Consider the following 72,089-nt stretch of genomic DNA (forward strand, 5'->3'; position numbering starts at 1 on the left):
TGGGACTATTTGCTCACATCTCAGTGGATCAGGCAGCAGAGAATGGAATGCTGGCACTCAATTTGCCGTTTTCTTTTTTACTTCCTGTTCAGCCTAGGAAACAAGCCCATGGGATGCTGTGACCCAAGTTTAGGTCAAGCATTCCTCACTCATTTAATTCTTTCTGGAAAAGTTGTTACAGACACTAAGGCTATCCCTTATTATAAACTGAGTTCATAAAGTTAACAATCATAATTAACCATTACAATGAGTTTATTGGCTTAAACGTCCAATGACTGCTCAATAGTATCCAGTGCCAGGAGCAAACACATGAACTTTTTGAGATACTTTATTACCTCATACCTGATTCATTGAGCAGCAGCTAACAGAATCTGTCCTATTCTCTTGTGAATTACTCAGTGGTAAGGAAGCAAACAAACAAACAAGAAAACTAAAACAAAAGCAGTAACAGGAAACAAAATAAAATAGCATAGCAAAACCTCCAGCTACTCCTTTGCTTCTAAGTAGAAAGGTCTGGCTGGCTCACTGCATGGTACAGAGGAGCTAAGAGTACACGCCATGTAAACATGGATTCAAGAGGGAGGGACATGTGCTATGTCTCCTGAGAATGCCTTGGTGTTTCTATTCTGCTGGTGTTCTACCTTTAGAGTTATCACATAATTATAAACAAGATATGTATTGTAACTCCTTTTGTCATGTATTGGGAGATGACAAAGTAAAACTGGTCCTGAATCCAATATCCTGATAGAAAAGAGGTCCACATTTCCAGATTCATTTCCACCACAAATATGTCTATGAACTTGACATAACCTTATCATTGTGGGTGTAGTGGTTTGAAACAAAATAGCCTCCAAAGGGAGTGGCACTATTAGGAGGTGTGGCCTTGTTGGAGTAGGTGTGGTCTTGTAGGAGGAAGTGTGTCATTGTGGGGGTGGGCTTTGAGGTCTTTTTCTCAAGCTTCACTCACTGTGACAGGCAGTTGACTTCCTGTTGCCTGCAAGATGTAGCACTCTCAGCTCCTGTATCACATCTGCCTGCATGTCACCATGCTCCCTGTCATGATAATGGACTGAACCTCTGAAAGTGTGAGCAAGGCACCTCAATTAAATATTTTCTTTATAAGAGTTGCCATGGTCATGGTGTCTTTTCACAGAAATAGTAAACCCTAACTAAGACACTGGGCCTGAATTTTTTCTTCAAAAAATTAGTAACTATAATTAGATAATTTTGAAAGTTATTTCCAGCCTTGATATTACAAAATGAAGTAATTTAGGTCAAGCCTGACAAATAAGATCTCAAAGCAACATTGAATGTTTCCCTTATCATTATTAAATGTTAAATGTCCTTCAATACAGAGATGATTTTTTTCCATATAATATTTCAAACAGGTAAAAAAATCTATATTTACCCAACCTTCATAAAAACATTAGGAAGAACAGAAAGTATTTTGAAAGTAAAAGGAAATAGAGAGTGGAAGAGGGGAAGGTTGGGGGGAATCTTCAATCTTCTTACGCTTTTAGCTAATCAAATGAGAAAATAAGTATTCTCAATTCACTCTATTGACAATTTACTGGAATTTATCAATGCATATTAAAATTTTTTGTGGAGCAGTGTTAAAATAGCTATGTCAAGCCGGGCGGTGGTGGCGCACGCCTTTAATCCCAGCACTTGGGAGGCAGAGGCAGGCGGATCTTTGTGAGTTCGAGGCCAGCCTGGCCTAGAGAGCGAGGTCCAGGAAAGGCGCAAAGCTACACAGAGAAACCCTCTCTCAGAAAACCTAAAAAAAAAAAAATAGCTATGTCAATGGCATATATATATATATATATATATATATATATATATATAAAATCAATTACTGCCATTACTAGAATACATTCCATTATGTTATATTATGTTCATCTTTTCTGTTTCTAGGGAGGTGAACTCCCAGTGGCATATAGATATCTTCAAAAGCAGTGCTTCTTTGTGTTTAAAATACTTTATAAAAGAATTCCCAGTCAAGGGAACACTTGTAAGCATATTCACCTATGAATAAATATAGGGTGCAGATATGAGCTTATACATCTCTATCTGTCAATATGACTTTGTTAATGCTCATTTCATTAATGGCCAGGTGACTGAGTAACTTAGAAGACAGTTTCAAACAAGATTGTCTTGATTTTCTTCCAAGACTTCTGCATGCTTAGGTAATTACGGCATATCCTCATGACTTCTGAGGACAAGTGTATTCTTTATTTATGTGTATGTTTGCAATGATATGGAAATTAGAAAATGTGTTTTGTACAATGGCAAAGCATTTTATCTTGAAGATTAGTAAGTCATTTTAAAAGCCTCTTCTTTAAGATAAACAATGATTAGATTGGAATTAAAAGTGAAAATAGTAGTAGCTAACAATCATCTCCTTTAGTGAATATACCTCGTTATTATTTTTAGGTGGCCAATTACTGAGCTGTATTTGCAGTTTCATTTCCATTTGTATTAGGTAATGGTTGTATAAATGAGACTGTAATGTCTTAGATGGATTCCTGGAATAAAGCTGAGGTAGAGATGTGTGTGTAGAAGGTTTACTAGTGAATGCTTTTAGAAACCACACTGTGAAGAAGCAAGAGAGGCATGATGGATAGAAAGGCTCAGCTCAGTTACACCTACCACAGAGGCTATAGCCAGGTCTATGGAAGCTCTGGAGCTCAGCCATGCAGCCCTTTGGAGATATGATTTTGGGGAAATGATTTGTCTTTGTAGGTTCCTTTAGCCAGCCATTGGCCACACGTTACCTATAAGGCTGGCATGGAGTCTAATGTGACACAATTCATTCTGGAAAAGTAATTTCTCAACAAAGCACTGGGAATATTGTGTTTTGCAGATGATTGTAGCTTGGGCCAAATTGGCATAAAAATTAGCTAGGATACTCCTAAAGTTTAAGAATATAAAAAAATGTACAATTTAAGTTTCTAAAAAATATTTTAAAAAATTTAACCATAATCCTGAAAAAACAAACAAACATTGATACCTGGAAATAGGTGGGTCATGGAGGTCTAGACATTTGCAATGCTTTTCATAAATTGTGGCAGAGAAATGCCATTGAGACTACATTAGAGGCTGATTGTGAGTTTCTGCTTAATAATTACTCTAAAGTATAAAATGCATTCTAAAATGATGTATTTATAATATGCTTTCTCTGAGGAATAGAAAGTCTAAGTCATCACATTTATTCAATTCAAGATGTTTCTTTCAATGTTGTTTACATTCTCTACTCCAGGAATGTAAATGAGGGTGAGAAGTGTATGTGTAGGTACAGAGATCCTTTACTGTACATTTGGAATAGTTCATTGTGTATTCTGAGGACCCTCTGAGTCTCTAAAATGACTTTCTAATGGCGGCTAGACGACATGGCATTATTTTACAGTACAGCAGTGTGCATGTGTGGATCCAAACTGCCCCTTCTCTCACAAGTGCCTGCTCTCAACACTGTGATACAAAACTCATCATCTTTTGACTGGATTACGGGGCCTAGCTCATACCCACTCACTATCGTCAAGCCTCATGAAGTCATTCTCCAGACCACTGTGAGAATATGAGTAATGTTTCAATGTCATTGGCAGGAAGAATGCCCCAGTCATTTTTTTTAAAATTTAAAATATATTCTTCACTCATACAATATATCCTAAGCACAGTTTACCCTCCCTCAAATCCTCCTAGCTCCTCCTCCTTCCTTTCTCCCCCAGATCAACTTCCCCTCTGTTTCCTCTTCAGAAAAGAGCAGAGCTCCAAGAGAGGACAGCCAAACAGGACAAAACAAGACGCAGTAGGACCAGGTCAAAGCCTTCCCATCCAGTATTCACAGGACAACCCAATACGAGGAGAAGAGCTTCACGAGCAGGTCAAAGAGTCAGAGATACACACACTCCCACTGTTGAAAGTATCACAAGAACACCACGATAATAGCCAAGCTATATACACAGAGGACCTGGTGAAGCCCTGTGCTTACCATTTCAGCCTCTGTGAGCCCATGGTCTATCCTACACTGCCTGGATGGCCAAGAACCAACGACTGGATAGCCCAGAGACCTAGCATAGAACCAAACACAACTGGAAAGAAAAATCAGTGAATGATTCCTAATGATATTCTGCTATACTCATAGATTGGTGCCTTGCCCAGTTGTCAGAAGAGAGGCTTTCTCTGACAGCAAATGGGAATGAGTATAGAAAACCACAGCCAGACATTATGTGGAGAGAGAGTCTAGATTGGAGGTCTCCATCCAGTCTCTCCTATGGGAGATCAGGGAACCCCCACAGACGGAAAGATTGTAGGCATCAGAGGTGATGGAGGACACCAGGAGAACATGGCCCTAGTCATTCTTATGGGAACTCTGAGAGATGCTTTATAATGTCAACTGGATTATTAAAAGGATGTTAAGGTTTGGTTTTCAATTTGATTTAAAATTTTCCTTTTTGGTAACAACATTCAGTGCCAAACACAAAGCAGCTTTCTTACATGATATTTGTTGATTTTCTAAATCCTTCATGGTCTGTACTAGACGATGGTAATCTATTGTCCTGTAAGAACTGAAACAAATGGGGGTGGGGGTGGGGGGACATGCCCAACTATTGGTAGGCCATCTTGAGGCATAATGGAAAACTGAGAATGAAAATGAGCTGTTGACTATACAGAGCATGCAGGATCCCAACTTTCTCTGTGTGTGATTCCCAACTGCCACAGCTGTAATCACATTAGGATTCCTGACTGTGAGGAACTCTGCGAGAGACCTCTGTCAGCACCACAGGCATTAACCAGTCTATGGCCTGTTACTTCATGATCACACACGGTGCATTCTAAAGCTATACAATACTGTTGCATCCCTAGTCAAACGTGTGCTGGCACCAAGGCATGCGAGATGGCTTTGAGAACAGGTTCTTTTCAGTCCTGAATACTAAAGATGGAGCATGCTGCTTATTCACTTTGCTTTTCTCAAAGCCTTGGAGAAAACAGAATAGCTTATGGCCCATTAGGATGCAGGTGGTTGAAGATGCTAAGCACTTCATCACTGTGGCAAAGCAGCCAGGAGCAACATCATGATTTATACATTTTCCAGCCTTCTTTGTTTGTGGAGTTTTGAAGTTTGAGGCTCAGCAGAGATTGGATTGTGATAAGGACAGGAGCAGACACAATATTCATAGGATTTCAAATGATCATGTAGGTAGGCAGCTCTTTGTATTATTTTAAATAGGCTGCATCAGAGGCTTGGGAGAAAGATATTTTATTTTAAAGTAAAGAAGAGAACTCATCAAAAGTCTATCTGGGTATCTTAATAGTGGCATTTATTAAATGGGTACCTCAGGGCCATATGTGTAGTACTATGGTAGGCTTCTCCTCTGCCTCTATGTCATTGTCTGGACATATCCTAGTTTGTGATGCTCCTGTGGCTTCTGGATCATCTCTGTGGACTGAGAACTTCTCATGTCTGAGAGGGATAATGAAGCCCTCCACACCCAGGCACTATCTCCTTTGTAAGTTTGACAGTTTGTCAGACAGACAAATGTCAGTCAGAAACTAAGGAAGGTGGCCACTCAGTCTCTCTCCCTTTATTTTGTTCCATCCACCAGTGGCTTATATGTAGTGTCAACACACCCCAAAGGAAAGAAAATAGTTCAATCTAATCTTACAGTTCTATTGTCAACATAAATTCCAAATCCACAGTTTTAGATGATATAAATTATTTTCTCTTTGAATAGTTTGACAACAGATAGACAAAATCATACTATGACAAATCTTAAGGATTTGATTATTAAACTAAAGGGCTAAAATGCAATGTGTGCCATTTGGATCTCTTCACCAAGAATCACCAGACTATATGCACAGAAACTACCTCTTGCTGACTCTTTCTCATAAACCTACTCATGTCCAAATACCACAGTCTATAGCACCCTTTGTTTTCTTTGACGATCCCTCAAGTGTGAGCTAAGAAGGTTTTTTGATAGCATAGAGCAGTAAGGCACAGGATATCTGGCAACAAAAATCTAACTGTGGGTTTCACACATTCTATGTTCTTCACATCAAAAATGAGCCATAATGTTGATAAGTCAGGGGTGCTACAAAGAGTAGGAAGGGTTTAGGTAAAGCTGGGTTTAAAGAGTCAGGCAATTCTCTACCTGATGTTATGAGCCTTGGAGATAAATGTTCGGGTGCTCATATGTACTGTGAAAACATGAATACTGTTTTTATCATTATATTTCTTTCTAATAGACTCCAGGAAATGATGGAAGAATTTTCCTGTTGTTCCAATAAGGAAAGCAATTTTTCTATAATAAAGAGATTAGCTTGGAGTAGCTTGGCCCTAACTTTCATATAATGAGCCTGCTGTTTGTCTTCCATTCCTCTATAGAATATACTCTGACATATTCTAACTCTTCTCACAGTATGTGTCACTGTAATCTCTGATAAAATTCACTGAAAAGGACACACAAAGACACTCTCACAAAAACTGAAAGAACTTTTTCCGCCTCCCATAATTGTCTTTGGGTCTCTGGTCTATCAATGGTCCAAAGTCAGACACTGAATCTGTATTGGTGTAGCTTGGAAATGATTCCTGCATTGAGACATCACTTGACAAAGAGATAGCATCCCACATTAAGAAAGTGTGAGCATCCTTTGGAAGACTGCCAGGGAGAGTATTCGAGCAATGCACCATACAGATGAAAGTTAACTCTTCACAGTGAGATGGTTTGAATCATCTGGAGGCTGGGTAAAATGCTAGTTCTAAAACCTAATTACATTTTATTGTTCTTTGTCCAAACTCAAATGTTGGAATAGAATGCCTAGTAGAAGAACACTAGACTGCTCTAGATTATACCAGGTACCTTCATTCTCTCACCTGGACATAAACCATGCTCACTCCCAGCTCCTTGGTTCTCTTGTGGATGTAATTCACTTCCCTGAAATATTCTCCTAGTTCATCCTTCAGGCAGATGACATCTGTCCTATGATCTAACAGTGTTACTCATTATGTTCCATATCCTGCCACTAAATTGCTTTCATATGTTTCACCCACCTTAATCCCAACAACAGCTCTGTAAGGTTAGTATTGTTATTATTATTAATTTATTAATAATTGGCTTTGAGTTTGAAACCAACAACTTGTCCGAGAGTATTTATTTATTGAATAGGGGAAGAAAAATTTGAATCTATATGATGACTAGGCTTCCTCATGCTGTTAATGTCTTCTTTAGAGCCTTCACCATCAACACCTGTCTATAACCACATACTTTAAAAAATCCTAATTGTAGACACTCTTAAAATATTCACTCAAGCCATTTTTTATATTATCCTAATAACTTAAAATTAAAACAACAAAAACATTTTCCTCATAAGGTTACACATGTGTGTGTATGTGCTTGTGTGTGTGCATGTGCGTTGTGTGTGTGTGTTTTTGAGAGAGAGAGAGAGAGAGAGAGAGAGAGAGAGAGAGAGAGAGAGAGAGAGAGAGAGAGAGAGATTGTTTCCAATAGTGTGCTGGCCCAATGAAAAACACTCAATATTACCTACTAATTGAATAAAGTTTGTTAATTAATATAAATACTATGAAATGATAAAAAAAAATGAAGGATACACCTAAGTCATTATTTTGTAACCCAATTTTGCTAAGTATTATTGAATCAGGTTTATAGAAACTTCCATCGCAATTATACGGCCACCACTTTATAGTGTCAATCTGATCAGCGCTATAGATAGGTACTCAGCCCTATTGTGCAGGCAGGGCAAGGGAGTACATTCCTGGACAACAATTCAATAGCAGATAGGTCAGAGGGCCATCAAATAAGACACTAAACTGATGTGCTGAAAACAAGCCAAAAGCAATGCAAAAATCAATAAAGACATCTAAGAAACAGCTTGCATTGAAGAGACCTTCCTGGCAGTCCTGTGAGACAGAGGCAATCTAGTTTTTCCACACACCAACCACTCCTGAAGAGACAAAGCAGAACAAAGATAAGTGGGATTCAACTCTGTTGAAGCTCCAGGGACACATGACAACATGAGCACATATCTAATTGATGCTTCAGAGAGCGCTGATCATCAGTAAGCCTGCAAGTTGATTTGGGGTATCCCAGTGTGCAATCTTAGCATAGAGCAATTAAGAATGAAATTGGGGATACCAAGAAGTCTGTGTAGTCCAGTGATTAGGATGAGCTCTGTGATGAAGCTTCCTGCCTGACAATGGCTTACAGATCAGAGAACTTGTACAGATCATCCAATGTTATGTGATTACTTCATACCTATGAAAGTATTACTGGCAGTAGAATTGTGAAGATTAATGTGCTAATGTTGGGTGTATTTTGCATCTCACACAAATGAATGCTAGCATTAGCCACATGACAATCATTACGTTTATTCTTGGCAAGCTGAAAAGCTCATAAGATTACTCAGAGTTTTAAAATTTTTAAAGACTATTTTTTCAAACCCATTTCATGAAAGAAAACGGAGACATGAAGAAATGTGAGGCTTTTTTCAAAATCCTTGATTCTAACAGAGATAGGGCTGAGATTAGAACTCAGAATGTTTTCTTTAGTATGGCCGCTGTTCCCCACTCTCTCTGTTTCTACCTCTCATGAAACTACAGAGGACAAAGAGAGAGACTGAGTTTTGCTGTACAACAATTGTCCTATATTTTTTAACACGTGTAGTTAGTGTTGGACACTAACAGTGGCATCACCACTGTTCTAGATTAGCACTGTCTAAAATGAAGTTATTTTAAATACGTAACTAAATAACAATACAGAAATGTCTTTGTGCAGTCTCTGTTATGAGAAATACACGCTCAGTAATGAATATGATACACTAAGACATAAGGATATGTGTATTATCTATTCATAGCAATAGGATATAAACGTGTTAATTTCTTCAATAAATAGCTTTCAATAAGATATGTATTTTGGGAAGTGCTAATTACAGAGCTTTAAAGAAAACCACCATGCTGTCTTTTGATGCTGATATGGAACTTAAATTCAAACCAGTGAATAGTTGACTATATATTCAATTATGAAAGTGTTATGATGGAATCAGGTTGGAAAAAGTAACGGCAGAGGACCTGTTTTCAATTGAGCAGGGATAATCCCATCAAGTCAGTGACGTGTAAAATGGGGCCTTAGGACCATGAGAACACAATGATGACAAGAAGGTTGGGCAAAAAGCCAGTTAGACAGGAGTCGAGAGAGTGAAGTCCTAAGGAAGGACTTTATATATCTTGCTCTGAGCAATCACCTGAAAGAAGCTAAAATGAGGGGGCTAAGCAAGCCAGAGAGAGTGGTCAAGGGCGGGTTACGTCAGAGGAAAGCAGCTGTGTCGGTCAGGTCTGTGCAAGCAACAGTTGAGGAGAGCGGATTTCACTGTGAGGATGGCCAACAGCTACTAAAGCGACACTGTTACTGACTGATGATAAATGAGTCGCAGAGTCAAACATGGGTGCTGAGAAACCAGTTGGGAAGCCAGTCTTAGCCCAAGCTGCAGATCACAATGGTTTGTGTTTTAGGTGGAGGAGGAGCCATGAATAAGAACAGGGGTAGGCAGAACTGATAAATATTTTAGAGAAAGTATCTCTGGGATGCCCGGTAAAACCATATCTGCAGTTGATATAAGAATGGATATATGATGACCCCTGAAGACTCATGTTAGTTTTAAATTGTATAATAGATATACATTTTAGCACATTTATTATCTGAAGCCATTGTATTTTAAAGGTTTTATAAATTTTAAGATAATTACTTAAAAATTAAATCTCTCTGAAATCAGGATTATTTTTAAAATTGAGAAAAAAGTGAAATACCATATTTGTCATTATATTTCAAGTGTTATGACAACACTCTAGGTATTAGGTTTATAATATTTGACCCATACGTTTTTGTAAATTTATCCAATATAACTTATTTCAAAGAAACCATCAGGTGTTACCTGACAAGGCCCTAAGGATGTGAAATAGGGAGCTCCTCACACCAAAGACTACAGAAAATGCTGCCCACAATGTGTTTCCACTATAAATCAGTGAGCAGCTGCAGGCCTGATACTGTGGATGATAACAGTGGGAAGTTCATCAGCTCAAGGTTGCTATGTACTTCTTATTTAAGAGCATATTCATCAAGAAATATATCATCAAAGTGTTTGTGGAAATTTGGTAGCTGTATCTAATTATGATACCTTAAAACCTGTTAAAAATGTTTAACCATATTCAAAACGGCACATTAGTCATATTCTATAGGGTTTCAACCCATATTTTAAAATGTTTCCCAGAAATATATTATTTTTGCCATGATCGACATTCTTCATTCACTAGTTTTGAAATAGCATATCTGTTCTGGTTATGTCCTTGTTCTGCTGCTGGACCACCCTGGGCACAGCTCTTCTAAGTTCATGTGGAGTTTCTTAGAAGTGTGCCTGTAAGGAACATCCATCCATAAATCACGACTCTAACCCCATAGACATTGGTTTCTCTTGAGTTACAACAGTGGGTTGTGGTGATATTGTATTTCCCAAAATATTGTGCACCCTAATAAACTTTTCTGGGGTCAGAGAACAGAATAGCAACTAGATACAGAGGCCAGAAAATGGTGGCACTCACACCTTTAATCCTAGCCTTCAGGAGGCAGAGATCCATCCAGATCTCTGTGAGTTCAAGGCCACACTGGAAACAGCCAGGTGTGGTAACAAGAGCCTTTAATCCCAGGAAGTGATGGCAGAAAGGTATATAAGGTGTGAGGACCAGAAACTAGCCTGGTTAAGCATTTAGGCTTTGAGCAGCACAGTTCAGCTGAGATCCTTTTGGATGAGGACTCAGAAGCTTCCAGTCTGAGGAAACAGGATCAGCTAAGGAATTGGCAAGGTGCGGTGGCTGTGGCTTGTTCTGTTTCTCTGATCTTCCAGTGTTCACCCCAATGCCTGGCTTCAGGTTTGATTTTATTAATAAGACTCTTTAAAATTTGTGCTACAGTGGGTAGGTCTGTCAAGTGTGTGACCATACAGAGAATTCACTGGACAAGTGGATCATGGGACTCAGTTAATAATAAACTGCAGGAGCAGGTCAGAGCCAGACAGACACATACTCATTCATACACATAAGCACATATACACAAATGCACACACATACATATACATGTACATACATGCATATACATGTGTACACATACAGGCACACATAGGTATACACCATACATATACACACACACACACACACACACACACACACAAACACACACACACACACACACACACACACACACACACACACACACACACACACAGACTCTTTACTGAGATTTGAAATAACTTGGAAGAACCATTTGCCCAAGCTAATCTATGAAGAAATTTTCTCTCAATAATGCTATAGTGGCTTGCTTTTTATTACTCATCCCCACGTATTATTTAAGACCCTACTAATGTTTCTGCTTCCTAGGAAGGGTAGTTTTCAGATTTCCTGGAATCTCTACAGCACATAAACAGACCCAAAGAAAAGCATATCCTGTGCCTCCCTAAATTATCGATAGACTCCATCTTAAACTCTCTGATTTGGTTTTTGCTCTTGTACATTTTCATGTTTAATCCGATTTTAATATTCTTTTTCTTCTTCTAGATCCATGGCTTAGACAAGAATGACTTTAAACAAGTCTTGGAAATCTAGATATTACAGTTTGAATTATTAAACAATAAACAATTTAGCCACAGTCAGGCCATTAAAAGGCAAGACAGTATTCAGGCAAAAACTGATGAATCTTGTAGAGGGAGGAAAGGAAAAAGCAAAGATATGTGTAGAGACTCGTAACCAGAGACTCGGGAAAGAGGTGGAAGACAATGTGGATTGGAACAGTTAGATACTTCAACAGATTCACGCCTGTTTGGAGGAAACATTTCTTGATTCAGGGAGGAGAGAAACAATTTAGATTTGCTACGTTCTTGGTATAATTTACCAAAGGATTAGTGTCATAAAAATATCTATTTAAGTACCATAAACAGATGAGTAAGAGTAAACCACCACTTACTAAACCAGTGTAATTCCTAACTACTTTAATAAAGTCTTAGCTCTTTTGAAAGCGTCTTCTACTTTGTGTTAGTCTGGATACCCACTTCATCAGCTCCCCAGTATCTGATCCTTGGAAATTCACTAGACACTTTAGCCTTTTAGAAGCCTTTAGATATCAATGTAAACAAAAACTAGAAAGAAAAACCATGTTTTACTTATTTGAACTTTTCTTCAAATAAAATACTAACTTTTTTATTAAGAAATATTTTTTATTCATTTTGCATACCAATCACACATCCTCATCTCTTCCCTTCCCCCCCCCCAGCCTTCCCCCACAACACCCATTCCCTCCTCTGAAAAGCTAAGTCCTCCCATGGGGAGACAGCAGAGCCTGGTACATTCAGTTGAGACTGGTCCAAGTCCCTCCCCCTGCGTCAAGGCTGTGCAAAGTGTCCCACCATAGGTAGTGGGCTCCAAAAAGCCAGCTCATGCACCAGGGATGGATCCTGATCCTACTGCCAGGGGACCCCTTAAGCAGATCAAGCGACACAACTGTCTCACTTATGCAAAGGGCCTAGTCCAGTCCCATGGAGGCTCCACAGATGCTGGTCTAAAGTTCATGAGTTCCCACTAGCTTGCTTTGGTTGTCTCTGTAGGTTTCCCTATCATGATCTTGATTCCCTTTGCTCATAGAATCCCTCTTCCCTCTCTTCGACTGGACTCCTGGAGCTTGATGTGGTGCTTGGCTGTGAGTCTCTGCATCTGCTTCCATCAGTTACTGGATGAAGACTCTATGATGACAAAAATACTAACTTTTTGAGGAACACTTTTTTTTTTTTTTTTTTTTTTTTTTTTTTTTTTTTTTGGTTTTTCGAGACAGGGTTTCTCTGTGTAGCTTTGCGCCTTTTCCTGGAACTCACTTGGTAGCCCAGGCTGGCCTCGAACTCACAGAGATCCGCCTGGCTCTGCCTCCCGAGTGCTGGGATTAAAGGCGTGCGCCACCACCGCCCGGCTTGAGGAACACATTTTTAATAAACGATGCTTCTGTAATTTAAAGAAGTACAAAGAATATCTTTATGGGTGTAGACACAACAACAAATTAAAGCTTTAGCACAACATTATCCTCATTATGTTCATATTTACATTCTAATATTTTATTCTGTTCTTCAATGTTTCTTGTTAATTAGTCATATGGTTTCTTATATTACTGTGACCTAAATATTCATAAAAGTAGGTCTGAAACAGAAGCATCACTGTATAGTGATAGATATGTGTCTAATTTTATCTTTCAGCATTTGAACATCCAGCATTCCCAGTAAAATTTGTTGCAGGTTCTGTCTTTTTTGCAGTATATGCTTTTGACATCTTTGTTAAATATTAGATGGTTGTAATTGTGCATACTCACATTTTGATCTTCAAATTTGTTCCAGTGGTCTACATACAAGTTTTTGTGTGTGCAAATACCGTAAGTTTTTAAAATCACTATCACTCTGTAAATTATCTTGTGGTCAAGAATGGTAATCTCTCCAGTATTATTCTTTTTTCTCAGGATTGCTTTGGCTATCTTGGATCTTTCGTGGACCACCATGACACAGTATCCCCAAGGGTACAATAGTGGTACACATACCTTAGCAGTAACCTACAACTCTCCAGTTGTACTTAAAGACCACTCAACAGGTTGGAAATTGTGCCTTTTTACTGTAAACCTAGCCAATTATCTAGGGATAATCAAGTTATAGATCTTGGAGAACTCACCACCACTTACTAAACCAGTGTAATTCCTAACTACAGTCTAAATCTTTTACCCACAGGTAAGTATAGGTTTCACTCCTCATCAAATAAATGTCTCCTTCAACAACAAAGACTGTTACAGAAAATAACATTACAGAAAAACATAACTGATCAAAATGCAGAGATCAAGTGACTGTGGGTGCCAAGCCAGAATTAGTATATCTACAACATGACACCTATATCTACGGCTGAAGGGTCATTACTAGAAATGAGTCAGAAAGATTGTAATAGGCAAAGGAAGAAGTTTTCTGTGAAATTTAGTCTCCTACAAATATCAGAGAAGCTATCTCCATAAAGTCTCATTCATCAGCATGGCTGTCTATAAAAGACCTCAACAAGGATAACACCAATAGTCCTGTTAATATGGAAAGGGAAAGCTTATGGGAACTTAATCATAGACAAAGAATTCCAAGTACCTAAGGCATGCTGAAAGTGGGAGAAACAGCCCCCAAGTTGTTTTTTCAACACCAAGTGGTCAATCCTGAAAACATACACATAAGTGAAATTGTACAGACTGATCAAGTTGTGTTATTATATTTAGGAATTTGCATATGAATGCACATACACAAACACACATACAACAATAAAAAAATAGAGATCATGAATTTGAGAGAGAACAAGGGAGTATATACGGAAAGGGATGGAGGGAGGAAAAGGAAGGGGATAAATGTTCTAATTACATTTTAATCATCCCTCACATTTAAAGTGTAAGTATGTTTCAACCTGTTATAATTATTTTAACCTATATTGTCAGAAATTACTACAGTGGAAAATGAAACATTTTAACTTTTATAAAGTTTAATTTTTTCCCTTTCCTCAGTTCTTACATTAATTAATTCAATAATTAACTAAAGAGTTATGTGTGGAAGGGAGAGAAGGAGGCAAGCTCACTCCACAAATCATATGTGGATGTCAAAGGACAAATTACAGGAGTCAGGGCTCTCCTCCCACGTGGTGGTTTTAGGGACTGAATTCATGCGAGTCAGTCATTAGGACTCACAGAAAAGAGCTTTACCTGCTGAGCTATCTTGCTGGACCAAGTTCAGCTTTCTCTAAGACTTGTAGAAATGAGTTGAAATATTCCTTACTTTTTTTGCCCCTTTGATAAAATTATACACTGCTCTGGATACCAATTCCTCCTCCTCACTTCTTTCGAGTGGAGATCCCTTCTCTTCTGTAGAATCACCAGTACAAGGGATAGGCAATTCAGCTTTGGTCTGGGTCTGCCAGTCTTATAGTTTTAGAATACATACTTCCTAAGCTTGAATTACAAAAATGAGAGCTAGAAATTTATAACTTCAAGTGAACTTTTCCGGGCCAGTGCATTTATCTACCTACTCTGAGAAAAGTCTATTTTCATCAAGAACCTATAGGTCTATGAATCACTAGTCAACTTCCTTTACATGATATTGTGGTTAGCACCTACTTTCCAATATATGTGACTCTGGCAGGGCTCCAGGATGATTGGATTTTTCAGATTCACTTCTTATCTACATGTCATGTGCTTTTCAGAAAGGCTTTCAGATTTGTCCTACTTGTGGCCTGAAGTCCATGTTTGTTTCCAAGGATAGCTATGAATCTGGTTCAATACAAAATTTTAAGCTTACTTAAACATGAGATTTTCTTGCAAAGTTTTGTATAACTACATGGCGAAGATCTTAATATAAACTTTGAGATAACAACAGCTGTATCTCAATGTCACAAGGTTGAACACACCTGAAGGGTTTGTTTGTTACCAGGCACCTTTGATTATAGCCATCAATCAATGAACCACACCTGTAAGAGGCCATGTAACTTTTCCCCTAAACCCCCATTTGTGAACAGGAGCTTCAGCCCTTTCTCTGAGGTGTTCTGAAGAAGAGGGTGAGAAGGGATCTCTCTGAACTCGTGGCCTGAAAGCTGTGGACAATTTTATCAAACATAGAACTAGACCTACAGTTTCTCCTTGTTTAAGATTTTTTTCTTCTGTTGTAAAAGTATGGCCTCTACTCACCTCAAGAAACTGTATCTATAAACATCTATAAACCTTCCTTTTAGGGGCAACTCTGAGTTTATTTAGCTGAAGGTGATGTACAGTGCATGTCCACCATAGAGCTGTGTGGGTGGTTAGAGTTTGACTCTTAATTTATGCATCTCTGTGTGTGTTTCTGTGTCCTTGTCTCTGTGCATGTGTATTTCTGTCTCTCTGTCTGTCTCTGTCTCTCTCTCTCTGTGTGCTCTTCAGAGATAAAAATGTACCATTTACCATTAAATTGGATCACATTTATTTAGGGCTGGGATAGTCTTGAAGATGAAATCAAGAATTTACATGCTTAATGAATTTCTTGGGGTTTTCAAAGTTCTTATTTTTCCATTAGATAGAAACTTTAACAAATTTTTAAGTAGTTGTATCATATAATCCTTATGATTGGATACCTGCTGGAGCCATCTACAAATTAAGCAGATGAGTGACTGTCTATAAAATTTGCTTGTGGTTAATTTGGATATCCATGATAGTAACAAAACTAAGACATTCTATTTCCTTGGTGGCTATGAACAGGTAGTGATCACATGACTGTAACAGGGTAAGGGAGTCTAACAGTGGAGCCCAGTGTTCCAGTGTATAAACATGATGATGAGTCTGAGCTAGGAGCAGGGAACTGAGTTATGTGCTGGACCAGGCAGATGGGGAAGCTGAGATAGGAGCAGGGAATGGGGTCATATGCTAGACCAGACAGATGGGGAAGAAATGAGCAGCCAAAGCTTCTTGGAAGGGGAGGAGTCCTGACTGTGCTAATGACATCATGACTAAAGTCTATACTTCTTGATAGTTCTTTTGGGTTAATTAATTACCCACTCCTAGGATAATTAGAATTCAAAATTTTGGTTCTGTCATAGGGTTAGTGAAGGAAAAACTGATTTAAAAAAACTAATGAAAGCATGACACATAAAATTCTTCTCTGAGACCACTATACTGTTTATCTCTGAAGGCTGCTATGAAATTCAACTGGATAGCATGCATGCCTAGCAGACTGACTCATACCTGTTATACTATACTTCAGTAGTTTAAGTGAGCTAGCCTATATCACCAGGTTGTTTTGCATGAAAATTACAACTCCTGTGCATTGATAATTAAAGTGCCCACTTAAACAGGCAAGAATGCAAAAGTGCTACTGATAAGTAATTATAATAATTAAAAAGTTGCAGGCAAAAATAATATATTCAGTAACACATATATTAGTGAGAAATACAGTAGCCCCTTGGGAATGAAATAGAAAATTAAATTAAAGGATAGAAGTCTTTAATAAAAGAAAGTTCAAACAATCTCTTGGAAGATGTAGAAAAGAGGGTGAGAAATCTCATTAATGATCAAGTAAAACATTGTGGATTGTCACTGAATAAAATCATACTAATTTGCATCATAATAAGTAGAGTTGAGTTATTGGTTTTAAACTTTTTTCTCTGTAGCTACTGAATGATTCACACTTATCATATTAACATATTTTAAGGAAGTGGTTTTCAACCTTCCTAATACTGTGACCCTTTAACACAGTTCCTCATGTTGTGGTGACCTCCAACCATAAAATTATTTTCATTGCTGCTTCATAACTGTAATTTTGCTACTATTATAAATCATAATATAACTATCTGTTTTCTAAAGGTCTTATGTGACCCCTGTGAAAGGGTCATTTGACCCCCAAGAGTGTTGTGACTCACAAATTGAGAACTGCTGCATTAAAGGAAATGTCTTATTGATAAAATATTTCACAGCTGGTTAAAAATGTCTCCACTTGGCATGATAGTTGGAGCCCACTCTAATGCCAATCTCTAGGCATAAGAAATATGAGTTTGCTGAATTGTATGAAAACAAGAAAGTGGTAGTTTAAGAATAATGCTGTCCTAATTAGGGTTCTATTGCTGTGAAGAGTCACCATGACCATAGCAACTCTTATAAAGGAAAATGTTTAATTGGGGCTGGCTTACAGTTCAGTGGTTTAGTCCATTATCATCATAGTGGGAAGCATGGTGGCATTCAGGCAGACATGGTGCTGGAGAGGTAGCTAAGACTTCTACATCCAGAGCTACAGGCAGGAGGAAGATAGAGAACCACTGGGCCTGGCTTGAGTTTCTGCAACCTCAAAGCCCACCCTTTGTGACACACTTCCTCTGCCATACTTCCTAATAGTGCCATCCTCTATCGGCCTGTGGGGGCCAGTTTCATTCAAATCACCACAAATGGAGAGTGAAAAAGACAAAACCCCCACCTAGTGCTAGGAGGACTAAAACTGTGCTGTAAGGCATGCTACAGAAACACTCTGGAAGTGCTGTATAAGTGGATGGTGTATGTGCCTAGAGCCAATATAGGGCGGGTCTGGCTGACTCAGCTTGCTCTTGCCTTTCTTGGTCATATCTCTCAGTATTAACTGGAGAGTGCCTGGAGTGCCTCATCTTTTGATGAGGAGGTGCTATCTGGACTAACTTGGGTTCATTTGCATCCATCCTGGAAAGGATGGCCTTCAGTGTCTCTGAAACATTCATATAATATCAGGTATATAAAAGTCCAGATAAGGCAGTGCTGTAGTGGGTAGCCATTCCAGCTTTGATCTGGAAGTTCCAACCCCCATTGAGACTTCGGCAACTGTCACGCCTACAAGGCGGGGCGAAAGGAGGCGCCTGGGGACCTGAGATCTGGATCGGCGGGCTCTCTCTCTCTCTCTCTGTTGCGGGACCCTGGACTAGAGAGGTGTACCAAGCAGAGCTCCAGAGAACACCGCTGGACTGCGATACACCTTCCCCAGACTCCGTGACCTACCTATCCCTTAATTTGTAAGTTATGCCATTAAATAAATCTCCTTTTATCTACGTGGAGTGGCCTTAATAATTTCACCAATATCTGGCGCTCACGTGGGGCAAATTCCAAAGGCCTGGGTGGCTCCCGCCCTCAGCCTCTTCCCCGGCTAGCGGGTACCTAAACCCGCCTGCAAAGTTCCATATAACCAGGGAACGCCTACAGGGTTCCATTCCCTAAAGAGGGAGCAGCTAGTCCGGTCTCAGTTCCCTAGCTTAGCCCCGAGACCAGCGAAAGAGGCACTCCCCGGGTTCCCGAGTGCCGGCGCCAGCTTCGGCTCCCGCCATCTTGACTCCAGCGAGCTGCAGTCAGCCAAGATCACCAGCAGGCCCTGCTTTGGAGCTGTACCAACGCCACCTGCTGGCTGAAAAGTACTACTACACCCCCCAAAACCACGAAAGATAAGCAAAGGCACCTGATAATTTTACACCTTAAAATTGACTAACAAATTTTGAGTAATTCTTGTAATATGGCTGACAACATTACCTCACAAGAATTCGAAAACCTTTTTGCTTGTATGATGAATGACATCTTACTGGAAATATACGACCTTCCTAAGGCATATCTGGCCTGTACCATTTTGGCATTCATTGTAATAATCCACACAGTGTTCAAACACTGGTTTAATAACAAGAACAAAGATGAGTCATTATTGGGACTGATACAGGCTTTAAGCGAGAGCAATGAAGGCTTACAGAAAAAGATTCTATCTCTGGAATCTGCTTTAAGGGATAGCAATGAGACCTTAGAGAGAGCCCGCCGATCCAGATCTCAGGTCCCCAGGCGCCTCCTTTCGCCCCGCCTTGTAGGCGTGACAGTTGCCGAAGTCTCAATGGGGGTTGGAACTTCCAGATCAAAGCTGGAATGGCTACCCACTACACAGTGCTGCTGCCCCTTGGCTATAATGGGAAGAACATGTGCTGACTAGGATTCTATTGCCACAGTCAGCTTTCCTGAGCTTTGAGAAATGAGCTTGCCATACATTCTAGGCATCTCTCATCTTTCGATGCCTATCTGAGTGATAAAGTGGCTTCCCTTAACGTTTTCTGTGGGAGGTCAACCTCACCTGACTTGTTTAAGTGGTAGAAGTTACAAATTGGTAAGGGGTGCATAGTGAACATGCTTCATAGTCAGCAACTCCACTCAGGTTCATGCCCTGCAGCACCATGGTCATCTATTAGACAAAGAAGTACGCCCCAGAAGAATTCAAAGCTAATGGCACCTTGATCTTCAGCTAGTACTCTCCAAAAATGTGATAAAATGGATTCATGCTGTCTTAGCCACCTCCTCTTTTTATGAGACCAGGCTGACTAATATAAACACTAGAGAACATCGTCCAGTGGCTGTTGCCAGCAAACATTGGTTCTCCTTTCCCTGCCTGGAAAGTGACTGCTTCTTAAGGATAACCTGTAATTTAGAACTATCCTGAGGAAGGGTATTCAATGTCAGAGAGTATCAGGACAGATAACAGTCACACTGATTTGATGACAGGAAGTGTCATAGAACTGATCTAAGAATTTAAAAACTCTAGAATGTATCAATATTGAAAGTCTACAAGTTTAAAAATCCAAACCTATACGAAAAATCCAAGTATCTGGATTATGTTTATGCTTACATCTGATGTAGTGTGGACCCTAATTGTGACATTTCTAAAGGTAGACAATAAGCAGCCAGACAAGAGCAGGACTGTAGAAGCAGCTCTGACAGAGGCTGCTCTGGAAGGAAGCATTGTTTCTCAAGAGCATTCCTTGTAGGCTTTTAAGGGGCCCACAGGCAGAGTGGCTATACAGCTGCACTTGGGGAAATGTCCATGTTGCTAGTGATGTTCAACAATGTGGCACATGCAGTTGTGACAGCAGAAAAGTTGTTTAGGATGTGTACATGAACACATTATATGCATTTTATTAAACTTAATCAGAAATGTGTGGTGTGTGTACATATATACAAGCTCTATTAGAGTTCTCAGGTGAAATAGAGCCAATTTACACATATGTATCAAAAATTTTTTCACAAGGGGTTTGCACATACAAATAGACTGGGAAAGAGCAGGATATATCATGGTGAGTGAGAAGGCTGTAGATCCCCGTGGGCCAATGCTTAGATGAAACCGAAAGATGGTTTGCTGAGACTTTCTGTTATAGTAAAACCTTCAACTAATTGGTGTAGTCCATCCACATCATGAAGGAAAATCTGCTTTATTCTAGGTCTACTTATTCATATATCATCCTCAAACCACTTAAATTGACTCATACAATTAGCCACTACAACTCCCTAAATAGCCAGTAGTATAACTGATATTTAATTTATTTTTATAAAAATACTATACTATTCTTGGATAGGTAGGAACCAATATGTGTGCCCTCCACTTCCATGACCTTTAAAAACCAATCCCAATTTTGCTTCATTTTTTTCCATATTTTTCTAAGTATTGACAGCTCAGTCCCCTGCATAAGTGAAGTACAGCACAATGCGTTCCACTTATGAGGTTTACAGATCATAACCTTCATCAACTGTTTAAACTTGCTGGGTATTCTCTGATAAGAAAAGCCAAGCCTGTGGCATGTTGGAGATGAAGGCAATGTCTGTACACTGTAGAAATGCCTGCTGCAATCTCTTGCCACTGGAGCATGCGTTTCCTTTCTACTTCTGTTCAGTGATTGAGAGAAGCATTAGCCATTAGGGGATCTAGCTGCTGGATGAAAAGAAAACTGGCTCTCTAATGGGCTCAGGGATGACACAACTTTCTTCCTCTTTGTGCTCACTTCCTTCCCAAGGTGCCAGAATTTCTGCTCTGGTAGAGGCAACATAACTTTGGTTCTGCTAGTGAACAGTCTTGCCCATCTACAGTCACTCCCTTTTAGGAATGAATAAAATAGTGTGGAAAGCAGGGGCACATATTTCCCATTATGTCCTTATGAGATGGAGAGAAAAGAGGCTGAATGTGAATATAAATATGAGAAATTACATTTGATTGAACACTTGTGATCACAATATTACTTAGTAAGGCTTGCTGCACATGTATGATCTGCCATCAGGCCTTGTCCAGCTCCTGGTTCTCTGCCTAGGATTGGAAGAAGGTTAACCAGGAGGTTTCATGCCACTTAGATGGTGAAAGTAGTCTCATGGGTGAGATAACAGATTTGGAGAGGTGCCCTGAGAATTATGCATGGTTATGTGGTTACCATAGAAGCATGGAGGATGCAGCCACAGAGTAGGGTTAAATCATGACCATCTCTGGGCTTCCAAGGTGAGCAACTATGGACAGAGAATGAAACTGACTGGACTCAGGGAAAATTTGAAAAGTGGGGGAATCATGTGCTGACTTTACAGTTTACACTCCAGCTGCTTTTTCTTTTATTGTGTGGATTTTCCAACTAAGTGCCCTTTTTAACAGGTTTCAGAAGAGGATATTTATGTAAACAATAACCAACTGTGCTGTCCCCCAAAGAAATAAGTCAAGGCTGGTATTTGCATATTGCCATTGGGGTGACAAAGATGGTAACTGCTGGTGGTGATTCTGAATGATGAGAACAGGAGTGAACTGCAAAGTTTGAATCTCCATATCATTAGCACTGTTTTCCTCTAGTAAGCCTGCACCATTTCTGTAAATTCAGAAAAAAAGTTCCTCAAGTTTAAAGAGAAGTAATTGATGATCTTGTTTGACTTAGGATTTTTATTGCTGTGAAGAGACATGACCACGGCAACTCGTATAAATAAAAACTTTAATTGAGGTGGCTCACTTTCAGTTTCAGAGGTTTAGTCCATTATGATCAGGATGCGGAGCATGGCGGCATGCAGGCAGATGTGGAGCTGGAGCTGAGAGTCCTACATCTTGACTCAGAGGCAACAGGAAGTGAACTGACTGTCACATTGAGGGAAGCTTGAGTAAAAGAGACCTCAAAGCCTATCCCCACAGTAACACACTTCCTCCAACAAGGTCATACCTCCTAATAATGCCACTCCCTTGGAGGACCATTTTCTTTCAAACCACCACAATCTCATGCTGAATAAAATTGCTACTTCCTTCCTAAAAACACAAGAATCTGCCTGATGCCTACTCTGCTCATGTTTATATATCTTTAAGATGGGAAGGTGTTGCCAGCATATATAGTTTGTCAATTTATCCCCAGGTGATTGGTATAGTTATTTCAATTAACTTCACAAAATAGAAAAATATGCAGCCTTTTCAAATTATGTCAGGAACTAAAACGATTTATGATATTTTTAAGCAAATGCTATTATTTTTAGTTGATCAAATACGAACTCCTCCCCTTTTAACTGGAAAATCAAACTGTTATGTAACTCCAAGATCATCATTAGAATTTTCTTAGAATAATAGCAATGTTGCCTTTACTGAAAGCCATTTTGAAGCCAAATGAATGGATGCAGGGAAATTTTCCAGGGTTCTGTGACTTCTCATTTGGTTATCCTCTTCAATAATACTGATTTTTTTTTGCTTGGGTTCATAATCAAAATGCAAATGAATTTTACTCTCCTGAGGCCCGGGGATTAAAGGACGTGGGTAGACACTACCAGCACTTATAGTGTGCAGCTTTCTTGCTGGATGTGAATGGGTTGCAGACCCTACCCCTGTTCCCCTCACCACTTCATCCTCATACTGATCTAGGATCTGGTTTCACACATTTGCAGGGTTAAAATTCTTTGTGAATAAAATCAGGTAAACTTTTGTAGTTAAGTGTGGCTTCCTGAATGTTCCACTTGACATTCTGTATCCTCAGAGTTTTGGAGCAGGAGCTTCTACAGCAAATGTCGTTATTGCAGGAAGCTGATGGCACAGTGGCTATTGCAAGTTTCTCATAATAAGTCAGAAAGCCTGGTGCATAATGGTGAAAATCTCAACTTTCCATCTATAATAGACTTAATAATGCCCACTGAAAGATAAACCCTACTTTTAACCTCAGCCCTGGAAACTTAACCTTATTTGGAAAAGACGGTTTTCACAGATGGAAATTATGAAATGTGATAATTCTATATTTAAAGTGGGCCTTGAATCCAATGACTGGTACCCTTGCAGGAAGAAGATGCTGATGCACTGATGTGAAATTTCAGGAGGCAGAGACTATACTCCTAAGATTTCTCCTTGTTGCTTACAGTAAAATATGAAAGAGATAAACGTAAGGAGGAATAAACATGTGTCTACTAATTTGTTTGATTCTCAGCATAAGCAGTTTGCAAAAGGTGCTGAAGTTAGGAAATTCATTGTTGGGATATACATGAGCCCAACAGGTGGTAGGAAACAGTGTTTCAGAACGAGGTAGATGAGTGACTTATACAGCAGACATCAGGGAGGGAGATGGGTTATCTATGAGAGCTCTGTGGAGGAACCCTTGTCTGTTGTTTGCAGATACCTTGACCAAGCATGTAAAGTTTTTGAGGATAGCGAATAAAGGAAGCACTGCCAGTTTGGATTAAAAGACAGAGAGGTCAGGGAAGGCTGTGTAAAACGGAGACAGAGATATATGTTATGCAAGGGAAGATTCTCCATTAGCCTTCAGAAGGACCATGGCTTTGCTAACACCTTGGTTTCATACACCTGGCATCCAGAACTGGTAAAGAATGTGTATCTGATGTTTATGAAACTGAATTTGTGATATTTTATTGATGGTCTGGGCAACAAACCATCTACTACTGATTCCTTGGTTTGGTTTTGACAATACCAATGTATGCTCTGTTTGTTCTTACATGCTCCAGATTAATCCTGACTGTTCCCCTACCTTCTATAATCTGTTTCTGTGAAGAGCTTGGAAGAAGCATTACAACTTCAACAAAATCTTAATGTACTCAAATCTTAATGTCTGCACAGCACTTTATTATTTTAAGTGTATCAAAAACTAAAAAAATTACAAAGCCGCACACTCAGCAATAGGTGATCAACACAAAACAAACTCAATGTTATTTTTGGAAGTTTAAAATTTTTTTTAACCATACAGATCTTTTGCTTATATATTATGATTTTCTATTTTGTTATGGGATTTCTGGTGTGTGTGAATATGAACGTCAGCATCTGTCTGTGTTTCTTGTGCTTTTTCTTTGGTTCCTTATTTTTCCTGTTTATTTGTTTTGTCCTGATTTGTTTGTTTTTATTTTATCTTATTTTATTATTATTAATTTTTACATGTTCATTTGCACTCTAATGGGAGAAAGAAAGAAAAAATCTGGATTTGGGTGGTTAGAGATGTAGGGAGGAACTGGGAGAGATTGGGAGGTGGGAAAACCATAATCAGACTACATTGATGAGGTAAATGAAGAGAGTGAGAAACTTAAATTCATTTGTTTTATTAGTAAAATGTGTCATGCTGTTATTCTTTTGTTATTTAAGGGAAAAATGCTTACCTTGTAGATGAACACAAAACTGAATTTTACAAGTGAGTTAGAAACCATTAATTTTTTTGATGTTTTATGTTATATAAGACCTAGGTTGAATAATGGTGAATCAAAATAGAATTGCATTATTGTTTGGAGGCCAAGGAAAGTTCTAGGGAATAATTTTAAAATATACACAGAACTCCCCTAACTCCTTATGAAAGGAAGGTAATTCATGACCCAGTCTGTTTCATGATAGTAATTTGCCAGCACACAAAGCAAACCTTAGAAGATTTTTTTTTTTTACAGGATGAATGTGAACACATTTTGAGAAAAAAGTTTAAAATGTTCAGTAAAAGCACTTAATTTTTGAAGAAACAACCTTAAGGAACCAGTTATTTAGCTACTTGATGCCTGAAAAAATAATCCTTGTCTAATAGATATTTTCCCAAATTAAAAATATGTTTAGCACAAAGGTCCTAAAAATACAGTGCATCAATCATAGTAGTCATATCTGTTTTCCTTTAATGGCTATTGATAATGCAACAATATCATACTTTTAGAATAACAGCTGTTCAGGATATTTGCATTACTGGTGAATTGACTTGTCTTTGGGAAATATGTATTCACAAGCCTGAAGTAAACAATTGGTCATTCATTGTGACATATTTAACATACATATATGAAAACAAATGAAACCACAATAAACTTCCACCGTGTTGATATGTTTTAGTGGAAGGATGAACTACAGAGTAGAGAAATGGAAATGTTAATGGCACTGCACAATGATGAATGATGTTGCAAAGGGAACTTTTCAGAAATGACCAGAACTAAGTAAATATTTACAGAGGAAATAAAAATCAGACACAGACTTGAGTGCTTAGCCTGGGAGAGTGCAGCAGGCATTCCAGGAAGGGCTGGCAAAGTTAAAGGTGTGGAATAATCACCATCTTTTCACGAGTCCAATCTTGGGCTTGCTCTCCATATGTGATTAATGAGCACTTGACACTTTCTGGTTGGATTTATCTGTAGCATACAGTAAATCAAGTCAATGTAGTTACCCAAATAATGCCTTTGTAGAAGGAAAAATGAGGACATTTGCCTCCACGCTCTCAGTTGATCTTAAAGACCACATTTGATCATTCAAACTTTAGTGTACATTAAATGTATAGTTGATTAAATCAACACATCTAGGAGACCCACTTCATGACAGCCTGGGCCTTCTGTCTTCATGCTAAAACTCGAATTTTATACACACTTGACTATAAGGATTTGCATGGGAGAAGAGATGGGTTAGATGTGTGTGTGTGTGTGGCTTTTACGGTTATGTATGGAGCGGTCATCAAGCAGCATTTCTGAGGCCTCTGCTTGTTGCAGTTTTCTAATGTTGTCACTGAGTCTCAAACATTCAGAATCGAGCCACCACTGGCCATTGCTAACAGTAGTCTTTTCAGTGTCCCCGTATGAACAGGGAGCGCTATTTAAAGTATGTAACTCAGGAGTTCCAAAATACTTTCGCCTATTTTTAACTTTTCTGCTTGTTTTCTAGAAGAAACTGAGATACTCATCTTAGGTGCTGCTGACTTAGCGTTGCTTATTCCTCTCATTTCTCATTTCTATTAAGTTCTTGGTTCATTTATTTTACTTTGGCCCCAACATATTGCTTAGGGTATTTTCTCTTCTTCCTTTTATTGATTCTAAAACATATTTCCAAGGTCTGAGCTTCCTATTTCCTTTATTTCAGTGAGTTCATACTGTACATGCAATGACAAGTGGCAGAAGGAAAGAGGTCAGTGGAAAAGATTTTCTTTATTGCTTATCTTAGTGTGAGTATGTGTATTTATGAATGTGTCCTTATTTTTTTGTGTGTATATATATGCATGTGTAGGATATGTCAGGGAAGTCTTTGTCATTCACCAAAAAAAATTTTTTTAGACAAAATTTCCCAATGAATTCATTGAAGCTCACTGATTTAGTTTTTCTGAATGGCCTGGTCAACTCCAGGGAACCATCTGTCTCTACTTCACCCTCGTCACCATTGCTTATATTCCAAACGAGCATTGTCATGTCCAGAATTTTCATAGATGTTGGGAATCTAAAATTCACCCAGCCTCCTGGAAAATAATTGTTATGAAAGTAACTAGTTTTAAGATATGAATGCTCTATAGGTTCATATTAGCAACCCTTAGATGTTTACATTTTCAAAGGGGAACTTGCTTCCTAAAGTTCTAATACAGGCACAAGAGCTCTTAGAAGTAATGACCAACTTCTCACCATCACAATGAGGAGACAGATGGGGAACACTTAAAATATCTCCATATTCTCTTGATATTCCTCATAGCCCTCAACATGTCACTGATGTAACCCCAGAGGTGGCATGGTGAACTACTTATACTATCTCAGTGTTTCTTCTTCACAAAATACTACAGATGCTCTTGCCACCATAGACATGGCCAACGTTAATCCCTCTATGCATGTCTGTCAGTCATAATAGATATTCAATGTGATCTTACATGGGGGTTTATTATCAAATAACTTACAACATCCTGTCATTGACCTAGGTTTTCCATACTTCTTCATCTCCTGATGGTTTCTTCTTTATTCTTTTAAGTATCTTTACTCTTTCCAGTAATCAGAAAAAGTCTCCTTTATATTTAAGCCCTTTGCAGAAGGTTCCTCTTATCTTCCTTCCCTAATTAAAACATGGCTTCCTTGAAGAAACTTTCCAAATGTCCTCTCGATAATGATGTTTTTTTTCTCTTTTACATCACCCACATTTCTGTACTTAAGACAACTATCTTTTCTGATGATTCATGCCTCTTTCAGACTTACTTCCTATTATCAAGATTTTGAATTCTTCTGAAGTTTATTGATGAGTCATTCTGGACTAAAGCTTATTGAAGTCATCTAGCCAACTCCCAGGCATCTTCTTTACTCATTTGTTGACATACTCACTATTGTCACAGCTATTGATTTCAATATTCATATTCACGAATTCAATATTCATATTGAGTAACATTACTTTATTCTTGTTGATCATAGCTCTCCCTCCACAGTGTTCACCTCTTCAGTTCAGTTCACCTTTGTACGTAACACGTCTTTTTCTTCATTTTCTCTAGTAGAGCATAAGACCCTCTGATATATTAAATAAACTGATCATAACATCATTTCACCCAGTTTGAAATGTTTCTGTGTATAATATATGGGAATCAAGGAGCATGTGGAACAACTTTGGGAAGTTGGTTTTCTCATTCCATCATGGGGTCCAGGGAATAAACTTTGGTTATCAGGCTTGCATGGTAAATAATTTTATCTGTGGAGCTATCTCAACAGTTCTCATAATTTTTCTGTCACCCTCATTTGCTTACCTTGATTCTTGTTAAAAATTTAGTGTGAGAATTTCAGACATGCATGTGATGCATTTTGATCAAACTCATCCCCCCTTCTCTTCTCTAACTCCTTCTGTAACTTCCCTACCACTTTTCCTTCCCAATTTTATGGATTCACTTATATATTCCTTTTTAAGTCCACTGAGCCCATTTACTGCTGCTTGAATATGCATGGGTGTTGGGTCATCCACTGGAGCATATGCAGCCTTTCAGGGGCCTTATAAGAAGAAAATAGATTCACCCTTCCCCAGCAGCCATTGATTTCCAGTAGCTTCTCAGCTATGGGTAGGATTTTATGTGCTCTTCCTCCATCCATCCTGGAAATTAGGTTGGCTTGACATTGTGTAAGTCTTGTGCATGCAGTCACAGCCGCTGTGTGATGCTGTAATGTCTGAAAAGCATTTTTCTTTTCATAGCACCCTTGGAATTTACATTCTGCAGTTGGTCTTGATTTCCCTTTCTTTGGCTCCTGTCACTGAATCTTCTATGGCAGGCAACCCCCAATTCCATCATACGCTACTCTCAGCTTGCTTTGCACATACACATGACTGCCCAAAACTGTATACCAGTATTTCATTTGTTTCTGAATAAGTGAGTATAGTCCAAGTTGCAACTTGGTTCTATTAACCTTGTTCTACTTCCTGTGGGGACATGCTCTCATTCTCCCACATGAGGTTTCATACTGTCTCATTTTTCAAACATCTATCTGTGTATTTCTCTTCTCTGTGAGCTAGTCAGAGGAATTGTTTTCCATTTCATGAAACCATTACACAAAAACAATTTCTAGTACCAAACCAACTGTCTACATGTATCTAGTGACAATGGAAGCTCTCATAGTAACTCTGAGTTTAGGACCTGGATGAAACTCTGGTTCCTTTCCTCTACCTGACATGGCATGATGCTCTCATAATAGGATGCTTATCTGGCAGATGCTGTCATCTGCTGGTTCTGTTTTGTTTTCCTTTAGACACAGTACAATCTCTTGTCATTATCAAACTGAAAATTTTGAAATTACTTTTTTAATATAATTTTTATTAAAAAAAGATTTTCTTTCCTTTTACATACCAATCCTTGTTCCTCCTCACTCCTCTTCTCCTGCTCCTCCACCTACCCCCCATCCCATCCCCATCCCCTCCTCATAGAGAGTAAGGCCTCCCTTGGGTAGTCAACACAGGAAGTTATACCATGTTGGGGCCAGACCTAGCCCCTCCCTCCTGCATCAAGGCTAAGTAAGGCATTGCACCTTAGGGAATGGGCTCTAAAAAGCCAGTTCGTGTACCTGGGATAAGTCCTGGTCCCATTGCCAGGGGACCCACAAACACATCAAGCCACACAGCTTTCATCCACATTCAGAGGGCCTAGTTTGGTCCCATGCAGGCTCCCCAGATTAATATCTTTGTCGTCCTTATTTTTCTAGCTCAGGTTAGAACACTGTGATAAATTCACATGAACTGAGTGTATGCAGAGTTGAGGGACTTAGTCCTGTTGAACTCAGATTTAGTATTCTAGTGAAAATTTTCTATCAAAATTCTACTTACTACTTGTTGAAGTCAGTCGGTGTTTTTTACACTGGCACTGAAAATCTGCCATGGTACATTTAAAAATATATGGATTATGCTGACCTGGCTGAACTGTGCATCATTTTTCTATGTGTCATGTTGATTTTCTTCATTCTTTTTTAAATTTAACTATAGAGAAACTATTTTCATAGTTAAATAGAAGCATCCATATTATTGCCACCCAGAATACATAACAGTCCACAATTTATCATGATATCATAGACTATTTGTTAAAAGAAAAAAGGGGTCATTGTCAAAAGAATAATATTCCCTAACCACTATCCCCAGTTGTGTTCTGTCTAATCCTCATCACATATTATATTTGGCTTACATTTATGTGTTTATATTCATGAATAAATATTCATGAACAACAATTTAATAGTAGATGCATGTATAGTATGAACAAACTAATAAATGTATAACACTTGGTTTTACACATTTCTTGAAGTGTGGCACTATTTTTTTGTCCTCCTTAGAAGTATTTTTAGGCATCTCCCTTTATCAGTTGCACAGCCAAGTACACATCCAGCAATGCCTGTAGTCTCCTATCTTCACATGTATTTTTTTAAAACTCTTTGTTCTCCAAATATATGTGAATAAAGGAGTGAATAGTGGAATGGTTGTCTAAGAAACATGCAATGTTTCAAGTTCAGTAGGTGGCTCATTATCTAAGTGATGTGCTATGCTGCTCATTCTTCATTCCTTTATTACACATGGCACTAGTAGAACGTAATAAAGGGCTTTTAGCTCCTTGAAGTGCTCCCATAACCTACAGGAGTATCATTTGTCTTGGTGGCAGTTAGCAAAGGAGCAAAGAACAATTTGTCTTTTTTTCCCTCATATTTCCACTTAAATGTGGAGAGATAAAAAGCAAGAGACAGCTTGTACTAATTAGGAGGAGAAAATTTAAGAGAATATTGCTCTTGGCAGTGTTCAAAATACCAAGGTCAAACATGTAACTTTTGTAATTCTGTGCTTCTCTGTAAAAGAGCATAATGGGGAAGAAAATTTCATGGGGGCACTTTTAAAATTTTTCATAGCAAGGGCTTGCTAGCAGAGTCAAGGGGTTGCATATCCATTTCCTAAATGGTCATTTGGAAACCATAAGATCCTATTTATTCATTAAACTTAGGCTTTAAGTATTAAGCCTGAAAGATGAATATATCTGGATAGACTGCTTTCTTAGGTACAGTTCAGTTGCTGTTTTGTAGAAGTGGCATGAATAGTCGTTTCTGAGGACATCCAAGGACTGCTTGTCCATCAACACCCACCCTTTGTATGTCACATGAATTGACAATGTCATGGGTTGTTGAGTGACTTTTGAATCATTGGTATAGAGGAGCCAGTCAACCGTTATCTAGTTCCTTGCCTCCACAGAAATCAATTTGTGCTTTCTTTTCATTATTTACAGGCAGATTAAAAAAGAAAATGTGTTTAGTTAGTAAGAATTCAGTGTTTCTTAACATGTTTAATAAGAATTCAGTATTTCTTATTTTGTTAATCTTAAAGCCTGGTTATGTGCATACAATTGTTCAGCAATGCTATTCACTTCTTAGGAATGAATTGGCTAATTTCTTGAAATGCACTGTAAGATTAGTAACTTAAACTACAAAAATAACTTTAATTAACTGAAGCTGAATTCTCCTGTCACAATAAAAGATTCAAATACATTTGGAATATAATTTCCACTGTACATTTTCATTGAATATCTAATTTATACAATTTGATAACCCACAATGCATCTCTTTGGATCTCACTTTGAATTGTCTAAGTTCCTGCAGAGATCATTAAGTCTTTAGTAGAATTAAACACAAGTTCGCATTTACCTCTAAACCGTTAATGAAACATTTTGGTCCTCTTTGCTCAAAGAAAGGTTTTATTCAATTGTGTTACTCTTTAATTTTGCTATTTGACATGGCAAAATAATTGCAACATGCTTCAGCACAGTCATAGTTCAGCAGAACGTATCCTTTTATCTCAAGTATAGTTTAGTATGTATCTTAACAAAATAGAACTAGTATGTAATAACACTGACAAAAAAAGAGAAATTAATTCCTTGAAAGATATTTACTGTTCTTTAGTAATGAGTTTTATTGTTTTACTGTGTTTAAGATCCATGAGGACAATGGTCATTTCCTGGTTGTTCATTACAATGTACTTATGTCTGTGCACAGTATCTGAAGTACATGTTCATTAAACATTTGAACAGAAGATGATATTTCCATGCATTTTCACTCTGTCTGAATTAAAAGTACATAAATGTAAAATAGAAATCACCATCTCTGCGGTTGTGTGGTCCATAAAATACTGTCTTTTATACTAACCTAGAGCATCAATCTTATCACTTAATGGAATACTTTATGCTTTTTATAATTCTGTTTAAATACCAACTGAGAGTGAGAAAATATTTCTTTAACTTTGGGATCAAATGGATCCATTAGATAGATGCCATTCTTTTCTCTTTCTTAATTGGAAATCTCAGGTAAAAGTTCTTTGAGTAATTTAACAATTAAAAGTGGTGTCACAAATGATAGCTAGTGCTTTGCTTCACCTGTACCTTGTACTTGGACTATTCTATTTGAGATACATTGGGATTTGCCTGTCCCTTTCCTTCTGGCTTTTAGGTCCTGAAATCTTTGTATCTGATGTGTTGTCTAACAGACCTGTCATTTGGTTTTTTCTTTAGGGCAAGAACTTTTGAGAATGCCACAGACTCTAGCTTTACATGCTATATTTAGAAGATAATTTGCTGCACCTTCATGGATCGATTTTGCCATCTAAGTCACTTTGTGAGAGATAATTGACATTCTTTGTGCTATGACAACTGTATGTGATGGATTAGTTCTAGTGGTTGACACTGGTTAGCTTCCCATCAGTCACAGAATTTCACAAGCAGCCAGATTCAAATCCTATGCAAGATACATGACATTTTCAGGAAAGCAGACAGAATGAACCTCAAAAAAGAGCAAACATTCTCCCTGCAGAAATCTTCAATTTCCCAAAGTCATGAAAAAGGTGAAAACTCAGTAAACTATTAGTAGAACAGTTTCTAAGAGTCAGCACAGGTTATAATGGAAAATTTCCAGGCTGTGACTCTAGCTAGATACTATGACACTTTATATTGAAGCAGTCAAGCTTTAAAATAATATACTTTGAATCATTTTATAGAATGATAAAGGATACGAATTTGCCTATGAGAAGTCAGAAATCATATCAGAAGTTTGCAATGAATAGTAAACATAGTTTATGTTTAAAGTACTACATGATGACAATATATCTGACAATTTAGTAATTGATTCCTGAAGATTATAGGAATTTTGAAAGAAGTAATCTCAGAATGATAAATGACCGAAGACATAGCCATAAGAATTACGCGTTTTACCTGTGAGCCATCTTACCTTGGACACCTTTTCTCTGTCCTCTCCTTTTCCCCAACATGTCACCATCTGCAAACTCACCGGGGTAGCTCCAGATCTGTAGTTTTAGGAAACATCATTGCCAGTTAAACAGGTCCTCTACCAGCTTTATTTGCCATAGCACAAGTCATGCAGTTACTATACTGGCCTGTTATCACATCAGATGCACCACCAAAGAAGCAAGTCTGCATGTCCGGGTAACACTGCAAAATAAAACAGCTATGGCCAAGAGTTATATATGCCAGCAACCACGGTCATATGTAAGTGTTCTCTAATGAGAACTACTTAGCTGAATCCCAGACAGAGATTTTAAGAGAACAATCATAAACTTGATTTACAAATTCAAGCAATTTAAGGAAGACACAACAGAACAAATATTTCATTGAACTCCAATCGGACAATACATGCTTGAGTAATGTCCAAGAAAATACAAATACATGACTAAAAGAAATGAGATAACTCAGGATTTGAAAATTGAAGTAAATTGAGAAAGAGACGTTGAGGAAAACACAAGCTAAAGTGTAGATGGAATTAAAAATGTCAATGTCCTATTTAGAAAACTCAGGGGAGCCAGGTGGTCATGGTGTACACCTTTAATCCCAGCACTCAGGAGGCAGAGACAGGCAGATCTTTGTGAATTCAAGACCAGCCTGCTCTACAGAGTGAGATCCAGGACAGGCACCAAAACTATATAGAGAAACCCTGTCTCCAAAAACCAAAGAGAGAGAGAGAGAGAGAGAGAGAGAGAGAGAGAGAGAGAGAGAGAGAGAGAGAGAGAGAGAGAAAAGAAAACTCATGGGAAATTCTTACACACAGAATGACTCAAACAAGAGAATTCTCGATCAGTGGCACAGATCAGAACTTTAACAAAATCAGAGAATAAAACTTTCCCAAATTAAGGAAAGACATAACCACTTAGATGAGAGAAGCACACAGAACCCAGCTATATAAGACCAGAAAAGAAATACTCCAGTGTACATAATAGCTAATAGTCTAAATATGCTGAACAAAGAGAAAATTGAAATCTGCAGGAGAAAAGAATATAAGTTACTTATAAAGAAATCCTTATCAGAATAACATCTGATTTTTTTCAAAGGAAGCTGAAATCTAGAAAAGCCTGGAGGAATATACTCCAAGTCCTAAAAGAGCACAACTACAAACCTATATTACTGTACCCAGAAAAACTATCTGCCATAATTGAAGAAGAAAGAAAAACTTTCTATGATTAAAAAAAAACAGTAACCCCAATCAGAATACTGGAAGCAATACTTTAAAATTAAGAGAGGAATCAGCACAGGCAAGAGGAAGAAAACACAGCTATAATTTAATAAAATGCAAAGTACAATTAAGAATACAAGCAAGTTAAATGACAGCAAAATGAATGTAATATCCACACATTTTTCAATCAAAACAGGCCTGCTTGAATGGATTAAGAAACAAAATCCATCTTTCTGTCATCTACAAGAAACTCATCTTAGCTTAAAGACAGGTACCTCCTTGAAGTGAAAGAATGGAGAAAAGGTATCCTAGCAAGAGGGATCAGGAAACAAACAGGTATTGTCATCTTATTATCTGACAAAGTGGGCTTGAAGCTGAAGTGAAAGGCCCGTCAGCTAGTAATAACCGGGCTGCCTTTGTTTCTGTTCCTTGACCTCAACAAGTCTCTCACCAACTATTAAAAGTGTGCCCTTCTAAACTTTAAATTGTTTCCCAAGATTTTCTACATCAAAGCCATTCATAAAGACAACTTAACCTAACTTTACTAAAAATCTATATCTCTAAATTTTTTTCTAAGGGTGGTGATTGAATCATTAATCTGCTCCAGCAGCAATGCTTTGAAAAAGTCAATCACTATTGTTGTAAGTATCAGTGACACTGCCCAGTGAGGGGCTAAAGACCCCTTAGAGTTTTCATACAACTCATAGATTAGGAGGGACACGGTGACTGAGAGGGTAATAAGCAGAGCTGTGCTCAATAACAATATGAGGTCCGCAGAACACATAGTCCACAGCACACATAGTCCTCAGAGTCCTGCCTCTCCGAGGCTCACCAAGCAAGTTTATGTTGACTGCCAGGCCACATTCTATGAGTTCCAAAGCCATTTGCTGTTCCTTTCCCATGGTTCCAACACAGAGTCAAGGAAACAAATGTTATAATGAACAAACAAACAAACAAAACCAAAAATCAAGCTAAGGGTCTGAAAGAAGAGTTTTCAACAGAAGAAATGTAAACTGCTAAGAAACACCCAAAACATTGTTTACCTTATCAGTTAGGGAAACACAAATTCAAACTGAAAGACCCTAACCCTTCAAGCTTACATCCCCAAGCCCCAGGAAATAAGGAACTAAAAAGAAAACTAGTTCCAAGGGCTACCTGACTCAGCCACTACTCAATCACCCCTGTAACAATATAACAATGTAAAAAGATTTCTGTTAAGAGATGTGCTCAACTGTGACTGGGATAGTTGCAGGTGTTCCAGGAAGGACCACTTTGACCTGTGTGTAAACTCCACTCCCGCCCTGATACCCCCCTTGAGGTTTCAGGAAGAATGTACATGCGGACGTGACTATACCCACTTTGTGATCACCCTGTGATCAGGCCATGAAATTGTATGGGAATTGTAATCTTGTGGGTTTTGTGGGTTTTTCCTTTAAAAGCCCTTATGGGGCTGCAGTAAGATGCAACTCTTGCTCTTGGGAGCAGAGAAGCCCTTCTGTACAGAAGCCAATAAGTTCCTCGTGCTGTTGCATCAACTGGACTGGAGTCTGGGTTCTTGGGGCTCCCACTTGAGACCCTAAACCTTTGGGGTCCAAAACAAACAACTTTGACATTCTGTCTCACTCCAGTCAAAATGGCAAAATGGCAAAGATCAACAGTACAAATGACAGCAAATACTGGATAGTTTGTGGCAAAAAAAGAGTCCTCACTCACGGTTGGTGGGCATTCAAACTGGAGCAGTCATTATGGAAGTAAGTATGGTGAATCTTCAACAAACTCCCTGGCATGCCCAAACTCCTCAGCATCCTACTCTCAGGTAGCTTGTTCAGCGATGCTCATTGCTGTCTTATTTAAAACAGCTGGGAAATGGAAACAACCTAACTGTGCTTCCACATGTGAGTGGATAGAGACAATGTGCACATCTATGCAATGGTATACAATTAAGCTGTTGAGAAAAAGCAAATTAGGAAATTTGCAGGTAAATGGAACTAGGAAAGATTATATTGTAGCTAGAGTTTTCCTGCCTGGCCCACAGTCAGGACAAATCTCTGACACCCGCCAGTCCCACAGCCACTCAAACCCGACCAAGTAAACACAGAGACTTATATTGCTTACAAACTGTATGGCCATGGCAGGCTTCTTGCTAACTGTTCTTACAGCTTAAATTAATCCATTTCCATTAATCTATACCTTGCCACATGGCTCATGGCTTACTGGCATCTTTACATGCTGTTTCTCATCATGGCAGCTGGCAGTGTCTCTCTGACCTAGCCTTCCACTTCCCAGCTCTATTCTCCTCCTTGTCCCGCCTACACTTCCTGCCTGGTCACGGGCCAATCAGTGATTTATTTATTGACCAATCAGCAACACATTTGACATACAGATCATCCCATAGCATTATATTGAGAGAGGTAACCCAGACATAGAAACACAAACCTCACATGTTTCCTCTCATCTGTGGTTTGCTCCAAATCTTTAGATGTAAGTTTAGAATATGGAGTTTCACAGAAGCAAGGAAAGTATAGAACAACCTTTGCAGGGAAGTGGGAGGAGACTTGATTGGGAAATAGCAAGATGTATGTGACAAGGAGTGGGAAATAGAAAAATAGGTGGGGGATCCAACTGTGCAGAGAGAGGAAAGTGAGTAATGCAGAAGGAGAAGAAGGGGGATACAAGTAACACGAAAGTTATTTGATAAAGACTCAAGGAATTTTATTATTTTACATTTATCTAAAACAATACACAATATGTATAAGTGTGTGCATATGCATGTGCGCACACACACACACACACACACACACACACACACACACACACACATACACACAGAAAAATTTTGCTGCTTGGTCTGATAATTGCCCACACACCAAGAACCACAGACTAAGAAAACACTCAGTACCAGATACTAGAAATCTCCTTTCAAATAGCTGGTCAGAATTGCTCAAGTGACTCACCATATAACACAGTCTATTGCTGTTGCCCTTATTGCCTCGGAGGTTGAAGGTAAACCCCTATCACTAAAGACATTACTTATAGAAGACCCAGGACTTAGACTTTTAGACTTTCAGGTCTAACCTGAAACTTTCCCTCCTATGATCTATCTAGCTTCTGTGGTAGCAGGAAATGCTATGCAAGCTGCCGAGGCAGGGAAACAATTCTTAGTCCTCCCCAGCTGAAACACCTGTGAAACACAACAATAGCCAGCATGATAAGATATCTGTAAATGTGGAATAAGTGACATTCACATGTTGGTGGCAAACAACTGCTCTCTAATTGAACCTAAGACTCACTCAAAACAGGAGCCAATTCATGCCTGGTACTAGAAACACAGGCAACTTCTGGGAATAATCAGGTCATGGATCTTAATAGAGAATGAACTGTAACCACTGTGCAAGACCCAACTAATTTCTAATTACAATCTAAATCTTGTTCTTCTATCCACAGATAAGTAGCTATCATTCCTCATCAGAAAAGCTTCTCTCTAGAGAAAACAGAGACCTTAACAGAAACCCATACCTGTAAATAATACAGAGGTTAAGGGATTGTAGGGAGCCCAGCCCCAATGGATATACCTACAGCACAGTTCTTGCATCTATGACTTAGGGAATATCGAGGAAAAGACAGGTAGAAAGACTTCAAGAGCCAGAATGTCATGATGTCCACTGTGAAATAGCCTCTTCCAAAAATGGATGCATAAATAAGACCCAAATAATGGCAATGTTGATAGCCACGCTAATGCAGAAGAGGGACCATCTCATAGGGTTCTACTCCTAGGCATAGAACTATAGGGAAAAAAATGAGAATTAACCCTCTCCTAAGGATGAAGCCCCTGATTTGTTATCCAACAAAATGGGGTTACCCCTGAAGCCATATACACATGAACAACAAAAATGGATTCAGTAGTTGTATTTATATATTATGAGTACATACATACATACATATATATGTAGCAATGATAAGATAACAATTGCATATCTCACTGAACACAGAAAAGTAGACCTGTTGACTAATTAGAGCTTTCTCTCCTGGTGACTAGTGTTCATGATACTGGAAAGTACTCTGTGTGCTACCAGAGGAGACAGTTTATCCACCAACTTTTCTCCAATGGAGTCTTACTGGGTGTATTAATCAGACTTAAGAGTATGAACCATGCTCGGCAGTAGATGGCCAACATAAAGTGAACTCAATGGTATTTTTGTAGACTTTCTATTTCTTATTGCTTTGATTTGGGAAGTTTGTCTTACTGGCTCTTTGCTTGCATATTATAATTTCTGATTTTGCATTTTTATGGGTTTTGTTCTTGTCATTTTTTTTAATTCAACAATAATATGGAAAGGAAGATTTGTGGGAATGAGTTCTAAGTATGTAAAGAAATAATAGCGGTAAAAATAGAGATTGTTATGTATCTGCAAAACTGATATGCATTTACCTCAGTAAAGCATAGAGAGTGAGTTTTCAGTTATGACACACAGTCTTGGGTGACCTAGAAGTAGGATCTAGAATGAAAATTTAGACCTATCTTTCTCTACCTACTTTCAGGTTTCTCATCCAGAGAGTTAGACAGATTCCTGTATCCTTCACAAGCTCAATACAACCTACAATATTCAGCTTACACCAGGTGTGAGAGAATTAGTCTTCAGAATGATCATTTGTTTATTCAGATTTTAAAATATCTTTTTTATTATTTCATACATGCAAATATGTCTTTATCATGTGTTCTATCAGCTTTCCCTTCATGGCCTCCAGAACTTTCCATCATGTTTCTCTCTACCCTCCATGTTGACTGACCTTGTTGGCTTAATCTTGTGCAGATAACCATGATTGCAATGAGCTCATGAGTACAATGGCAATGACATGTCCAGAAGATTGCTTATTGCAGTTTTAGAGACAGAGTCTTACTAATGTGGCTCAGATGGGTCTGGCTATCATAGCATTCTTCCTTACTAAGTTTCCTGAGTTCTCAGATGACAGACATGAGCCACCATGCCCACATAAACTTTAGATTTCTTCACTCTTTCTTCCACAACCTGGAAATTATTATGTGGAAAGTCAAGTGCATATATTCCATGTACAAATGGAGTATGTGGTAAATTAGAAATTTAAAGGAGAGAAATAGGGTTTGACGCCTTCAGTGATTCTCTGCCTGTGACAGTTAATTTTGATTGTCAAATTGATTTGATTGAGAAGTATTTAGGAGATGAATGAAACAAAATTCTGTATTCTGAACTCCTACCAGCAACTCTCCATGTGACTTCCAAACCTCAGCCTCAGATTATGGTCACATAATTTGTTGCTCTTATTCTTAGGCTTCCAGCATCTGGAGTTATATATCTCATGGGTTTGTTGGCACTCTAGCCTTAAGATCATTGTTGAACTCTCTAGTTCCCATAGCCATTCACATAAACCAATCTAGTAAATGTGTTTTTATAGATGGGTATACACATAATTCTAACAATACACATTTATTTTTGTCCATTAATTCTGTTCTCTAGATTATCCTGATTAATACACTTCTTTAATTTGGGATAACAACTGAAGAAATCACCAGTTGCTAAGGTGAGTCTACAGGAAAGTCTCACGTTGGACATGATTGTGAAGGGTCAAATGAGAATAGAGTCAGAAGATTACAAGAAAACATTCAATGCTGGGTAATATAGAGATTTTTTTCAGGATATTTGAAATGAGTCTTTTCAAGTTAGACTGCTTTCTATTATATCTTGATGTTCTTGTAGGTCATTTTAAAAATTAAGTTTAAAAATACATGACTAATTTTAGATGTAGTATTTTTTATTTGCTAGCATATTTTTGCTTGAACTCAAGCAGTAAAAGTAACCATTGTAAACTAAAATGGAATGAGTAAAATTTATGGTATTAGAATATTTGTTTCTTCTTATTTATTATTTACCTACTTACTGTGTGTGTGTGTCCGTGTGTGTGTGCACATGCATTTGTGCCACAGTGCACATATGGAGGTCAGAGACAGCTTTCAGGAATCAGTTCTCGATTCTTCTCTTTTGAGCCCCATACACTGAATTTAGGTGTCAGACTTGTCGTCAAGCGACTTTACTTACTGACCGTTCTGCTGGTCCAGGACTTTTAATCTGTCTTATCACTGTAATTAACATGGTTTTATTTTCTTTAGATTCCCAATGCATCCGTTCAATAGGAACAAGACAAGTTATATTTCCACTGTTGTAGTTTAAAGCGCTTAGAAATATGTATTAAATTCCAGAGATAGGATATATTACTAGTCTTATTTGTTTTTCTATCTTCTATACACCTTTCTAATGAACTTCCAAAATCCAGCCCCAGTGTGTGTCTGTGTGTGTGTGTGTTTCTCGATGTCCAGTGCATTTTCACTATTGGTATCAGAGTTGAATTTTCTCAGTTTGGGGATCCTATCTTCCACAATTATGGGACCTTTGTATCCATTTATCATTTTTATTTTATGCAGATAAATAATACGTATTTTTTGTGGCAATATTTTTTCTGTGTACCCAAATAGAGCTTATCTGAGGATCAGTGGAAAAAGCCAGCCACTATAGTAAACATAGAAGTCAGGCAATGGTGGCACATGCCTTTAGTCCTAGCATTCAGGAGGCAGAGATCCATCCAAATCTCTGTGAGTTGAGGGCCACACTGAGAACAGAGCCAGCACTAACCATGGAGGTCTGGAGGTCTGTACAGACAGACAGGAAGTGACAGAGCCAGGCAGAAAGAGGAAGTGAGGCAGCTGGGCAGAGAGAGGGACTGAGAAGGCAGGGATAGAAAGGCATATAGGCATCGGTATACAGGAAGTAGCTGTCTTTGGAGGCTGAGGAGTCGGTAAGGTGAGGTTGACTGTGGCTTGTCCTATTCCTCTGTACTCTTGGTCTTCACCCCAATGTCTGGCTCCGAGTTTTTTTTTTATTAATAAGACTCTTTAGCAATTCATTTTACAGAAATCATCACCACTTTAGTATACATAAGTCTCATTTGAAAGCTAAGTTCTGATAGTTGGACAGTTGAGTCTGGTCAGATGTCCCTGAGTAGTGGGCTCAGCGTGATGGCCCTTCTGTCTTTAGCCCCTCCGACCTGCCTGTGCTCTAAATGGAGCATTCAGCTACTGATACTCTTCCTCTTTTCTAACCTTTGTCCATTGTGGGGAGTCCTTCAAAATGAGCAAAATGTCCAGTGTTCCAAAGAGGAAATAATGAGTCCAAAATGTATCCATCAAATATAATGTAGCTGCCTGGCAAGCTACAGGATATTGAAAAAGAATAATTCCCTACTGTGCTCTCTTGTTTGAGAGAAGAGAGCTAACACCTTTTAGTCTTTTCTCCATGGGAGCTTATTTCCTTTTTCTCCATCCACAGTATTTTTAAGATCCATATCATCACAGAAAGCAAAGGAGAAGAAAAAAAAAATCAAGTGTGAAATGCAATCATGAGTTGCGTCTTGAAATCTTTACTACTGAGAGGCTGACAAGGCAGTGGGTCTGTGTCCTCTTATCTAGGCTCAATTTCAAAGGGTGACTGTGTGTGCCTGAGAGTTTTGTTACAAACAAGAGAATCTTGCCCATCATTTTCAGCATCAAAACTGCAGACCTTTCTGTAATATCAATAATAGATGAATGAGAGGCAGTTTATAAAAAGTAATTGGCAGATTGAGCTGAGCCTGAATAGAGTAGCTTGTAAGCTTGTATAGCCTTGAAATTTATGAGTCTTCCCTCTTGTGTTGGGGGGCAGGAAAACATGGGCCATGATTAAATGTTATGAACTAAACAGGTGAATTACATGTCTTAAATAACCATTCTTTTGCCCGTATTATTCATATTAGTGAATTGAAACTAATCTTAACCTGGAAACCAATTGTGATTTCTCTCACCCCCAATATTCAGATCTTACCATGAGAAACTAGTTCATTATAGGTTATGAAATAGGTGTATAATCACACTATTAATTCATGGAGAAATTTATTTTACATTCTTTTGTAGACATATATTGTTTACTGTTTATTAAGGACAAAAGCAAATTCACACACTAGTAAGATGGATGTTCTTGTTCTTACATGAAGAACTGAGTCTTAGCTGAATCTCTGATAAGGCAACATGTATAGCATTTTTAGTATTTCTTTGGAGTTGTTCAGTGCTTTGACTTTATAATCATCAATGCTGAGAATGCTGTTTTGTATAAGTGTACAGTAAAAGCGGCATGTACATGCTTACATATATTCCAGAAATTGCTGGAAATTCTGTCCTACTCTCAAGTAAAACTCATTTAATAATTTTTAAAAGAAACTCAATTTGATAATTTAAATATCAATTCTTAAAATCAAGCACTCTAACATAATATCCAAAGACACACTACATGGACAATGACACTTGGAAGTATATGTTGCTCCCATGTAGAGATGTCCAGGGATGACTACTTGGGATTGGGCAAACTATGCAAGAACTTTTCTATGGAAGAAATCGATTATCCCTTTCTCAGGAGCCATTTACCATCTTTGGCTCTTCATCTAGAGCTGGGAACTTGTGGAACATTCCTATCCACATCAGCATGTCAACTAGTGTTGCCACTGTGCCGAGCTATGAAGCCTATCAACCACAACAAAGTTCAGGATGCCAATGGTACAATAGTGGCACTTTATATTGGGAACAAATGACATATGTCTAATTGGACTTAAGGCCCACTTAATGTGAGGGAATTCCTGCCTGGTACTATATACCTAACCAAATACTAGTGGAGAGATTTGGACCCTAGAGGAGAACTTACTACTGCCATTTTCCTGAACTAATACAATTTTGAACTGTATTCTAAATAGTTATTCTTATATATGCAGATAAGTGTGATTCTCACCCTTTATCAGAGAATCTCACTTTTGCAACAGATGGAGACAATTGCACAGATCCACGACTGGCCACAATGCAGCTGTTAAGTAATTATTGGATGCCCAGCCCCAATTCATACGTCTGCAGTGCGACGTCTACACTCAAGGCTCAGGGAAAATTACAGAAGAAGAGGTGGAAATATCGTATAGGTTAAACAACTATGACATCTGTTGCCAGATAGTGTCCACTGAGCATGGCAGGGAAAATGTACTCATGAAACAATGGGCTTGTCTGAATAAGATCAGAATAATGACAATGGCAGTTGACACAACAATTTGATTTTGAATTAATGATCATTTGTTGTGTACACTGAAACTGTTATTTGCCCAGTATTTTTCAACAGAGACAATCAGCTGACCAGATATAGGGTCACAATCTGCAGTTTAAGAAGATAGATTGTCACTGTGACATCAGCATATCTCACTGGAATTACGAAAACAAAAATGCCCAGAAAATGATCTTTCTCTTATCCCAGTTGCTTGAAAAGTTAAACTGGCAGGATCTTAGACTTGAGGTCAGCCTGAGAAACTTGGTGAGATCTTGTCTAAAATAAGAAAAAGAAACCAAAAAAATGTTTTCAGCTCAAGTTTTGATCCCTTCTAACTTGCTGTTTACACTGCAGGCTGAATACCCTTCTGAAAGGTAGAATTATTTATAACGCTCAGTGCTGTTTCTGTCTTCAAAGGCATAAGCTCCTTTCCGTTAGTTTACAATGCATCTTGTACATGTTCTCTGGTTATTTCCCCACTTGTATCTTTCACCAACCACTTCCCCACATCTTTCCAGAACTAAGTCTCAGATTTCCCTACCTCTCCCCCCACTTACTGATCCATACTCTCCTCTTTCTGTAGCCTGCTCTTGCCTTCCTGATTTCCTCCTATTTATCTTTCAGGTATCAATTTCATCCCATCCTTGGACATGATCCAGCTTTGATTCCCGTCATAACCCTCATTTTACATGGTTGTTTCTCTGTTGATATTTCACCAGAACAGAAGTTGCCAAGTGACCTTTACTTTACCTTTTGCTAAGTTATGCTCATATTACTATAATGTGATACTTGGTGAATAATAGGATGGATTTTCTTTCCTGCAGCCTCTGAGAATCAGGCCATGAATGGATCCCTGAAAAATGGATTCACCTCTGCTGTTCTACCTAGAAACTGAGAGAGTTATTGGCAAGGGGAAAGAGCCTGCGTGAATGTCTCAGCATACACCCTCACAGAGAAGTGCAGAGGGGGCTGGACACACAGAAAAGACTGAGCCTGCCAGTTTAGGAGCTATCTCCTCCTGGTATTTCTCTCAATGCTTTAAGTGAGGCACCCTCTGTGGGGTAGGAAATTGAATTGCAATTTGCTGAACACAAGAGATCTCTGTAGATTCATAATATAGAAGCAATTCAAAATGCTGGCATGGGCCTTACATTTTTAGGAATATCACAAGGATTTTGAACAAGCAAAACTGAAAATATAGAATATTGAAACATTTTCTTTCCTACATGAATTTATTTTGAAATCCTTTCCAATCCCTCCCTCCATCCCCGGAGCACACAGTTATTGTGAGCTTCTATATACAGAAAGAAGTTCTATATGCCAAGGGTCCAATGGTGATGAGGATCACTGTGCCCATGGAGCTCATGTTAAAAGAGAGGGTGACATGTTAGGCAGTAACCAGTTCTACAAAGATAGGTAAATCACATGAGGTTGTGAGAGTATACCACAGTTCACCAGAGTGAACTAAAAGATCAAAGAGATTCTCCCTGACTGTGGTTGTAGGACAGAGACTATAAAAAGAAGAGGTTGAGTCTTAACTCAATTTTCTTTAAATAAAAGCTTGAAAATATTTAGTAGTATGGAGATCCACTAGAACTGTCTGGGAAGATGGAGGGTATAGGTGAACAAGTGATTGGGTCATTTATGCTTATTGATTACCTCGTATCAATGTCCGGCTTCTTTCTTTCACTTGAGACAGTAATGACTTTCTTGAGATCCTTGAGAAACACATTCCTGGATCTTGAAACTTAAAAAAGACTGTCATATTTAAGTCTAAAACTGGGTGAAGAAAAAAATACCTAGTAGCAGTTTTTCTATAGTAAATGCTCTAAAGGAGGAAAGTCATGGACCTATAACAATAAAGAGGCTGTTCTGAAGTTTGGTCAAACTGATCTGATGGGAAGTTAAGAACATCTTCATCAAAGAAGGCAAGGATTGAAATGAGAGTTGAGAACAGATTCTCAGCAGACTCACTGTGAGATCACTTCAGAACAACAGGCTTGCACTTGGAGCAGCAGGTTGAAAACACCAGTAGGGCTCCAGGGAAATGACCAAAGAGGGGCTGGGTTGGAGGTGAGGCCTCTGAGTTTGGAAAAGGTGAGGCTAAGGAAAACCCCATGGAAGACAATTGCACCTTATTCTGAGAGTCTTGGGTTTAATCAACAGAATTCAAACAATGTACATTCCAAAGGAATTTTTGGGATATTGTGTTGAGAAATTAGTTCATGGTTTGGAGAGCAGAAGCAGAGGGAATATTATGGAAGCTATTTGGATAATCTTATCATGATATTTTATGTATAAGAAGTCATGTATACATTATTAAAGAATGAACATTATGATAAAAATAGAAGTGAAAAGACTGAAAATTATGGTTTGAATAAATAAGTAAATGATGGTATCACCAATAATTGCAAAATTCTGAGCAAAGGAACATGTTTGGAAGTTTGAGAGTGTTATAAAGACATCAATGCTGAATAAGTGTTTGTCAAGTGGTGTCTGGCCTAGGTAATTGCATATAAAGTACCCAATCATTTAACACTGGGGTTATGGGTTATAGCTTGATAAATGTGTGGCTGAGTATTTACACAAACCTATACTGTACACACTAATCATACCATTATTTTACAGTAAATTTTGTAAATAGAAGAAATGTACTCTGACATTTATGTGTGTGTAGGTGTGTATACATATATGTATACATAATAAATGTATAAACAAGGTATACATAATATGTACATATATATTAAATGCATATGCAATATTTATATATATATATATATATCAAATGCATAGACAAAGTAACCATGTCATTGTTGTCAGTATTAACATTATTAAATATTATATATTGTATATAATCATGTTATACTTTGATACAACAAACTGCTAAAGTTTGCTTAAATCAGTTCATCACAAACACAGGAAGAAAGCATTGTTAAACAGCTAAACCATCATTAGCTGACAGGAATCTTTCAGCTGTTGCTAATCTTATGGGATCATCATCATGGCTGGGATACCTTGTTGACTGAGATGTAGAGTGATGCATAACAATATTGCCCCGAAGCTCAAGGGAGATGCACAAGAGAGAAAGACGACTTGGGAGTCACTGGAGTGGAGCTGGTACTTAGAGCCTGTTTGCATGTTATCTAGAGTGTGAAGATGACAGGAGGCATGTCTCTCATATTTCTCATTTAAAAAGTCTCTACATACCAAATTAACCCAGTGCTCTTAAGATTACTGGAATTAATAATTACATTCTCGTTTAGTGGGACTTTACTTATGGTTGAAGTGGGCTGATTAAAAAATGAGAGGAGAAAGCATAGGTGTTGGCTTTTTTTTTTTTAAACAATATATTTGAGATTTTAAAAATAAAGCTATTAGTAACTGGAAAATACAGAATTTTGTTTGGCTTTCTAAATTTATTGAGATATAAAAATTTTAAAATATGTACAAACCCAGAATAGAAGACATGTTTCTTAATTTTACATTTACTGCCTTTACTAGGCCTTGACCTAGAAACTTCTGACTGCTGAGGATACTGTACATTAGTAGTACACATACATACATACATACATACATACATACATACATACATGTGAGAAACAAATGTCAGCTCACCCTGTTTATTTATGTGTTTTTAATCTCTTCTAGCATTAAATAAAGTAAAAGAGACTATGCATAAATGAAGAATGTCACCACATTAACTGGTAGCACTTTTTAATTCTTTATTAACTTTAATCAGTGGTGGCTGAAACTCAAGAGATTTCAAAATCAAACAAGGTCAGATGAGCTTCCAAACAGGACATCTCCAGTTGCCATCTGGTACTTTGTCTTAAGATACTCATTTATTTTTATGTTTTTTTTTTAATATGGAGAAGGCATCAAATGCAAGGTCAGATAGGGATAGTGAGGACACCCTGTGTGCTTGGCCTGGTTCTCAGTGCTAGGGTTATAGTTGCTTATAAAAATAGGTGAAAAGCACTTGCTTTTATGGCAGCATATAGAAGATTCATAAAATAAGTAAGCACAACTTATGCTGATTGATCATAAGTGCTATCGTTGAAGATAAAGCAAGCTTGTGGGAACAAAAGTTCCGGGTTGGAGATGCAGCTGCAAACACATGAAAACAGGATAATTAGAGAAGTGTGTCTGAAGGGACCTTTGAAGAAAGATGTGCAGGAAGAAACGGGATTGGCTATCTACTAATAAGAGTGGGAAGAAGCAGAGAGAGATGAAAAAATTTAGGCTAAAGTGTAGTTAATGTCTTTGAGGAACAACTTGGAAATCCTTGTGTCTAGAGATTAGACAGATAGGGACTTCTGAAACCAGAGAAGTAATAGGAGCAGAGTCACATTTCAGAAGAAATATTCATGAGGATGAAGAGATGCCTGTTCACAACCCCCTGAAACTCCAGTTCCAGGACATCCACCACCTTCTTCTGACTGCTGAGGATACTCTACATTAGTGGTACACATACATACATACATGAAGACAAAACCCTCATATGTGTAAAACACAAATAAAATACATATACATTAAAGTAGGTTGGGTGGCGGGGGGGACATGTGGGAGTGTTTAGAAGGAAGAAAGGGAAGGGGGAAGTGGTATAATTACATGTTAACCTCAAAAATAAAAAAATACAAAATTAATAAAAAAGTTTTTTTTAAAGGAATACTCTTCCTGCCATGCTTAAAAGAGAAAATGGGGCAAGCAGGAGGCAAGAACAAAGGCAGGCAGTATTGTAAGAGGCTGCCGCGATCGGAAAGGTATAGTGATAATCAGAGATGGGAGTGGGCCTTAAGGCTGGCTGTGGGGGTGCTAAAATTAAGCCAGAAGTACTTTGAAAATATACAAGGTGACACTGGCTGAAGTTTTAAGTGGAATATGAGATAAGAGAATCAAGGATGACTTCAAGTTTTCTGGCCCATGGAACAGCAAGAGCAGAGTTACCGTCTAGGTGTGCTGGCAGAAAGCAGGAGAGGATAACGGGTGTGAGGCTGGGGACTGGAAATGTGTCATAAGACTTTTTTTTTTATTCCGCGTAGTTACTTAGTGTGCGTGTATAGTCAGATACATGCACTTAATTTCAAGGGTGTGGTCAGAAATGTTAGTGTGGAGTTTGTGAGTATATACCTGGTATGTATTTATATAAATGAGTCATCCACAGGTTGAGACCAGGGCTGCTAAATTGACTTTTGAGGTTAGAAAGCTAAGAAAATACAAGAAAAGACACTGAATGTAGAAATGTAGAGGAAACCCAGTAGGCTTAAGGATGCCAGAAAATTTGGGGAAAAAAAAAACACATGAAACTAATAAATCAGCTTGTGAAAGAGCCTCCCACATCCAGCTTGTAAAATAATCAAATTAAGACATTATCACTGTTGCCCAGAAGATGAGACTTAATTGTTCTCTCAAATTCACTTTCATTGTTTCACATATAATTTAATAATTAAAAGACTAGTGAATTTTTAAAATAACATTTATTGAATGGCACCTCTTTGCATTAGACAGATTTCACACCATAGTTTTCAATTAAGAAATGAGTTGATGTTTTTAATCATAATTTATTATTGATTAATTAACAATTTATTCAGTGCTTAGTTGGCGTAAGTACCAACAAAGGATAACGTGACAATTGTTCCCTGTGGACTTTTGTCTGTGACTAACTAAAGCCAAGTATCTGACAGATGCTCCCCTCATTTGGATTTCCATGTATGTTATTGATCAGCAGAGTGTAGATATGTGATGGCAAGTATTTTCTGGTTTCTCTCTTTTAAGAGCAACTGAATGATTAGGGTGAGGGACTGCTTAGAGTGAGTAATACAGGGAATACAGGGCAAATCTACACACTGGCACTCAACCCCAGTGCCGTTATTTACTTCATTAGTCAGTAACAGAGGATTTTAATAGTTTCTGCATTTGCAGAAACTTTTTCTATGGAACATATCCGAGTCATTAATCAAAACTTGAGCTACACACATTGTATACTACCTTAAGCAAAATGCTTTTCACATGTAATATTACACTAAAAATTAGAAGCAGTATGTGTGCTCAATTGTGTTTTGATTTAAGAGAACGTAAGAGGAATAAGATTAAGCTAGTTTGGGATTCATCACCATATATCTGGTGTTTATTTATATGAATGAAAATAAGCTCTTGAGGTTGAAAATGTCCCCCACCCCCTTTGTAGTTACCATAGGCTATAAGACTTCTTAGTGGATTCATTAGAAAAATGTCAATCACATCTTTAATAACATACTTTGCTAAAAACTAATGAAAGAACAAATTAGAAAATGAGATGTCATCTTTCTTTTTCCAAAATGTCACCTTGGTTTTCTTCATATAAAAGTGTTTAAAAATGTTTAAACTGGTTTATTATAAATGTGTTCAATGCGTTAATTTTTTCAGTATTTTAAGTAAAGTCCAGGACTTTGTTATTTTTTAAAAGTATGGAGAAGTGGTAAATGGATATCAAATCTTAAATTGTGACATAATCCATTCAAGTTTTCCACATAATTCATCCCCTAAAAGAGTTCAGCAGTCCTGGATATGCTGCTGCTGATCTTTAATAGAATTTATCTTAATAAAGTGAGAGATTTCAGCTACAGACATGCAGTCTTCAGTATCTTGTTCATTTCCCAAATCCAGGAATCCAGGTCTCCTTAGACTCTCCTACACTGGTATTTTGTAAAGTGGCAGAAAACCTCTCCATAGCTGCACTCTGCACAGCTATTACAGCGTCTGTGTTGGCGCGGTAAGTGTCCCAGGAAGAAGGCAGGCTCTTGGCCAGCAATACCTCAAATTAGGACATACGTCTATTAATCACTATTTCTTTGACATTGTCTCTTGTCTGGGGATGTGCACAAATCTATCCATAGCAAATTGCTAAAGGATAGTAGTATTTTCTACATTTCATGCAGCATTGATAAATCTGTGTTTCCATATCCTGCTTGAAAAAATTCCATTCCCAGGCACCAAACCCCTCCCAGCTCCCTATATCCCACCATCTTTGCAGGTTGGGCTGAGGGGCAGAAAGACACTCTAGTCCTGCCTCTGCTCCAGCAGCTCTCACACTGGTCACCAGCCCTCGTCCAGGAACCTGGATGGAAACAGAAAGGGCGGGTTGACCTATACGTGATATTGCCAGTCAAGTTCTCGTTCTTTCCCTTTAAAAGAAAGATTAATTGTATATATAACAACTATGACCAGTGCTTTAGAAGAAAATGACATATTGATTCTGCGGAGAGGATGGCAAGAGAGAATTCCTAGACTACTGTACTTGAGGAGAAAGGATGGTCTGGGGCATTCTCATTAGCTAAGAAGTGAGATGGGGATCCTGTATCTCTTGATTCTTTCCTTTCATAATTTTTCTTTTTCCTTCCTCCATTTCTATATCTCACCCTTTACATTTGACCAGAAAATTATTTAAGGTGTCTAGGAAATTTAAAAAATATAATCATATTAGAACTATGATATAAGAAAAAAGATTGAGAAATTTGGCTCATTACTGTAAACATTTAATTCATATGTTTACAATTACAAAAATTTAAGCAATCTGAAGATATTATTGATGACTTTTCTAATTTTAGTCAATTGAAGGTATATTTCTTCAGCACTAAAAGTAAATGGATGAACCTGGTGTCTACCAAGGTCCTAAAACTTATAACTTCATGTATTTTCATTCCTTTAGATTGATGCAGTCAAAACTAATTATGGAGTAGTATTTATCTTAACATACCTTTCATTTTCAAAGTGTTTAACATGGTAAATATTTCTATCATGCTATGGCTTACCTATAACTTTAAGAATACAGCTTTACATTGTGTTGAAAATGTTTTATTGACTCACCATTTTTTCCTAAATAAAATGATCCATACACTATCTTTCTAGCTTTGAAACTGTGCTATGTATCTGTACACAGAATAACTGCTCATGGAATTTAGAATATTTTAAGTGCTTATGTTCCTTTATCTTCCTTAATTCACTAGAAAAATGAAATGACTGTTTAGTGTCTGAATCTAAGTTTCCTCGTTGATCAGAAGAATGTGAACATTCTTCATTGTGTGTTAAAGTTCCTCGGTAGATCAACTTTTACCACTCCTATAATTCCTTGGCTTTTATAAGTGGTCCCTCTGGAGACTGCCTCCCTCTTCACCTCTCCCGATAACCAGATGTGAATCCATATCTTTTTACAGAAACTTTAGTTTTCAATGAATTTTTCTCACAAACTCACAACCGTCTTGATTTTCTTTAATCTGATACAGAAAAACCTTCAGCTTTCTATTTTATTAGTGACAACTCAGAGTCACCTGTGGGGACTTGAGACTACTCCTGAGGGCTCTGTGGCTTTGGATCTAGTCTCTTATTATGATTGGAGTGGACAGCAATCCCATTTGTAAGTGGGCACTAAAAGGTTGAACTTATAGAAGCAGAAAGTACATTGGTGGCTATCGGGGTTCAGGAAGGCAGGGGAATGGGAAATTGCTGCTTTTCAAAGGAAGCCAAGGTCATGTAGACAGGAGGAGTGCTAGTGCACAAAAGAAATATAGTTAGGGGGTATTTAAAAATGATTTACGTAGCTGGGCGGTGGTGGCGCACGCCTTTAATCCCAGCACTCGGGAGGCAGAGCCAGGCGGATCTCTGTGAGTTCGAGGCCAGCCTGGGCTACAAGTGAGTTCCAGGAAAGGTGCAAAGCTACACAGAGAAACCCTGTCTCGAAAAACCAAAAAAAAAAAAAAATGATTTACGTGAACACATGTTTGCATTCATGTAAGCAGGTCACCACATGCATGCCTGGTACACTAAGGCCAAAAGAGAGAATATATCCCCAGGAGCTAGTGTAACAGACAGTTGTGAGCCACCATGTAGATACTGGAAGAGAACCTTGTCCTTTTACAAGAGCTGCAAGCAAGCATTCTTAACCACAGAATCCAGAGGGGCATTATTTTAAGGATAGAATTCAGAAAACCAGCTGACTACTCTCAAATTATTTCAATTTGACACCGGCCTGTTGGTTTATATATATAATCACTTTACACTTCTGTAAATTGCCCACTTACAGAAGAAAAATTAAGGCAGGGTTAAAACAATGAATCAAGTAATCACAATGATTAGATAATCAGTAAGTCTTCAACTTCTAAGTAATCAGCATCTCCAGTTCACACAAGCTTGTTACAGGTGATGACTGAAATAATTCCGTATGGCTTTTGTTTCTCAAGCCCATACATGTCAAACGTGATCATTCCCACACTTTGAATTGGTTCTTACAATGTGACATTAGTCATTTATTTGTGCTCAATGATCTGTCATGAAAGACAAATGAACCCAGCACAGAAAAACACATCCTCTCAAGTTGTTCTAGTCCATCATCTCCACATTCCTTCTGGTCCTGTTTCCTGCCTATTGATCTTTGACTGGACAGACCCATGAGGACCCTCCTGTAACTCAGGCTTTTACTTCTTCACTTTAACACACTTAGTATTTTGCTTCTAGTAGGATAAAAAATGAAATTAGTTGAGAAAACAATAAACCACTAAATATATAAGATGGAGCTAAGCCTCTGATGTCATCACATACTGGGGAGATAGAGCCCAACATGATGCAGAATTAACTAATCATGTGACTGGCCACCAGTGGCATACACTGCTGTTTCTCAGTTGCCTAAAGTCTTGAAATTTGTAGTACAGTTACAACTAAAAATTGACCGGAATTTTCCCTTGATGAGCTCAGAAGACAAATGTCTCTCTAGTAAGTGTTACTCAATGCTGAAGATGAGTAGAATTAAGATATATTGAAGAAAATGAAAACAAAGTTTGATTATTTTTGTTAAAGAATCTATATCTTGAATTTTACAGTAGCCATAAATAAGATAATTAGTCCTATTTAAATTGTAATTCAGCTTTAAAATTTCTGTTTAAGATGGAATAATTAATTTAATTTGTGATTTTTTATTTTAATTTTCTTATACATTTCTAGTTAAAAGAGAATTGTTTCACTTTTTTTCCTTTCCTTCCTCCAGACACTTCAATATCCCAACTCTTAAACTGATAGCCTCTTTTTCTTTGATTACTGTTGTTACATATATGTTCATATGTGTGTGTGTGTGTGTGTGTGTGTGTGTGTGTGTGTGTGTGTGTGTCCACATGAACAAATCTATAATACAACCTCCTGGATCTGTTTTTGTTGTTTGTGTGTACATAGTTTCACTTGACCCTTTTGTACTGGTAACCAGTAATGGGCTTATCCATTAGGAAGGATGATTCGTCTCCTTAACAGTCATTAGTTACCTGAAGTTCTTTGTCTAGGGGTGGGACCCCATAAAATTTCCCCCTTCTATGTTAGCACATGTATAGATATTGTTATTGCTCTGTTCTTCTTTATGCAGTCATTTCTAGGAGAGACTGTTTCACAGCAGACTTCCTGGTATACTGACTCATCTTAAAATCTTTCCACCTCATCTTCCTTGAAGACCCCTGAAAAATAGATGCTGTAGCTGTGCTGTTCATGTAGCCACTGGGGCTGGCCTACCTACAGTTCCCTGATCTCTGCATTGTGTCCAGTTGTGGTTTTCTGTTATGGTCTCCATTTGCTGTTAAGAATACCTTCTTTGATGGGGGATGGTATTACTACTCTTACATGTGGGTATGAAATTCAGAAAGCAGTAAGGAATTATGCTGGGCTAGCAAGTCAAGGTAGTAGACTTTTTCTAGGATCTGTGACCTGAGTAGCTCAAGGAATCTAGCTAGGTATCTCACACCAGACATGCTTTCCCTCTGATTACACAGGCCTTAAAAAATTGCACAGCTGTTGAATGGCAGTTTTTGCACCTTTACGTAGGTTTTGTCATGGTGGTTATTGTTGTGGTTCATAGATATTGCAGCAGTTTAGAACTATTAATTTTATTCTTCTTTGGCAACATGAGTAGAATTTGCTGGTATCATGGAGGCTAGCCCACAGGAAGGAAGCTTTCAGATTAGATCCAACTCAAGTCATTTGAGACCTGTGTCCTAAATATATAGTGTCCTCAGCAACAACCTCTGAGAGGGAATCACCGATCTGGATCAGAGTCTGGATGCGTCTCATGCATTACTTGTTTTAAATTCATTGTACAGTACAAAAGTTAGAAAGCTAAAAGAAGTGTTGGGTTTTGGAGTCACTAGTCTTAAAGGAAGCTTTTGCATTTAGTAGGTGTGTCTTTCTATTTGGGCATATTTGTCATGTAATGTTAGTGTCTTCTCTCACATGTCTGAAGGATGCATCAGTATCCTCATTCTTGTCTAGCCAGGCAGAAGCTGAGCTCCTTACTCACATGTTTGGACATGCTGCCTGGGCATTAAGAGTCTTCCTCTTTTTGCCTGAATCTTATGTACCCCATCTTCCAGATTCAGCCAATATATCAGCTTGTCATGAAAGGAATTCCTCATGCTCCCCACTTCTACTCATTATCCCTGGGTATGCCTCATCTCCAACTTGCCAAGCCGTGCATCCCATGATTCTTATTGATTTCTCGTGTTCTTCACCAGACATTAAGAATCTTGTGGTCATAAACTTTGAGTTTGTTTTCAGATGTGTGATGCCAGCCCCACTTGTGAGTTGGTGCACAGTAGGCACTCACCATGAAAATCTAGGTCTGAGTGCCAGTGAGAGCCTTCAAATAACAGTCTGGCCTCTTTATTGAAATGACTATTTCTAAACACATATGTAGAAATATTCCCAAAGGGGAAACCCAATTGCTGTATAATTCAAATGAAGTAGCAATCTTATCCTCACTCATACATAGCTTTTACTGCTCTCAGGCCCGTGAAGCACCATCAAATTCCCTAATTCTCTTTTTTATCCCCTAAGAGCCCATTAACTTAACTAAAAGTTGGGCTTGCTGCCAGGGTCTGCCTTTGGGTGAGGAAAATACTTTGCTAACTAAATATTTTAAAAGGATAGAGCCAAATTAAAATGATGAGGCAGAATGTTTTCTTTATTGGCTTTTACCCTTGTAAGTGTCTAGCCTTGCTCATTCACTTATGACCAAACAGGACAGTATGGGCTCTGGTGGCTAGTAGGCTTTCTTAAAAGTGTAAAACATAGCCATTTTAGATTTTCAGCCAGTGAAAATGGTTTCTTTGATAGTATTTCTTATGGTTTGGATAACAGTAATAGATTTTTAATATCACAAGTATTTTTACATGCACTACAAAAATTATTTGCTGATGCAATACCTGATAAACAGAGATGATCATTTCCTTTAATATATGTTATGTTTCCTCAGGCCTTCCAGTCACCTAGTTTCCAGATAAAGATAACTAGGAACTGCTTGATGAAATAGAAAGTATGTTTGTGCCTGTGTCAACTTATACATCATCAAGGAAAAGGCATGTAATAGTTAAGATTATATTATGGTACATATCTCTTCTACATAGTTCGGTTGAAGAAACTTGGAAACAAGAACAGTTGCTATGACGTAACAAATTTCTTTTGGCTGTGACTGGGTTTGTGTTCTCCACCAGTACAATGAAGAAACCCCTCTCTGATTCAGCAGATGGTACTCGCCTGTTGACCCTCTGCTATGCTCTCCTGCGTGCCACATGTTTCTCTGAGAACTGCTCTGGGGATTATTCCATTTTTCAATAAATATGTATTCTTGTGTTTCTTCTGTCACAAACAGTGCTTCAGGTATTGGTGAACCAGTAGTAAAAGCTGCAAACGGGTTGTTGAAATCTGGGCCTTTCTGGAGTTGTTTAAAGTGGATATCTGGGGCCGGGCGGTGGTGGCGCACGCCTTTAATCCCAGCACTCGGGAGGCAGAGCCAGGCGGATCTCTGTGAGTTCGAGGCCAGCCTGGGCTACCAAGTGAGTTCCAGGAAAGGCGCAAAGCTACACAGAGAAACCCTGTCTTGAAAAACCAAAAAAAATAAAAAATAAAAAAAAAATAAAGTGGATATCTGGGAAATGACTGTGTTAACCTAAAAGAAAGGGCAATGTACTCACTGGAAGAAACTGTGAGGACAGTATAAAAGATTCCCAGCAAAATTGCTCTCTATGAACTTTCAGGTAAGTGTCCTTAACATGCTGGACTCCTCAGACTCTCACTTATGTCCAATATGCAGGCCGTGTCCTGACATAGGTTCCAACTCATTCTGGCCAGCCAGGCTACTCCCCATTGTCCAGTGCTTTTGTTTGTTATAATGAACTCTTCTCTTCCAGAAGACTCTCCGTTATTCTGAGTTAGTAGTGTTGCATTTGGGCGGCTTGGTGTGATTTTTCCTGAACTTGTGCATACTCTGTTACTGATGAAACCAAGTCACTATGGTAGTGTCTTTTGGGTTGAGAAGACTGCTCTATAACAAAATGATGAATATGTCACTTACTTTTTCTGGATGAAAATAGAGAATTAGTCAAGTAATTTAGATTTTGATTGATATGTAAAAGCTTATGGAAATAGTGTATGGCCAATTTAAGTAGGATCTATAGGTGCAGAAATAATTTTTAATTAATCTCAGGAAACATGAGTTCAAATGTAAGCTTTGACATTTACTGTGAGAGACCCACCCCCACCCCCGCCTGGGTACTCTTGAGGAGTGAGGGATAAGAGATTTAGATAGAAATATAGAGGGGAGAGAGAGACAGATAGAAATACAGGATAGCCTTGGGAAGGCCTGGATGCTTATCCACCAGCCCCTTCTGTCTCTTCTAAAGGGCTTTTTTTAAAAGAATGCCAAGGTGTGGAGCAAAAGAACTCCCCCTAGCACAGACAAGTGCAGACCCTTCCAAACATCTGGTAACCATGCACATGGACAATCCATCCTCTTATGCAACCCTGCTAGGTAATGCAAGCTCAGATCGCACTAGGAAACCTCTGTGGGCTCCCACAATTTACCATACTTCATTTATGATAATGTGTAAGCTATCCCTGATACCCAATTAATGCCCCCTTAGGCTGTCAAATATTTGCAGTTCTCTTAACTAGACTGAATAGAATCAATGTTCTGCCTAACTTCCAGGAGGCTGCAAGGTTTAAGTGGAAATCATAGTTATGTATAGACATTTTTCCCCTCAATTTATATTTAAGTCATACTAATGAGGCCAACAATGTACCAAAAATTATCCAAAGTAAGAGAAAATACCTTTTCACTACAGATGAAAAACTAACATAAGGTAAGTGGTTGACCCAAGGTCATGTTGGTAACAATAAATATAGAGAGAAAAAATGAAGTCATGTGATATAAGGTGCTATTTTTACTTCCCTTAAAGAAAGTAGGAAGCACTATGGTGTGACTTGTGATTCATTTTATTGAAGATTGTCATGCATGCATCTCTAGTCAGTCACCTACAAAATGCGAACTTTAGAATAGTATGGTTTACCACAGAACTATTTCTACCTACTTGCCCACTCTTTACTTTCATACTTCTTGGGCTAACATTAGTAAATGAATGAATGAATAAATTAATGCCCCCTTAGGCTGTCAAATATTTGCAGTTATTTGTGGGCTGACTAATGTTTTGTTCCCATTTAGGAAACTATATAGAGGTACATGGTGATTTTCTAAAACGCTTGAAAAATACCCAAATAAAAGATGTCAGTTGTTTTACTCAGTATTGTCTCCAAGGAGACTCTCTTTTCCTTTCTTTTCTTTTTATCCTTCTTCTTTTGCCTGTGAATTACTGTGTAGGAGGGATTCTGTGAAAGGACCTGTTAAATTATGTTAAGTATTCATCTGCTCACTTTAGCATCTGGATAAAGACTGTTTCACACTTTAGAAGATCCATCTGCAGAAGAAACTTTAATTGACTTGGTGAACTTTCTTTCAAAAATAAGGTTAAATAAATGGGACTATATATTTTTCTATATTATAAAATCATAAAAATACCATAAAGGGAAATCAATGTGGTAATGGATCGGCAGAACTGCCTAGGTAGTTATAATATTTTTTTCAAACACTTTAGATGGCAATATTGATTTTTCTATACATATGTATGCAAAAATATACAGGTGTTTATAATCTTGGTATAATTTGCAATGAATTTTAAAGATGTTAAAACAACAGCAGCAAACCATGAATGATTAGCATTGCAAATCCAAGGTAGAAAGAAAGGTATGATGAAACAGCAAATTATACTTTTTAATAAGTGCATTGTTCTCCTGAAAGAGATTATTGTATTCACTGACAGCCAATTCTGGAGCAATGAATTATTGTTTAAAAGCCTTTCCTGTGGTGTTTTGCATGCTGTTAACAAATAACTGCTCAGGTAATTCTATGTACACATTTACAGATGTTTGCTTTGAATTTTCTACCAGGCTAATGAATAAATGGTTTTGATAGCATATATACCTTCCATACATTGTCTTGTAAAAAAAAAAAAAAAGCACTTCCCTGAAACATATTTCTTAGCCATAAATTTGGATTATAATAGGAAGAAATGAACTAACAGATGCATAATGTTTTATTTTAAGTATCTTACATTTTTCAGAAGAAAGGACAATTATCACCTCATACCCATCTGTGAATACTGCACCATTTACCATGGTCCTTCATGCTATGTTCAACATGACTAAATTCCTACCTTGGTCTGTACTTCTCCCTTCAGATCTTGGTGAAGTTATCACAGTGCTAGGAAAATTCCTCTCTCCTTTATACATAGATGTTAGTTTTGCAGGTAGATAAAGCATAGGTGATTATTAGACCCATTATGATTAATTTTCAGCATATTAAAATGTTGACATGATATTAAAGGTTTATGTTTAACACCCACACCCCACCCCCAGGGGTCTTGTGAAACCTGCACCAGTTCTGGAGAAAATTCGTGGTAATCACTATGGGTTTTTTATTGATTAAAACTGTAAGATCAATCATAGGAGTGGTTTATATGAGACATTTATTGACAAACATGTAAAGTCAGCAATGAACTGGCTGTTGAAAGATACGGTGCACAGGAAGTGTGTCCTTTAAATCAAACAGCACTATGTATGCCCTTTCTTTTGTGAATTCAGCCAATAAGAAGCTGAGGAAAGGGCAGGCACCAAGGCAGTAGGGCCAGGCTTGTGTCATTCCTATTCCCAGAAGGAGAGAAATGGATCAGGAGGAAGAAGAACAGGAGGGAGGTAAATTGTTTCTTCCTACAATTTTGCCTCCAGCTATCCTGAAAGTTCTAGCTATGATTTCATACTTTCAGCTGAATCATACCATCTTTGTTTTTATATCAAATTGTTGAACATTAATTTTTTAGACTAGTTTTTTTTTTTGTATTTCCCTATTCACCTTTGATGTTTTCTAACTTGAGGACAGTAATAGTTATGATTTTTAACAAAATAATCATTTCTTTTACACTTGTAGCTTTAAACAGCAATGGTTACTCTTGGAATAGATACTGCAACTCTATGTTCTTTTGTAGATCATTATCTTTATATACATTTACAACTGTTCTGCACTGAATTCCTAGAACAAGGGCTATTCTGTAGCTTTACTAAATTAATGGTCTTGTATAGAATAAAAAAGTATAAAAGGCATAATAGCCTTTTGTTATCAGCACACACAGTCCAATTTTCTCTTGATGTTCTTTTATTCATTAAATTTCAGTAAATTATTGCTCACATACAAAGGAAGGGTAGCTGCAAATGGCTTTTTGCTGAGAAATATAGTTCTGCATAATAATGCTTACGTTTGAAGATGCGCGTCTTGTGTGAGATTTTGTTATTTCCTGGATAGTGAGGATTCTGCTTTTTGTCCTGCAGGAAGTAGTTTGAACTTGCCATTCTATGGGATTTCATTCACATGGGGATGTGTTGGATGAAAGCCGACAGTTGCTGTCTGTGATCTAGGCTTCCCTTGTATGCTGTGCTCTTCACACTGGAGAGCTGCTTCTGACCCTCCCTAGAAGAATCCATACTGAGACTCAGCCAAGCCTCTGACCTTTGAGAAGGCAAATTGAAGGTGGTCTACTTAAATAAGCTCTCACTGAAAGAAGCCTGGCAGGGCCAGTTGAATAGTCCAGGTAAGCTCCAGCTGTTTACCACACACAATTCTAGCACACAAGTTTAGATAATATGCTTTTGTTATATTCAAAGTCTGCCTTTCTTTCATAATGGAAAATATAAATTGTAAAGGACAAAGCAAAATAAGCAGGAAAAACTTTCTTTTGTCTGTTGTAGTAGAAAAGGGAGATAGAGCTCAGTTCTGCGGACACAGAAGGTGGGAGGGCTTTAAGAATCAGATGAGCCTCTGGTGGAGAACTGATGAGCGTTAGGGTTGAAAGTGATAGGTATAATGTGTCCAGCACATAGAAATACTTGTGAATTTGTAAATACTTTCTTTGTAATTAGGCCAACTGTGCTCGTTAACTGGTGCTCAAGAAATTTAGGCTCCAACACCCATATAGAGGCAGAAGACAAGATGCTATCTTCATAGATGAATACATTTTGAAAAGGTCATTCTTGGAAAGTGATTCTAGGACTGGGAAATTGGTTAGGAACATAGCAAAGGATATTTCTTTCTTTCTTTCTTTTTCGGTTTTTCGAGACAGGGTTTCTCTGTGTAGCTTTGGTGCCTGTCCTGGATCTCGCTCTGTAGACCAGGCTGGCCTTGAACTCACAGAGATCCGCCTGGTTCTGCCTCCCCTAGTGCTGGGAATAAAGGCATGCGCCACCACTGCCTGGCACAAAGGACATTTCAATGAGCAGAAAAATACATGACAAATTTGTTACTAGAGTCAAAAGGAAGGCTGTTTGTGTTTAGTGAAACTGAGGGAGCTTTGAATCTTTCTCAATCAACAGTAAACATGATTCCTGCTCATATTTGACTTGCTCAGGAGTGTCACTAACTCTCACCCGCTTTGAAAATCTGTTTTATGCTGGATTTCTTTTTAGGTTTTCGAGAATACTGATTTTCATAATAATTGCATCAGTTTACAATCCTGCCAACAGTAAATGAAGTTTCCCTCTTCCTTGCATCCCTTTCAGCATTTGTTGTGGGTTGTTCCATTGGTCTTTGCCATTCTGACTGGTGAGATAGAACCTTAAAGTTGTTTTGATTTGCATTTTTGTATTTATTAGGGACCATGAACATTTTTACTTTTCTTGTTTATTTTTGGGACTGTAGTTTAATTACAAAATTTCTCCCTTGTCTTTAACCTCCCCAACCGTCCCATATGCCCCTTCCTGCTCTATTTCAAATTCATGACCTCTTTTTTCATTAATTGTTACTGTATACTATATATATTTGTATATACATATATATTCCTAAATATAACCTGTTGAATACATTTAATGGCACTCGCATGTATGTTTTCAGGACTGAAAAATTGTCACTGAATTAATATTTCTGAAAGATATTTATTAGAGATATTTTCTTCTTTTGAGTACTCTATTTAGGTCTCAGGCCCATTCCTTGAAATGGTTGTTTTATGATACTTTGATTTTTGAGTTCTTCCTATATTCTAACACGCAGTGTCAGACTGGCTCAGACAGTGGAACCAAACACAACTGAAAAAAAAAAAAAGTCAGCGAAAGGATTCCTCTCCTAATGGTATTCCGCTATGCTCGGAGATGAGTGCCTAGCCCAATCGTCATCAGGGAGGCTTCATCAGGCAGCTAATGGGAGCAGGTACAGAGATCCATAGACAAACAGTCAGTGGTATTGGATTACCCTGGAATTAAAACTGTTTGTGAGCTACCTGATATGGGTGCTGGAAACCCAATTTGGATCTTATAGAAGAACAGTAGTGTATCACTAAAATGATAACAGTATCATTTTCATAGTAATTTCTAATTTTACCATTCCCAATTGTTATAAACTAGAAATATGATTTTGACCATAATTTTGTGGTTTGTGGTTAAAACTTATGGTAATTTTCCTATGTTTTTGACTTCAAATACTGAGAACTCATAACTTAAAAGATAGACTAAGTGAATACTTCATCTACTAGAAAACATTAGTTTGTGCATGGAGAAAGACCAGAATGACATGTTGATACTTGTTATTCCACTAAAATTCTGCTTACCAACCACTTAGAGTGTGCCATTGTTGAGCAGCATCTGTGGTAAATATAACTGGACAATCTCTGAGTTTCATGCTGCTCTTTAAGCAAGACAAGCTTTTAGCTGATGTGACCTTCCCATTGTGTTTTGCTTTAGTTACTGGAAGAATCTCATTGTATGATACTGTTGGGGAAAAGAAGTATCATCCAATGCCATCATAGTGTAGCTGAGGCACCACAATAAGAGATCAATAAGAGAAAGATATTATCTGTAACAAAGGATTTTTCATAATAAAATGATATTCCAAAGGAATGTGGGGACCTGTTTATTTATTTATTTTTGTTAGTTTTGATAGAGAAATGGATACTTGTTTAGAAGTACCATTGGGTAAAAGCTTGTGACCTAGGGGTGATGAATTTGGGGCTTGTTTCTTCAGAGTCTTTTCCATTTTCTTGTACTTTCTTTGAAACCAGTGTATTCTTTCCATGTAGGTGACAAGGAAACCACTTTTCAAATAAGGAATGATGAAATTCCTTGGGGGATGTGAGTGGGAAAAATTAGAGAGAAGTACCTTCTTGCTTTGTTGTTTTTCTCAAATTAATATAGTTTAAAATGTTCTGGGTGACATGACCTGGACTCTACCGAGACTCTTCTAATAAAGCAGTACAGTGGTAATTTGAGTACCTTGCAATAGGAGAAATTATTTACATGATTGGATCATCTGCAATGGTCACAACCTGAAGTTCTTATAAGTTGTCCTCAACACAACATATTCAAATATCCAGAGCCAAGTCTGTGTGCGATACTTCAAAGGATCTGAGGTTCATATCTGTAGCCTGATGAAGACAGTGCATGTTATTTTGTCCCCACTAGAGGACAAACAGCAGCACCATGCACTGGGTGTTAATCAGGTTGTGGGAACATTGACTATACCATTGTGAAGACAAAACAAACACTAATGTTTTTTATAATGGAAAAGAAACTAGATAACCTAATGAATGGAAGCAGCAGGATTTGAGTTGAGACAATTTTACTCAACAGCTATATACTTACTAAGCACTATCCCAAAACAATAAATGTAAAGATAAATGAAAAATGAATACATTATGTGATTAATGCTATACACCCCATAAAGACAAACATATGTATTCACTTAAAAGTAGATATTAGCTGTTAAATAAAATATTATCATGTTCTAATCCACAGACCCAGAGAGGCTAGGTAATAAGGAGGGCCATAGGGGGGACCCATGGATCTCCCTGGGAAGGGGAAATAGAATAGATTATATAGGTAGATTGGGGCCAGGTGGAGACTGGAACTGGAGAGATCGTGTCAGGGAGAGAGATGGGGGGAGAGAAGATGAGGGGAGAGACTACTGTGATTAGGTGCCATTTGGAGAATTTGGAAACCTAACATAGTGGATACTTCCTAGAATCAATGAGGGTAACCATAGTGAGGACTCTTAGTAATGGTGGATACAGAGCTTGAATCAACCATCTTCTGTAACCAGGCAAGGCACCCAGTGGTAGGACTGGGACACCAACCCAGACACAAAACCTTCCACCTACAACCTGTCCTATATGCAAGATGTGCTGGGGCAATGGTAGTTCAGAGCTTGTGGAAGTGGTCAACCAATGATTGGTCTAACTGAACATCCACACCAAGAGAGGGAGCCTATGCTCAACACTGCCTGGACATCCAGGAACCAGAAGCTGGATGGCCTACAGTCCTAGGGTAGAACCAAACACAACTGGCAAAAAAAGCCAAAGAAATGATTACTAATGATATTCTGCTATTCTTATAGATGCTTAGCCCAATCATCATTAGAGAGGCTTCCTCTAGCAGCTGATGGGTGCAGTTACAGTGACTCAAAGCCAAACCTTAGGTAGAGCTCAGGAACTCTCCAGAAGACAGGGAGGAAGAATTGTAAGAACTGGAGGGGTTGAGAACAGCAGGAGAACATGACCCACAGAATCAAATAAGCAGGACTCGTAGGGGCTTAGAGTCTGAAGTGGCAATCACAGACTCTGCATGATTCTGCAGTAGGTCCTCTGTAGATATGTTATGGTTGTTTCACTTAGGGTTTTGCATAAGTCCTAAGGGTGGAGTGGTGGTGTCTGACTCTTTTTCCTGCTCTTGGGACCCTTTTCCTCCTGTTGGATTGCATTATCCAGCCTTGACATGAGGATTTGTTCTTAGTCTTTTTTAACTTGTTATGCCATGTTCAGTTGATATTCCTTTGAGACCCGTTGTTTTCTGAGGGGGAATAGAGAAACTGTGGATCTTCATCAGGAGTAGGGGGTATAAGAGGAAAAAATAAAAAAGAATAAAAATAGTAGAGCCTACAACATGTGATTTCTCTTTATAATGTTTGTTTAGGGAAGACCACACTGAATGAGCATATACCATGTAATTTGAAGCCCTGAACTGTGAAATCTGTCTCAGCTAAAGTTCTGGGTCCTAAGAGCACCCTCTAGCATCCACACTTGCTATACTTACTCATGCTTTTATATAATTTCTTGTTTCCTTCCACTCCTTCCTATATTTTCTCCTCTATGAAAGAATTACTTGGGAATAAAATATAAAACTTATTTTCTTCTTTATCTGAACTATGTGAAGTAAATAGGCCCTGGGCTTGGGACCTTGGAATATATGTTTCTGTTTCATGGGATGCAGTAAGAACTGCTCAATTACACAGCCCCCCCATCTGAGACATGCATTTCATTCATAGGTCACATTAGTAGACTGGCACATTAACATGATGGCTCTTGGTACTGGAGCCGAGCTGGTCATAAGGTAATAAGATAGGAAATATCCCTCACAAGGGACTGATATCCTGACTAGTCACTGTTCAATCAGATTCTCTTTTCCAACATATTTAAAGAGAAAATGTGGAAACGGAAGATCATTAGTATGTGTCTGTAGACTCCAAGGAAAGGCCTGATGGTTTCTGAACATACATCATCTTCATCATAAGTTAAAAGATGCACTCCAGAAGAAGAATAGATCTCAGAAAGGAGAAAGAATAGTAGCCATTTGGTATGATTGATCAACTGGTCAAGTCTGTGATATAGCCTATGGAAGAAGGAAACCAGTGAGAATGCTGATGCCTTGCACTTGGAATAGTCACCATGATAGAATCCAGAGGAGTGTCACCTATGGGAAGGAGGCAACTCTTGCTGGCATGGGATTTGATGAGCTAGGGAGTTCCAAGAAAGCAACGGAAAGATAAACAATTCTAGGGTGTTTAGAATCCCACATTAAAGGAAATGGAGATTAAATCCCCAATGAAGTTTATAAGAAGCTGGTGTCCTTGTCCATATGATGCAAAAATAACATTTGAACTATTGGGAGATTAAAGAACTTCAGTATATATCAGATAGATAAGAGACTCATCATGCATGTGGCCAATGCAATCAAATTCTCAGTCAGTTTTGGTATCTTTCCAATTTATATGGCTTGGACATGTTTTTATTCAAACATAAATAGTATAATTTAAAATTAAAACCCAACCATCTAAATTAATCATTCTTTTCCTGCTGAGGAACAATCTTTGTACACTTAAATATATATTACTCTCATTGGTTAATAAAGAGCTGACTGGCCTATAGCTGGGCAGGAAGAGACTGAGCAGGAGATCCAGACTTGGAGGATACTGGGAAGAAGGGCAGAGTCTTAGGAGATACTATGAGATGCAAAGTGAGCAAGATGGGAAGTATGTACACGAGGTAAATGAGCCTCTGTAAAGCACATAGTTTGATAAAATAATTAGCCTAAAGTGTTGATCGAGCTTTTATAATTAAAAATAAGTCCCTGTGAGAGCAGGCTGGTGGGATAGGAATGTCTGCCTACATCTGGTACTCACTGTCTGGCAACAGATTCACATAAAACCTGAGAAAGCTTAAAAACAAAAAAGTTCCAAACACACCAATGCAGAGTTAAAGTCGGCTTCTTAACAACTGTCTTTTCTCAGGTAGGCTGTCTTTGCTAGCAGCAAACAGGGGCACAACTCCTTTAAGAGGCAGCTTCCTGGCTCCGTGCTATCAGCAAATATGGGCACTGCTCTTTTAAGAGGCCCTGCTACCACACACATAAATGGGGTTTATAAGCAATGGGTGGCATGCTACTCAGTGACAGCATGGACCCAACAACTTCCCAGAACTGGGGTGGTAGACATGGATCCAGTCAGTACCTCTACTATGAGGCTAAGCTCTCAGGGAAACAAGGTAGGAGGAGCTAGCCACCATTGCCATGTTCCAATGCATGTACTAAGCAAAGCCATGCCAGTGACTAACAAAGTAGTTGAATATTCATCTCATGTGATCAAACAACAATACGGATGCTGAGTAAAAACATCAAGATAGAAAACAAAAACAAGAACAAAAACCTCTAAATGGGTTACAGTGTGTTTAAAAATATACATAGCCTTGGGAGAGAGAAGAGAAATTATATGTACAGTCATAGATAAAAAATAGTTTAAAAATAAAAACGTCCTTAAGAAAGGAGTAAAGTAAAATAAAGCAATAAAAATATAGTAAACATGTAAAGATGGGAAATAAATAGAGAGTCTGGATTATGTATGCTATTGTGTTGTCTTTTGATTTTCTGGTTGTTAATGGAGAAACAGCTGCTGCCAAGTCACACTGGACTATGAAAATAAACTGGATTAAACTAACCAATGTATTTTAAAACTGTCCTGACTTCAAAATGGAAGTCAAAAGGTATGTTGCTTTGGGGAAGAGGTTATGCTTTTATTTCCGTAGGAAATGAGAGGCTGTGTATTCATTCCAGGTTGATATGGATCAGGTTTGATTGGGGAAGACCCCCTGAAAATCCTAACTACAGACATAAAAAAAAAACAAACCTAGAAAAACTACAAAACATGTAACATATTTTATCTACTGAAACATAAAAAAAAAATCTTTGGCTAACTTGTGTATAACACACAGTCTACACTTGTATTAATAGAGAAATGTATGTTACCTTTAAAAGTTTATGTATTTTCATAACAAGGAGACCAGACACCAATAAAAACAGATGGCCCAGGTGATCCAATATCTCAAAATGCCCCTGTTACAGTCTCCTCAGAATTCTGCATCCAAAACAGCTTCAAGACTATAGGCAGAAATGGTCCAGCCTTACAAACCACTCCAGCCAAAACCTAACAATTATCCTGATTTTCTCAGGGGTCTCCCAAAGATATCAGTGCCAATAGACAACAGGAAGTAGTCTAGAGAGTAATGCTCACATTCCCAAGAAATGGGGTATGGGTGGGTTTTGATTATTCAATGGAATATAAATGCTTGCCATTGTTTAGGGAGTTTGGTTACAAGTTGTTACTCATCACAGTCAGAAAAAAAGCTAAACAAAGAGTTAAATTCAAAGATCTTTTTTTTAAGGAAAAAAGGGGGATACAGTATAAGAATGATAGGAACAAAGGGTTGATTATTGGACTTACTTTAATCAAAAAAAACCAACTATTAATCTTAAAATATTTTACATTGGTGTGGATTTTGGTTTATTGATACAAATTTAAAGTTATTCTGGTTATATTATATGTATGTTTCTATTCTTGAATGGGGAATTATGCTTATGCAATTCATTAAAAATGTAATATATAATTATAAAATACAGATTAGTGCAAGTTAGTCATCTATAATAATCAAACTTGCAGTCATATTAAGTATGTTTCCAAGGTTAAACAGGTATATTTAGATAGATGGTCTTCAAACACTTCAAAGACCTACAGAATATGGCATTTAATATGTTTAATAACCTAAAGCTTTTTATGATAGTGAGACACGTCTGCTCCTGGCAGCACTAATTTACTTTAAAGAAGATGTTGGACATAAAAGAAACTCCGTATGGAGTTTACTTTCTTTATGGCAAAAGCTATACATCTTGGAAAAAAATGCCCTTGGCTCAATTGCTGACAGTATACTGTCCAAACTGGACTGCAGAATGCAAAAAAAAAAAAAAAAAGGCAGCTGCCAAACTTTACTAAGACAAGGTAGTTCTTTAAAATCCTCTGCTTCTCAAAATGTCTGTCAGATATACTAGGCCTGTAGGCCAAAGTTCAATGCCTCAGTGTTACAGAAGAACTTTGGGTGACTGTTCAGGCAGCCAAACATTCCTGTCATTAGGTAATATTATATGCTTTCAGTGTCTTTAATGTAGTTAAAGACTAAATAATCAAAGTTACAGTTTTTGTTAGTTATGATAAAAAAGATAAATTAGGTATAAAACTTTAGACTCACAAAGATAAGATAGGTAGTATTTTTTCTAAAGTTGACAAATACAATTGGACTGGATATTGTAACTGTAATTCATATTTGATAACTCTTTTTAAAGTTCAAACTTTCTTTTTAATTAGACAAAAAAGGGAAATACTGAGGAACAATCCTTGTACACTGTAAATATATATTACTCTCATTGGTTAATAAAGAGCTAAATGGCCTATAGCTGGGCAGGAAGAGACTGAGTGGGAGAGCAAGACTAGGAGAATACTGGGAAGAAGAGTGGAGTCTCGGTAGACACCATGAGATGCAAAGTGAACAGCATGGGAAGTATGTACATGAGTTAAATGAGCCTTGGTGTGGTACATAGAACAATAGAAATGGGTTAATTTAAGTTATAAGAGCTAGCTAAAAACGAGCCTAAGCTATTGGCCAAGCATTTATAATTAATAAGACTCTGTCTAGTTATTTGGGAGCAGACTGGAAGAACAGAAAAGTCTGCCTACACTCTCCCTTCATTTTGTGATGCTGTGAGCCTAATTCAGGCCCCTGCACCTACTAGGCAAGGTCTCTGGAACTGCATGTCCAGGCATTGGTTCTTTGAGACAGTTTTATTACTAGCCCATGGGAGCTCTTGGGATAGGTTCTAACAGAATATAAATGCTACCCTTTAGAAAGAAAGTCTTACAGGAATTTTTCACCCAAGAAAGCTTTTAGAGGAATTGAATTGTTTTTTGTGTTGAATATTTTCAAGCAGAACTTACTTCTTTAAGGCATGCTGGGAATGCATTTATCAAGTGAGCTCTAACAATAAATGCTATTAATTTACCTCTTAAGTTCTTCTTATTTTAGTTCTGCATTTCTGTGAAAAAAGTAGATAAAAGACAGTAAAAGGAGAAATTGCTTTACTCTTTATCTTGTATTAAAACTTTTGCATATTAAAAATGAATAGGCAATGACCTAGTTTCATGCTGTTACTTCACAAACAGTGATAGAGAAAATGTAACTATGTACTTTGTTCTATTTTTTTCATGATGAATTTTGCTTGTAAAGCTTTTCCCAGCTGATTCTATTAAAGAAGCAATTCCTAAATAGTATAGTAGCCTACTGAAAACCATTGGTAATGAAAAAAAGACATTATTTAAGTAGCATTGTCTACATGTACTATGAAACTTTGAAAATAAAACTCGTTACTTCTGTAGCCAAATTTCTTAATTTCATAGGATTTGTATAGTATAATTTCCTTTATTATAAAGGTACCTATTACACAATCATAAATTTAGATATTTTTATGAATGTAATCTCTATCATCTCTCCATTCTTAGGAGAAACAAAATCACTACAAGAATTAAAATTGTTAAAGAACATGTGCCTTTGGAAAAATCTAGAAATAGAATTGTTAATAAAACATGAAAACATCTGTTAAAACTTTCTCTGACTACAGATGGACCATGCACAGTTTGAAAACTTGTAGAAGTCATTATTGTTTGATGATGGACAACAAAGATATTGGGATTAAAATTTAAAATGATGTCCATGCTAATAATTAAAATCGTGAAATCATGCATTTTTATTTGCAAAGCTATTAAACATTATTCAAGTTACAGTTAAGTAATACATTTGATATAGATCTTAAAAATCTCCACAATATGTCTGCCTGAACAAGACCTGAACAATGATAACACCAATTGACTTGCCAATGTGGACAGGAGAACTCTCGTGGGACCCTACCCATAGATAAAGAGCTGCAAATAATTAAGGACTGCTGAGAGAGGGAGAGTTAGTCTTCCCCAGGGATGACTAATTGAGTTTCCTAATTGATTATCTAATGCCAACTGGTTAGACCTAAAAACATATACATGTAATGCTGAACAGACTCATCACGTGTATTTATATATTTGTGTGTGTGTGTGTGTGTGTGTGTGTGTGTGTGTGTGTGCGCGCGCACGTGTGCAAGTGCATGTAACAATAATGAAGTAATAAGAGGTCATGAACTTGAGAGGGAGTTTGGGGGACAATGGGAGAGTTGGAGGGAAAAGAAGGAGGGGGAAGTTATGTAACCATATTTTAATTAATGTTTTCCTTTGTTCTTTTTTATCTTTGCAAATTCTTTCTCATTACATTACTTTTTGAAATATCTATAATACAAATGTACATAGGAAAATGTGCATGCACAAGTAACACACAACTGTGTAAATGGGCACTAGATAGACATTTTCTTAAACTTCCTCAGCTTCAACAGAAGAGACGCCAGTGGAACTCTAGTGAAATTGTGGTGATTAGGAAGTAAGAGGCACATTAGTACTGCAGGAAAAGGAAATACTTAATATGACCGTTTGTGTTCATTGTTAACTTGGCAGAATCTAAGACCTCCAGGGAGACAGGCCTCTGGGCATGTCTGTGAGGGATGTTATTGATTAGATTAAAAGGTTGAGTAAGTGGCACCATTTCCTGTGTGAGGTTCCCAGACTGTATAAAATGAAGAAAGAAAACTGAGCAAAAGCAATGTTAGATGTCCGCCCTTCACCATGGACACAATGGGACCAGATACCGTAAGCTCCTGCTGCTGTGGCTTTCCAGCCATGATTAAGGATAACCTTGAGCTGTGAACCAGAGTGAATCTCTTTTTTTCTGAGGGTGATTTTGTCAGAGTATTTTATCACAGCAATGTGAAAAGTAACAAAGACATTGGATTACCTAAAGGCTCGAGAACAAATACCCTGCAAGGAAGAGAATCTGTTGTGTTATGCAACACATGTGGAAGTTTGAAAACAATTTGGGGCTTGAGGCAAATATAGGCTCTTCCTAATCATTGCTACTCTGTAAGAGCTGAAAAGATATCTCACCCATTATCTTAGTAGCATTTTAGAAAATTGTCTTTATGTGAATTGGTTTCTGAATATCTAGATTAACTAACAAAATGCCAGAACCTAGACTTTTTGAAGGGAGGAAGAGTCCTGGCTGATTTTCACAAAACATGAAATAATGTAATTTCTTGTTGCACAATGGCCTATAACACATCTCCTACTCACATGGCTATTGGGTTGAGAAATATTTACTTTTGAGTTTTACATAGGAGAATGCATTTAAAAGTCTTGAGTATGGCAAATGTCAAACATTCTAAATGCCAAAGTAGATGTATACTATGGATTGGTGGTGATAAAGTGATGATAAAATGCTCCTGGATGTCAAGCACATGGAGAGGTTCTGCAAACAAGGACAATGTC

The 72,089-nt window shown here is 37.9% G+C and overlaps 1 long non-coding RNA gene across 1 annotated transcript; it reads left to right on the plus strand.

The window, feature by feature from the left end:
* Positions 1-18,354: 18,354 nt before the first annotated feature.
* Positions 18,355-48,056, plus strand: LOC128110453 (uncharacterized). Its single transcript, XR_008218207.1, has 3 exons — positions 18,355-18,598; positions 40,019-40,082; positions 44,291-48,056. It is a non-coding gene; the product is annotated as an uncharacterized LOC128110453 (long non-coding RNA).
* Positions 48,057-72,089: the final 24,033 nt, after the last annotated feature.

The sequence above is a fragment of the Peromyscus californicus genome, unplaced genomic scaffold, assembly GCF_007827085.1.
Source record: "Peromyscus californicus insignis strain IS unplaced genomic scaffold, ASM782708v3 Scaffold_15__1_contigs__length_86483966, whole genome shotgun sequence".
NCBI classification, from domain to species: Eukaryota; Metazoa; Chordata; class Mammalia; order Rodentia; family Cricetidae; genus Peromyscus; species Peromyscus californicus.